Source organism: Telopea speciosissima, chromosome 5 (assembly GCF_018873765.1).
Source record: "Telopea speciosissima isolate NSW1024214 ecotype Mountain lineage chromosome 5, Tspe_v1, whole genome shotgun sequence".
Lineage (NCBI taxonomy): Eukaryota > Viridiplantae > Streptophyta > Magnoliopsida > Proteales > Proteaceae > Telopea > Telopea speciosissima.
Window position 1 is genome coordinate 9554252 of NC_057920.1, and position 60948 is coordinate 9615199.

The 60948-nt window shown below is 38.7% G+C and overlaps 3 protein-coding genes across 7 annotated transcripts in view; 1 reads left to right on the plus strand and 2 right to left on the minus strand.

Annotated features, from left to right (window-relative positions):
- Positions 1-2401, plus strand: part of LOC122662361 (deSI-like protein At4g17486) — a 22887-nt gene extending 20486 nt beyond the window's left edge. For all 3 annotated transcript variants that reach the window (XM_043857975.1, XM_043857977.1, XM_043857976.1), the window contains 2 exons: positions 394-681; positions 1936-2401. In XM_043857975.1, coding sequence (XP_043713910.1) covers positions 394-681; positions 1936-2177 — 530 coding nt within the window. In that variant the 3' untranslated portion in view covers positions 2178-2401. The remainder of the gene's footprint in view (positions 1-393; positions 682-1935) is intronic.
- Positions 2402-10287: 7886 nt separating this feature from the next.
- Positions 10288-12413, minus strand: LOC122661229 (homeobox-leucine zipper protein ATHB-40-like). Its single transcript, XM_043856573.1, has 3 exons — positions 12293-12413; positions 11862-12172; positions 10288-10606 (listed from the first exon to the last, which is right to left on the minus strand). The coding sequence occupies exons 1-3, from the start codon at positions 12411-12413 to the stop codon at positions 10379-10381; spliced, it is 660 nt and encodes a 219-aa protein (XP_043712508.1). The 3' UTR covers positions 10288-10378.
- Positions 12414-22268: 9855 nt separating this feature from the next.
- Positions 22269-55574, minus strand: LOC122661749 (lysophospholipid acyltransferase LPEAT1-like). Of its 3 annotated transcripts, XM_043857251.1 has the most exons (9): positions 54977-55574; positions 50529-50648; positions 49598-49635; positions 46660-46724; positions 46493-46561; positions 38504-38637; positions 25336-25476; positions 22795-22858; positions 22269-22343 (listed from the first exon to the last, which is right to left on the minus strand). In XM_043857251.1, the coding sequence occupies exons 1-9, from the start codon at positions 55499-55501 to the stop codon at positions 22324-22326; spliced, it is 1176 nt and encodes a 391-aa protein (XP_043713186.1). In that variant the 5' UTR covers positions 55502-55574; the 3' UTR covers positions 22269-22323. The 3 variants fall into 3 exon arrangements, with proteins under 3 accessions (XP_043713186.1, XP_043713185.1, XP_043713187.1); XM_043857250.1 differs by lacking the exon at positions 22269-22343 and having other exon boundaries at positions 22514-22858; XM_043857252.1 differs by lacking the exons at positions 22269-22343; positions 50529-50648 and having other exon boundaries at positions 22514-22858.
- Positions 55575-60948: the final 5374 nt, after the last annotated feature.

A 60948-nucleotide genomic window follows, 5' to 3' on the forward strand; every position in this document is an offset into this window, starting at 1 on the left:
GTATATCTTATTTTGTAGTTTCTGAAAGTTTAGGTCATTATTTAATTGTTCTTTGTGGCTTATTCTTTTCCAATATATATTTTTTTAATGTTTTTGTATTTATTTATTTATTTTCATTGGGCTAGCTTCTTATGTTTAAATGAATTCTTTCTACGTAACAGAATTGGGTGTCTTTGGCTGAAATTAAGACAAAATACATTAATGGTGTAGAGGAGTGTGTGGGTTTTGAAATAGATAGAAACAGTTTTATATTAAGTGGATTAGACAGTCATTTACATGTAGCCTCTACTCTTTTTTTTTTTTTTTTTTTTTTCTTTCTGTATCCACTGTCTCTTGTATTATACAATCTCAGGAGGATGACAAAGAATTCCTAATGGCCATTCTTGTTTACAGTTCATGGTGTAGAATATGCCTTTGGAGCCCACGACTACCCAACAAGCGGTGTCTTTGAGGTTGAGCCTCGGCAGTGCCCTGGCTTCAAGTTTAGGAAGTCAATATTCATTGGTACGACATGCTTGAATTTCAATCAGGTTAGGGAGTTCATGGAGCAGCACTCGGCCAACTACAATGGTGACACTTATCACTTGATTGTTAAGAATTGCAACCATTTTTGCAAAGATATCTGTTACAAGCTGACAGGGAATAAAATCCCCAAATGGATAAATCGACTTGCAAGAATAGGTATGTTTTAATGTATCATTGTATTTCCACAACACTCACCATTAGCTGATTGTAATTGCATTGTTCGACCTTGAAATAGATTTGTGATTCTTGAATAACTTTGGTTTGCACTGTGGTGTCAGTTTACACTGATGGCCACCAAACCTGTATTGCATTTCTATTGGTACTTTTGGGAACTGTCTTACTTTTGACATGCAATATTCTTAGTCAATATGCAAGTCTTTCATATCTTTCCATGGGAACATTTGAAGTGCATGTACCAACAACAACTCAGCCTTATCCCAACTAAAATGTGTTGGGGGAACCATCAAAGGAAAAAACTCAACCACTCCATTTCTCTTCCATGTTCTCTCCAATCAAGCTGAAATTGGTGTCCAAAATTGTTCGTTCAAATTTGAAGATCCATGTGTATTTAAGGACTGTCAGCTACCCAGTTTGTGGTGGGATCAAAACAATTTTTTTTTTATTGCTTTACTTTTAAATTGAGGCTCCATTTAGATCAATTTTTGCTGTTTGACCAGTGGCCCCCTTTGTTCGTTAATTGAACTTTCTTGCTGTTGGCTCGTTTTACCCAGTCTTACATTACTAGTTTTTTTTTTTTTTTTTTTTTTTTTTTTTTTGTAATGTTCCCTGTATCAAAGACCCCTTCAGGGTAACACAGCTAGGCAGTAGGATACACCAATTGTGCTTTGTCAGGATGTCATTTTGTCTGTTCTTAGTAAATGCAAGTAACCTGGTGGTTCCTTGTATCAGCACAGACAGGAAAAATTCTGGCATCTAGAAGCTCTCATAAACAAATGTGATCTTGAATGGTTCTTTCCTGCTGATCCTTGCTCTCCAAAAAAATTATATAAATTAAACAGATTGTTGTAGATATATATATATATATATATATATATATATATATATATATATATATATATATATATATATTTATACTGTTTTTGCAGCAGTGGGTTGTTGCAGGGGTGTTCCCTATGCCCTCACTGTCGTGGAAAATGATTGCATCCCCCCCCCCCCCCGCGGCTGGGGGACCTAGCGTGTTCATCCGTCCAACTTGACGAGTGAGAAAAGTATCTAGGGACATTTCCTGTAATAATTCCTACCCACCCCTCATATTGTCTTAAATGCCTCTAGATGCTTTTACCCTTATTGTGATATTGTCGACTGTTTGTAATAACTAATTCTCATTGCCCTATGATTGCCACCCAATAAACTCAGACTGCATTGATGTTTATTGATGTGTTTCTCCAGGGTCACTCTGCAACTGCATACTCCCTGAGGCCCTTAAGGTATCTGCTGTACCTCATGACCCTACTTATGAAGGATATGACAGTGAGAAGAGAAGACTGAGAAGTCCCTTTTGTTGCTTGTCTTCAATCTCAATGCGGCAGAAGCAGTTATCCATATCTTCATTGTTTATACCATCACCCTTTAGAGGGTGTCTGCCGTCATGGGAATTGAGAAGGTCCAACAACTCATTGAAAGAAAGGTGAGGAAGCATGTTCTCTCGTATTCTGCAGCCGAAGAGGATGTTGACCATCTTTCCTGTAAGAATTGTGGGAGAGTTTCCAGGGTCTTCTGTCATTCAATGTGGTGCTCAAGATCCTTGAGGTTTAAGAAACATTTGAAAAGGATGTTGTTTTGTATTTCAATACTTAAATTGGTCTTCTCTTTGTTACTACTGCCTTACCCTAAATTTGTTTAGTGATTTGCCTTGTCTTACCATTGCAGCACTATGTTCTGCGTTAGGATTCCGGAGGAGAGCTAGTTAGTGGTATTTCTTCATTAGTGAGCAGAGTTGTCTTGTTTCTTTAGTTCCAGGGGCTCTGTTTCTTTTATGCCATGTTTGGAGCCAAGAAAAGAAAAGGAAAAAAAAATGAATTTGAGGAGGGAGATTGACACGTAAATCAAGCATTGTTCCATCATGATTTTTGTCTCATTATGTTTTTTTTTTTAATTTTTTATTTTCTTTTCTTGACTTCCAAACATAGCCTTAAAATAAAATGGGTGGAAGTAAAACCGCAAAAATTTGAAAAAAAAATGGATAAATTTGTTAGTGAAAGAGTTTTCTGTCTAGGAGCATGGCCTCTACACATGGGCCAATGTGAGCACATGAGGAAGCATCAATAGAGATGGGATTTTTGTCTTACATGGGGGTCTAGGGTAGTCATTTCGTCTCATCATGTGTTTAGGTGCAGAAGCTACGTTCTCGGATATAGTCTTTTTTTTTTAATTTTTTATGGGAACATTTTTAATAGTTTAAGCTAATTCGAAATCATAAAATACTGCTACATGGCAGTTTGGAAGGGGCTGAAAAGTTTGTGGATAGTTAGAAGCTAAAGTCTTGCTCACATATCGAGCTTTAGTCTAGAGTTTGCCAAGTGAAAAATTAAACATTATCTTGGACTACAAAGAGGATGTATGCTAATACAAAGGGAAGGAAACAATTGGAGAAATATTTTAAAACTTTTGGGATTACCAAAAGGTGCATGGATCATCTGTAGCTCATGGATATATTTGGGAGGTAAAGATTTGAATTTGAGGTTAAAATTTGACACATGGTTAAGACTCTTGCATATGCCCCCTCACATCCCACCGGTGGATTCTAGATTCTCTCTCTTCATTAAATGCTCTACATTAAATGATTAATCACTCATCCTTTCATGGATGGGAAATTACACTCTAACGATGTGATCTCTCACTTTTTTCTTAATTCTAGATTCCCTCTCTTCATTAAATGCTCCACATTAGATGATTAATCACTCATCTTTTCATTGATGGGAAATTACACTCAAACGATATGATCTCTCAGTTTTATCTTAATAATCATCATTCCACATGAACAACAAATTAGTTCCATCATTTTCCTGGAGAAGGGATTCTTTCAGTAAAAAAGATGACATTAACTATGATGCGACCCCAAGTCCAGAGATTGTCAAATAAAGTAGGAAAGTAAAGGATATTTTATGGGGCTAACAATTTTCCTCCCCTAATCATAATTTATGAGAGGATAATGATTGGATATGTGATTTTCATTCACCAGAGTGAACGAATGAAGGAATAATTTCTTCTATTTTACAACAAAACAAAGAAAGCCTTAATTTGTCTTTTATTGTATAAATACATGTGTTGGATACCTTTATACTTTTTTGTACCCTTGGACTTGGAGTTTAGTCTGTGACCTTATCCATGCCCATTAACTCTTCGAATGGTTAGAGTCTCCACTTGTTAACTTGTGGTCAATGTTGCAGTTTCACCAACTATGTATAATGGGCAAGAGTTCTTTGTGGGGGAGTATGGCTCCTGTGCGTGCATGAGAACAATGAGAATGCACGTGGTTGCATCAATAGGGTAGTGATTATTGCCTTTCATGGGGGTGGAGTAGTCATTTCGCTTCCTTCTATGTCTGGGCGTAGGGTGCACAGTCCCCCCCCCCCCCCCCACGTAGAAAACCTTCACCCAATTGGTAGAGACCAATTAGACTTGATCGGAATTGACCATTTGACACCCCCTAATTGAAATGGAAGTTTCTCCAAAACTTTGTAAAGATATTATATGTAAATTTCCTAACTATAAGTTGAGACCATGTTGTTGGGCAACAAAAAGGTCCTGTCTCCATAATCCATACGTAGCCATCTTACATTGCTAGCCAAAGTTTTTTCTTTTCTTTTTTTAATACTATATATTGTTGGCAAAAATTATGGTGATTTTTATGTGCTCTACTAAGGTTAACTCCGACATTTCCTTCCAGAAATGGAGAAGCTCAAAAAATAAAGGGAAAGTCTTTCTCCATCCATGGAGGAGGTTTCACTCCCCTTTCTAGGGTCTTAATCACTCCCCTTATATATAGTACGGGATGAAAAATGCACTAGGGTTCAATTCCAACAGGGATAAAATTTTGTTGCAGAATGGGTTGAAATAATTCTCCTACTACTGGGGTTTTTTCCTTTTTAGTGCGATGTAATTGTTTGGGGCTCTCCCCCTTATATTTTGCAAGCCCATGCCTTCTCTTTTGTTGGTTGAACCTTGTATTTGGTTTGCGTTTGTATACAATTTTTTGTTGTTGCCCGTATTTGTCACTACCCCAACCACTAGGTGTAAAGTTTGATTTATTGCAATACATGAATGCTCAAAAGCAATAACTAAAGTTGTACACGTGGTCGTCGTTTCCATTAGTTTGCTTTAAGCATTCATGTGTTACAATAAATGGAGTTATACACGTAGGTTGGTATTGTTAGTAAAAGATCCGTAATGGTCCAGAAGGTGAGAGAAAATAAAATAAACAATCCCTATAAGAAGGGCATAGGACAACATGGAAATCTTTTCCCTTGTAGAAATATGTATATATTCTAGGAAATTAATCCGAGTAGCAATTTCTGGCTAGCTTGGTCCAAATGTGGACCTAGACCTAGAGTTTTATTCTTTTATCGGCTCTGCTAGGCTTACTTGGGGTTCATCTTTAGTTCAACCGGTGCCACATTTATTTTAGTATTTTTGTGTATATTGTAAACTATAAAGTATCACATGGGATGTTGACAGGCTGAAATTATGTTATCTGTAGACCTTGAGCCCCCTTGCTTGTATGTCAAGTTTCAACCCGAACTGAGTTGGCCAAGTGTTAAACTAAAGCACTGAAAAATTCAAGACTACAAAGATGGTACATGCAATGCTTGAAGCTTGAGAAATGCATGTCAATACATATGAGATGGTATTTCATTGAATTTGAGTCTAAAATTTAGCATATGGCTAATCTGGGGATGAGTTTCTAGTTTGATGATAGGCGGCTACAGTTGGGTTTAGCATAAATCTAGGGAAGGTCCCAAGTTCGATCCTCCTATCCCCATCCTTTCTTGAAATAGTAGTAGTAATGTCGTTGTTGTAGTAATAAGTGTGGTCTAATGGGCCCCCTTGCTGGCCCCTTGTAGATCCCTGTCTGGCACTCTATCCCCGAGTTTGAAGCCTAGCACCAAACAAAAAAAAAATGAGTAATCTAATCCATTCCTTAGATATTAAACAATTGAAATAGCTTGTCATCCTTCCTAAGGGTGTCAAATAGAATGGCTTTGGGTAATTCTGATAGTTCCTTACCAATTCCGGCCCCAAGGGAGCCAATCCCTGAACCGTCTTGTTTACTAAGCGATCCCAAAACTAGGATTTGATCTCGTTTAATGATGGGATGGTCCCTTAATGCTTCTGGACACTCAAATAAGTCCAAAATAATAATTACCCTAACGGAGAGGGACTAGTTTGCTAGAGGTATACCGTAAGCTAGCATCCTATGTATCTATCTCTCTCTTCCCCCTTTTGAAATGACTCTCTTACCCCTCAAAGAAAGGAAGAGAGAGAGAGAGAGAGAGAGAGAGAGAGAGAGAGAGAGGGTGTTAGCTTATGGTATATTGCTAGCATACCCAGCCATTTTCCCTTACCCTAAATAGGCATCTAAGAGAAGAAAATATATTAAATTAATACCATCACATCATAAATTCCTATTTTAAATTCAAACTTAATGTATACTAACAATATCTAAAGAGAAAAAAGCGACATGACTCTCCAAACGATATGAAACTAACCCTAACTCCTGAATTGTGAACTTTTTATGTAATAACAAGGGAAAAAGTTCTCTGTTGTGGCCTATGCCAGCACTCCCATGAGTCTATCTCTTTCCTCCCCATGTGAAAAGACACCTCTGCCCCCTTGTTTTAAGGAGGAGAGAGATAGACACATGGGAGTGCTGGCGTAGGCCACACTCCTGTATAGAAAACTACTTCCCTAATAACAATTAGGGAAAAAGAATGTTGCTTGGTCATGTGGTTCTTGCACCGAGACATAGGAGTGTGTGAAATTACAACCCAACCGCTCTTGAAATAAAAAATCTCATCCGTGTTGATACACCAGTGCGCACGCTAATTGGCTCCCACGTTGGTATAGGGGCTACATGACCAAGCAACAATCTTTTGCCCTAACAATAATATAATCTTTAGTTTTTCTTTATAATTACGATATAACCCTTAGATTAGTTATATTGTTTAGTATTAACTAATTCTATTTCACTTATGTTCCAAGGGAGAAATTTACCCCAAAAAAAAAAAAAATGCTCCAAGGGAGAATAACAGTTGTGCTCACTCCCTGGCAAGGAGGGCATTGTCGGTGACGTGCACGATGGTGTGGCCCATTTCTGATCCATGGTTTATGGATCTTTGTAATCCTCAACCCTGAGCTTTCATATTTTCATAATAAAGCTCTTTTCACCACCCCCAAAAAAAAAAAAAAATCGATTCCAACCGGCTCCTTATTATCTAGACCCGTAATTAAGAAATACATCCCAAAACTGATGTAGGCCAAGCCCACACATGTATGGTAAATCAGATTTATGAGCACTTGGACTACTCAAAACCTCTAAGGAGGTTAGCCCTTATCAGGGCCGGCCACTTGGTGCTCGGTTCCCTCTTGGCCTTGGTTTAAGTGGATCAAATGCGCTTGGGCCTGGATTCGAGCTAACCTTCTTAAGGCTTGTGTTAAAAAAACAACGCCCAGAATGGCAATTTGTAGAAGAAAACAAGAAACAGAGAAAGCACACAACACACAACACCAAAGATTTACATGGTTCACCCCCAAGATGGGAAGCTACGTCCACGGCCGAGCAATAGAAGAGATTTCACTATCTTTTGAAATTGTTACAAAACCTCTTATACTGCCGTCTCAGAGATAAGAACATTATATAGAGAAGCCCTAACTGGAGAAAATACAAAAATACCCCTGGACTCAGAAATTGCCAAATCGGACAGGGTCGAATCAAAACATAACATATATCCCAAAATATATCGTTTCGGAGATCTCGACGAACCCAACACAACACACCGCCATTGGTTGGGATGTACGCCATTTTTCGGCAATCCGAGATCATTTCAAGGTTGAAATGGCCCTCCGAAGATCCCAATGGCACATCTAGATCGAAAATCAGGTTTCACCAATAACAACCTGCACTTAGGCTTGGGTTTCATCATTTTGAGCTGCATCAGACTGCCCCCCTGAAAGGTAGAAATCCCACCACCATGAGGCCAACACGCATGCTCTCATTGGCCCGTGCGTGAACATGGACCACGCCTCCCCTCCCCCCTCCCCCCTCCCCCCTCCCCAAACCCATATATGAAAGTCCAAACAAAACCCATACATGTGTATGTAAACACCTATATTTAAAGATATGGTCAACATTAATCGTAGTCTACCAATTTGAACAACTATAACTGAGCAAGTATTTGGTAACTAGTAACTAAATTTCCATAATGGTATAACATGTCACATTGAAATGAGAAAAGAAGAACCCCTCATCCATCAATATTTAACGTACCATTTGGTACTTCTATACTAGTACATACTAATTACCTTCTTCTACCCTGACATGCCTTGTGCTTGACAGTCAATGGACACATTTTTTTTTCTTCTTTTTTAAAGTTTTAGGGTACTACCCTAGTGCCCTAGTGCCCTAGTGCCCTATTGTCGAGACTGGTCCACGAGCAATTAGGGCTTCGCATGCATGAACAAGTCAGCACAGCCCCGGGGAAGGTCTCTGCCAGCAAATGCTTTCTGTTTACTGTAACTGTGGAGGGTTTTACAGTTTCTTGCTACATGTCCTAATCTCAGTTTAACCCAAGAAGTACTGTTGTTTGTATTGGGGGTATTTTTGTATTTTCAGAGATTATGGTTTCTTTATATTATAACACGTCAAAACACTATAGGTATGGTGTTATCTTGTAAGGAGGTGTGGGTTACGGTTTTTTTGTAATTTTTTCATCAGAATAGTGGAAGCTCTAGTTTATCGCTCGGCCGTGGACATAACTCATCTTGGGTAAACTACGTAAATCTTTATACTCAGTATGTGTGATTCTTTTACGTTTTTTCTTTTGTCAATCGTTTGTTCTACTGCGTTGTTAATTCTTAACATGTATCGATATAGACACCTTCTAAACAAGATGTGCCATAGGTCCTAGCCTCTCTCAAACAATGGAACTTTCAGACAAGAAGATGCTTCAATTGTAGGCCTTAATAAGGCTTGTCATGTCCCTATCATAGTTTACTCGTACTGGGTTTTACTTCCAAGTGAGAACAGCTTAGAAGATGATCTGAATTGTTAAGCATTGACAAACTTATAGGTGCTTCTACTACTTTGAAACCTTCTTCCCTCCAAAGGCTCCTCATTACTTCTACAGAATTGGTTTTATTCTTTTATCTAGTTGTGACTGAAACAGCAATGGAGGTACATCTAATCAAAGCCAAAACCTTATCTTCTCTTAAAGTAAACTATGAAAAAGATGAAGATGGGTGAACCAGGGGGGGGGGGGGTCATGAAGCTTCCAAAAATATAGATATGGAAACAAAGCTGAGGCATAAGAGGAAAAAACAAAGGCATGCTCCCTGACAAATGACAAAAGGGAAAAGTCTTACTCAGAGTCCTTGCACATCCAGACATCCACACTCTTCAGACATCATTTTATCTTGGAATCCATCAGAACTGTGAGACATACTTTTTGCAAGATAAGACTGCTTCTTAGTACAAAAGGAAGATATGGCCCATTTGTGTCTTTAGTTCTTACCAGTCCAGTCAAAAAGTTAATTTTGCTTCTTATAAGTCCCCCCCTTGGGCTAAGCTCTCTCTATCACATGTCATGATTCTATGGCTTGTTCTTGTTAGGTGTCAAAGAACCTATGTTCTCTATTAGAAGGAGAGCATGTGGTTGTGTGTGTTCAATATGGGCCTAATTAATCATGTTTTGGATTAGAAGAATCCATTAGTTTCATTCATTAACTGGATTTTACGAGAGGCAATCAAAAAAAGGTTACAAGTTCTAAATACACTTATAAAGGTATCATTTAGACCAACACAGATCTTCTACGTCGCGCTGCCCTGTCCTGCCTGTGCTACGTAGACACAGGGCCATGCGTAATGACCGCCTTACCCCTACTCAAGTAAGGCGCTCAGGCAAGGGTAAGGCGGTCAATGAGCACCGCCTTGTGTCTGCGTAGCACGACAGGACAGGCAACGCGCTGTAGAAGATCTGTGTTGGTCTAAATAATACCTCTATAAATGTTTTTAAAAATTGTAACCTTCTTTTGATTGTCCCTCGTAAAATCCAGTTAATGAGGTAAGGAGGTCATGCGCACCGCCTTGTGTCTGCGCAACATGGCAGGACGGACAGCCCGCGTCGTAGAAGATCTGGATCCCATTCAGACAGAAGTGGTTCTCTGTCAGGGAGCGCAGCCTATGTTAGCGCTTCTTGTGTTTATCTCTCTTTTTCCCAAAACAAAGGGCAGAGATGTCTTTCCCTAGACGACTGAAAGACATAAGACACATGAGGTAGGCCATGTTCCCGAACAAAGTCCTGTTTTTCTTAATATTTTTCCTTTAGAGAAAGGTTCTTGAGAGGTACACTTTTTTTCTCCCTCTCTCTCTCTCTCTCTCTCTCTCTCTCTAGATGAACCCTCTCTCTTCTTTTTTTTTGGGGGGGGGGGGGGCCGGGATTTAGAGGGAAGAAGCATGAGTAGGAGATGACACTAAAATTAAAATTAATCAGTAGTAACAATTACATAATACCAAACACATATATGTAGAGAACTAACTAGATGATGCTTTACACTAATTAAAAAGTCAGATATATATTTACATGATTAATTAGAGGGGAAAAAAATAAAAATATAATCACAAATCATACAAATTCACCCACTCCATCCCATGAACATAACTAGTTTCAGGTGCATAAAACAGATTTTCAAATCCATCCACTCCAAATCCACCAAGAAACTGTGGATCAGCATCCATGGAGAAACAAGAACTTGCAGGGCTTCCACTTGATACCCCATCACAACGCTCTGAAAGCCTCCTTATTTCTTTCTCTTGCTCTGACATATTCTCTTTAAGCTTTAAAACCTGCAAGCAAGCCCAACAAACCATTTCTATTAATTTAATTTCTTATTAGATAAAGAAGAAGCCAAAGTAGATCCAAAATTTCAAAGTTATTTAATTAGTTAATTTAATCACCCACGTTTTGGTAATTAACTAATTAAGCAATTCAAATCTTTAAATATCTTTTAGAATGAGGAATCTTTATAAATGGGACCACCAATTAGCAATGTCCACATGCATGCTTACCACACATTGTAGTGTATATTAATATGATAATAAGAAACTAAGTGCCAAAATTTATAGATAATTACAAAACCAATGGAGGAATATAAGTATATATCCAATGTCTCAAAACTTGACACCTCTAGCAATTTATGTGTGGACATCTAGGGATTAGTTGTCACTAATCAACTTTGCTTCCCAACTTAGTAAATGGGTCTCGTTTTAATTTCTTAAACATTTCTTTTACTTTAGTGTTTCATTAATTAATATGCCCCCAAAAGACAAGCACAAGTGCCCTAACCCCACACACCCCCCCTCCCCCTTCAATACTTCTCTATCCTCTTTGACACTTACATGGGCTTGAGTTACCATCATCATACCATCATGCTTTATACTAGGAAACAAGTAGTGCACCACTGTATACCATTTAATTAGTAGCATTTGATCTTGAGATTAGTGTAAACAAGAATTAATAATTGTTTTAGTGCACACATTTCCAATAGTTAGTGTTAATGGGTCTTTATCAACAACAACAAAAAAAAAAAAAAGAGTGTTAATGGGTCCACTCATAATAATAATAACCCTCATCAATTTTGATTGTATCAGGTTTCGACCAGTTTCGATCAATTTCAGTAGTTTCGATCAATTTCAACTAGTTCATGACATTTTGAGTTTGACCTAGAAAATACCAGGTTTCGATCGAAATACCTAGAATAACTTGATTTCGAAACCGAGATGAAACCGGCCTCGAAACCAAGCCAAGTGTTATGATAAGAGGAATCAAACCCTAAGATTGGGTGTAGTTAACCCACATTAGAGACTAACTAAAACAAAACCCAATTAAGCTAGTGTTTGCATATCTCAACATGAGAGACACATGGGCTAAGTGTCTAATTGGGAACCAGACCCACCACTTCAAAGGTCAGACCAATATGGAAGGACAAACAATTTTTAAAAGAGAAGAAAACACTTAAAAATCTAACAAAAACAGATCCAAAATATGAGAAATGCCAAGTAAAAGAAGAAATGTTTAAGAGAGGGAGAGAGAAAGGGAAACCTCAGCTTCAAGGCGACATTTCTCAAGGACAGTGGAGTCATGAACAGATTTGAGTTTAGAAAACTCTTCTTCAAGTTTCTTGTTCTTCCATCTAGCCCTACGGTTTTGGAACCAAACAGCAACTTGTCTTGGGTCTAAACCAAGTTCTGTAGCCAAACGATCTTTCTTTTCAGACTCTAACTTGTGTTCATTCCCAAAATTAATCTCTAAAAGATTAACTTGCTCAGCACTTAACTTCCTCTTCCTTGCTGCCATATCTTCAGTTTCTCCTCCTTTGTTCTTCTTTCTCCTTCTACGTGGTTTCCTTTCCCCCCCTACACATCAAAAATAAAACCAAACCAAGTAAAAATCAAAGATTAGTCTAACCCTTCATGGGTTTAATTATTTATCACTTAAAACTAAGTAATTAATTAACCAAACTAATTACCAACCTTCAGTTGAAGCAGCAACTGGATTGTATAAGAAACTTGTAGGGTAGAGTGGACGAGGCATGAGAAGCATTTGAGCTCCTCCTTGATGAGTTGGGTTTCTTATCATTTTCTTCTCTTCCATTCTAAGTGCATAACCAAGCTCTCTAAGTGGGTTTTTCTTTTAAACTTTTTTTTTTTGGGTCAAATTTTTCTTACAAGGACGGACTGAAAGAGGAGTGCAGGAGGGAGAGGAGAGGGAGAGGGAGAGGATGAGAAGACATCAAAGAGGAATAGTCTTATTTATAAAGGTCTGAGTTACGAAATCACCCTTGGTTTTTGTGTATTTATCCACACTGTAGCCTTTCTATATTGGGATCTTTTAGATGATGATAATCAAACTGAATCAACTTATATCAGTCAAAATGGAAAGCCATGAAGCTTGGAGATGAGTTGTTGTGGGACCCTATAAAAGAAGGGATAAAAGGGTGTTTTGGTCATTTCATTTATTCCTCACAAGGACTATTTTTATGAAGGGTAGTATGGGGATAAGAGTGAGGATGATGTGGGTGTTGACGTAAGAAGGGAATATAGGAAATGATGAGAGAGAAAAGAGAGTGGGAACCCAACACCCAATTGGCTTTTAGGGAGTAAAAGACTAAAAGGTTTGGCGTGGGCAAAGAAAGAACCATGGAATTTTATAAAACCCCTTAAATTAAGTTTTTAAGGGTTAGGATCCCAAAAAAAACACCCTCCTTAATTTAACCTTTAAACCATCCTGGAAGTCTCAAGTAATGAGGTAGGAGACTTGTCTCTAGATTTGGGTCCTAACTCCTAATCCAACACCACTCCCATCACATGGTTTCCATTGCTAATTCCCACTCTCTCGTGTTGATGACTTGACATGCTCTCTCTCTCTTATCCAACTTTTATTTGATTTGGGTTTTCTTTATTTTCTAGTGTTTATGTAATAGAGTTTAATTTGATCGGTTCGGTTAGGTTTTGGTCCGATTGAATTGGTTTTGGTCTATTACTTAATCAACCCAAAATCAAACTGTTAAAAAAGTTTTGGTTTTGGTTTTGGTTTTGATTTCAATCTAGTTTCTTATCTGCTTTTGTTATTGATTTGTAATCGGGCTACTATCAGGTTTTGTTCTTTTTCTGTTTAAGTCAGTGCATTTGCCTGTTCGATTTGGTTTTGATTTCTATCAGTTTCATAAAATTCTTATTCGAAACCAAACCAATAAAGATTTTATTAGATCAAGACTGAACCGGTCGATTTTGATACCCTTATAGTGTAAGATTCTTTCCTTGATTATGTTTATCTTTAAGGGGTTTCTTAGATAAATCTTTGGTTTGTACCCTATCTGTCTAGTTAGCTCTTTTATATGTGTTTTGTGTGTGTGGCTCGAGATTTAGAGATTGTGAGTGTGTTTTGGGTGAAGATATTATCTTAAGAGGGCCCAATATGTCCACCTGGCTGACCTTACAAGGAAGCTAAAACTTTTCATCTAGAATTAATGTTTATAATGAATAATAGATTTGACCATCTCCAAATTTTGTGTTTATCACTCAACAAAGGACCTTTACACTTCATTTTCAATGGAAAAAAGCTTAACTAGTGATTGGTGTTTAGTACAATTTTTATCACCAAAATTAAGGGGGTGGGGGTGGGGGGGGGTGGGGGTGGGCTCCTGTCTAGCACCCTGCCCAGACTGCACGTGCAGTGCCAGATACAGTGAGGCGTGAAAAGACCGCCCTCACTTCTGCCCGAGCGCCTTGTCTGAGCAAGAGTGAGACAGTCTTATCACGTCTCACTATGTCCGACGCTACATATGCAACCAGGGTAGGATGCTGGACAGAATCCTTTTCAAGTGGGGGTGGGGATGGGGGGTCAAAGAAGCTCCAATTAAAGTAGAAATATAATTTAATCCAGACCATTCAACATGTGGACCCATTTCCACCGATCAAGTGATCCTGGTTCACTCAAATGGGTTAATTTCTTGCTTTTGGTCTGCAAGTTGGGAGTGGGAGTACTGATGTCTGAGTACAACCAACCAATGGGTTAGGGATGGCCCACATAGCTGAGGTAAGGAAGGGTATTTTTTTTATTTTTTAATTTATTTACTTTAATCACTCTGGGAAAAGCACATGGAGTTGGAAATTTGGGATCCAAAACCCTAAAAAGCTTTTTGATACGTGTCAACACTTAAAACCAGTTTGGGGGACCACTGACCTTAATAGCCCAAACGTGCCAACCCATAGTTAAATGTAGCCGCCACAACCCACATTAGCTTTACTTACATTTCATGGATTCTTTTATCAAAAAAAAAAAAAAAAACATTTCATGGATTCCCTTTTATACTCATGCAAATGGTTTGAATGTGAAACCTAACTAGAGATGGGAACAGTAAATGGACCCTTGTGTTGTCCAAGGAAAAACAAAAAAATCCTCTGCTGTGTCATAATCTTGTGGTGTCCCGTAGTTCGGGTTTAAGAGTTCGACACATGAAAAATGTGACATCCAATGGTGTCAAGTTCGAGAAAAAAACAAAAATAATAAAATATAACTGGATCAATCAAACTTGCACCATTAGATGAAGCATCTTCTACCACATGTCTAGTTCTCAAGTCCGAATTGCAAGGCATCGCAAGATTAAGACACTGTAGTCTGTAGAGGATTTTAATCCGTGAGTGCATGGTCTAAAGAATCAAAATCAGATCCTGGGTTAGATTCGTGTCCAATTCCAATCGATTCGATCCATATTGGATTTTTAGGGTTTTTCATCTGCATGGTTTTAGGAATCAATATTGGATATGGGATTGGTTTCGGCAGATACCAATCCAGATCGGCCAATATCGGACAGATTTACCTTTGGTTTTTCATAAAAAAAATTTGACATTTTTACCCTTGATTCTTACCGATCTAGACCAAGTACCCATTTAATTTTTAGGTACTTTGAAGTTTGAACCCTACCTTATCTTCTATCTCTATTGCTATTTGTACGACCTGGCTTGGGAACATCAGAAGCCAATTTCTAGCTTCTTTAGGGCAAATATAGTAATGGGCTTATCTTCTTCTGTCTTGCTTACTAGAGACTTTCTCCAATTGCTCATTTCTGCAAATATGGAACCTCTCTCTCTCTCTCTCTCCACACTCAACTGGTTAGAGTAATGAGGGCTTGACGTGTCAGTGGCCCATGAAAACCCAAAGTAAGGATGGACAAAGGACCATGTGGTATTAGAATGACACGTGGATCCATTCCTACCCAACCCATGAACATACACTGAATCTGACCCTGTAGAGTTAAGGGTGTCGGTGTGTGTCATATGTGAAAACAAAGATCAGTGATTGGTGTTGAGATGACATATCCCTATTTACCTTTAAGGGACTCATCACCATTGGAAGAAGGGAGGCTTCTTCATCAAAGTCTTCATCTTTCCTTCTATAGAATCAATCCTATAAGATAAGAGAACAACCTACTTGGCCAAGAAGGGTTAGTATCTATTTCAAGAGGAACCTTAATTAGATGAGTTAAAATTTTAAAAACCCATTTAGGGTTTTGTTTAATTTGTTGATTAAGAAAGGTTTTAAGGGATAAGGATGACATGAGAGTGTGAAAGGAGAGATTCCATTAAAAAATAATTAATGAGAAAACTAGAAGCTTAGGAATAGTTTAATCTTAGAACAGTAAACACTTAGGGGAAAGAGGATTTGAAGGAGATACGCATGGGTTAAGAGAGGAAGTTGGGATTCCCCCCCACCATCTTCACATGCCTTGGACATTACTTTATACAAGAAATCTCCACCTTACCTTGATCATTAGATTCTAATTAAAAAATTAATTTATAATTAAACATTAAATTAAGGGGTTGTCATGTTTATCCCGACACCTACAACCCTTGTTTCCCAATCTTCCAACTTCTTCTTGAGTTTCAGCCATTCTGGCAAACAACTACGTATTCAGGTCTTTTCCTCCTCCACCCCCACCACCACATAATTAGCTTACCAAATGCTAATCCTTTTGATGGGTTTTAAAGCTAATTTAGTAATTTAAGCTTTGGCATATACCTCTTTTACACCTAAGCTTTCATTGTTTTGTTTCACTTTTAATTTTTCTATATTGGTTATATAAAGAGCTAAGTGTGATTAATTTAACTTCAATAATTGATACTTTATCATTAAGCCACTTTCTATTTTTCTAATTTTTTTTCTTTGAAGTCATTAGGTCACTTGATTCCCTCTTTGCATGCATTGCATCTTCCTATTCTTTGAGAGATATGAAAGTCTTCTTTTCTTTGATTAGAAATGAAAGTAAGTCTTCATCACCTTGGGGAAAAAAAAATTAGGTCTAAAAAATAAAGCTTTCTAATCCCCCCTTCTTCCAAAAAAAAAAAAAAAAAGCAAAAAAAGGTAAGGACAAGCACTTGATAGGGATGTGAGTGCCTCTACAATAAGGTTGGAAAAGGACCAGTATTGATGGTGCCACCAATGCTGCTCCTTGTCAATTTGTCTGTAATGTGACACTCAAATACATTTCCTTGTTTCCCTCCCTCCAATATCCATTTTTAGGTAGAGTATTTCATGAGGAATCCTAGTTCCTAATCAAATAAATCTAGGGGAGAAGTATCTACATATTGTTATTGGTGAAGTCTAATCTCAGTTCTAATCTAGAAAGTATTGTGGTGATTCTTTGATAGGTCGTTTCTTCTTTGAGATGCATCACAAGGGTCAAAAAGTGCATTTACGGTGCTGATATCTAAAGGGCTCATCGAGAGCTTCGATTTGATATGTATTCCACCCTATATTGGTTCGGACCAAACTGGGTGGGTTTCTACGAGCAATTTTGTACTTTCTGGGGTTTAGGGTTTTCTTATATATTGTTGTTATCTCTTTGATAGATGGTGAGAGAGGATTTGTATTTGCTTTACAGAAATAGCGGATTCATACTGTCGCTCGGCCGTGGATATAACCTTATTTCTTGGGGGTGAACCGCATAAATTCTTGTCTTCTCTTTCTCTTTGTATTTCTTCAGTAAAATCGTCATTCTGCTGCGTTGTTTTCCTAGCACATATTATCCCATTTATATTTGCATCTTCTACTTCAAGTCAATAGTTTAACGAAAAGAAAAAAAAAAAAAAAAAAAAAAAAAAAACTACATTTAATGAGAGAGACTTTGAAAAGGAAAAACACAAAGACAACGTGTATTTCCTTTTCCTGAATGAGTTTTTTTTTTTTTTTTTTAAATGAAACCGACCATGTAATTACTCCTTGATTTATGCCTTAATTTTTGGTGAGGGATAATAGGTGTGGTAAGCATCAAGTCCAAGATCAATAGCTTATACCATTAATTATAAAGCAAATTAGCCTATATAATATAGCTTACACATATATATACAAGGTGGGCGGCTTTGGGTCTTTGAGGAGTGGAGTGATTAAAAGATGGGATTTGGGAACTCAAACTAGAAAAGAAAGATTGGGCAGCTGTAATGTCCAAATGAATAAAATAGAGAGAGATTTTTTTTTTCTTGACGAAGTTCTCTAGTATTGGATGGAGAAAGGTCTGGTCCCTAACTAAAGCCAAATCTACTTCCATAATCCCTATATTATAACAATCACAAAAGTAAAAGCAATTCTTTTAGATGGTTTCTTGGAAGGGGACCTTATAGTCAGACAGAGAAAAAGAGATAGAGAGAGAGAGACTTCATTTCTTTCCGAGGATTAAGAAAGATTGTTAGGAGTGGAAAAGGGTTTAGGGCAGGAAAAATGACTAAATGAGATAAGACGTGGTGGGGGCATCAGGCATGGCTCATTGACACAAAAAGCCTTCAATCTTTTTTCTCTTGTTCCAAGCTGTTTTATAGCTTGTGTTGCACATGACCCACACTTGATTTTTTTTTTTTTCTTTTCTCTTTAATAAGCTTGATCTTTAATAAAGAAAGTAATATTGTTCATAAGAAAGTTAATATGTAGAAAGCTAGATACAAGGTGTCAAGGCCATGGGTGATGAGAAGGGGTGGGAATGGACTTCATCAGCTCTTGATTTGCGCTCAGACCTTCTTGGTCAACCATCCTTTTTGTGCCGCATGGTCGAGCCCCAAAAGAATGCCATGTACAACATTCAATTGATGTCCTATACTCAAAAACCTTACAATAGCTAAAATGAATGTCCATCTAACAAAATGCAAGAAGCCCAATCAAAAGTGTTTAGAACTGAGTTAGTGACTTCAGCTCAAATAAGGATAGGATACTTTAGCACTGATAAAATAGTAGAATCAATACAAGTGGGACCCCAAGGGAGTAGCTCAGTTAGCAAAGACCAACACCTCATAATTAAGAGGTCATGAGTTCAAATCTCTTTGGGGCCTACCTAACAAAAAATATATATATACAAGTGGGACAAGTATCAACATACGAGACTACACAGGGAGACAAGGGATGATAGAAGAAGGGAGAGTGATTGGGAAGGGTCAGGTTTAGTCAACCCCGAACAACCTTGTTTGTAGAGTCACTGGAGAAGAACTCAGTTCTCATCCCCAAAGGACCTGCAGCAGCCTAGATTCATTTAGACCAATTGCAAGATAAAGAAGAGGCCACAGAGACTCAACACCTGTTCCACAAATGACACAGGTGGTGTGATGGGTTTTAAACCTCTCAACTTTAGAAAGAGAGCAAATCCAACAATCATCCAAACCTGTAAAAGAAACTCTAGTAACACATGATTAACAATCTCATGAAGAATGAAACAACTTAGTGAGGGATGATTCCAACTACCATCAGCTAAGAAATCCTTAACAAGATAGTCAAGCGCATCAATTCTTGTATCATAAGGTATCACATGATCAGGGACGGATGGGATCCAAGGATCTCACCAGAAAAAAGAGGCAACACTATTCCCAATAGAATGAATCACCATCTTCTTAAGAGAGGGTAAGACATGGGCTAAGCTATTCTAGGTTCTTGACCCTCTCTTAGCCAAAACCTTGGGATGGAAAATGGATTTGTTTGCAAATACTTGGCCTTTAAGACTTGGGCCACATAATGTCGAGGTTTCAGTGATAAGTTTCCATCCTAATTTTAGAAGTAAGGCCTGATCATGATGAGAGACCTTACGAAATCCCAGATCACTAGCAAAACAAGGTCTACAAATAGAATCCCAAGAAATCAAATGAAGCTTTTTATTTTTTCCCGAATCCCTATTCCAAAATCTAAGACAAATAGAATCCAAACTTCGACAAATTTTAGCAGACAAGGTAAACCAAGAAATCAAATAAGCAGGCATACAAGAAAGAACAAACCGAATCATCACTTTTCGGCCAACAAAAGAAAGAAAATTCGATTTCCTAGAAGACAAACGAACTTGCACTCTTTTGATAATAGGAGCAAAATCCTTAATTACACTTGCTCTTCTTCTTCACTACCTTTACAGATGTTTCTTTGTTTCATGTTCCTCTTGTTGGAACACATGTCTACATGTCCACCAAGGGTTTAGCCATATGTCATTTTGTCAGTAGGATAATATTTTACTATTTTTGTCACAACTTGTTTGCAATTCCTTCATGATCCAAGACATTGTCTAATAAAACTTGGGACCAAGTTTCTTCTCCCCCCACGGTAATGTTAGGACTTTGGTAGAACTCATCGTTAAAAGCTAGTCAATTAAAAAGGTATACTAGTCCTTATAAGTCTTAATATCAGACTACTCACATCAGATCTAAGATCAATTGCTTTCGCATGAAACCCTAAAAGGTGAAAGAAAATTCCCTTCACCATGGCCATTGATATTGTTAGATTTGACATGGGAAGTGATAGTTTTGATCTTTTACAATAGAGGATGAGAGGTAATAAGGATACAGCAATCCAATCACATGGTCACATCACCAACAATGAATTTTCCTTCTATACCAGTGAAGGAAAGATTAATCCTCAAAATTTTCTTTATTATTGTTTTTTTCTCTTATACACAGTTGTGTATCATGAATGGTTAATATTTCATTTGCTCGATAGGTGCCAAAGAAGTAGATATTCCTATCGAATGAGTGAAATGTTTGACGGCTCATAATACACGACCATGTATGAAACTTGTCAGCAACAAATAATCCAAATAAAGAGAGATAGAATGAAGGGTGGGCCATGGTGCAATAGTAAAATTTGTTCAATTGTGATCAAGTGGTCACGGATTCGAATCTGAAAACAGCATCTTTGAGAAAGCACGGGAAGAGACTGTGTACATTATGACCCTCCCCAGACCCCGCAGTGGTAGAAGCCTCGTGCACTCAACTGATTACGTCCCTTAAGGAAAGATAAGTATGGGCTACAAAACCTTACAACCCCTTCACCAATTTTAAGTCAAATCTTTAATAACACGCCAAGTCCATTAGCTGAACAATGATGATAGCACGACAAAGTGACGATAAATAAGTAACATTGGTGACGTTACAGTCTTTGAATACCTCATAACTAAAGCATAAAGCATTGCATGTCATGGATATGATATAATACTATTAGCATAGAAAATTAAGTTTACCAATGCCTCAGGCCCTCAGGTCAGATCAGAAATCATGTTTAAGCATTCATGGAAAGTTTAGGGTCCAGTCTGGGTAACTTGATGGGTACACGTCCACCTTAAGTAAAGTTTTTTTTTTTTTTTTTTTTAATGTTAAAGCCTAAAAGTTGCATTTCACTGAGTTATTCTTTTAAAGTAAATAAAAGTAAAGTAAGCTTTATAGCACCGGAGGAATTGCTCTATTACCTATCAAAAAAGAAAAAACCAGTGACTAAGGGGTTGAGGAAATGAACAAAGGGCATCAACTAGACCACCAGACACGTTGGGAAAATACCAAATGGTTCAGATTTAAATCTTAAAGGACCTCACTAAAGTAAACCTCTTTGGGTTTAATCATAGTTCAAAACTATAGATAAAAAAACAAAAAATCTTCTCAAGTGCCTTGCAGTTCGGCCTTGAGAGCTTGGCACGTGGAAGATGAGAGATCCAATAGTGCCAATCTTAAGAAGAGAAAAAAAAACTAGGTCGATCGAGATCGCACCGTTGGATGAAACATATTCCACATGTCGAGCTCTCAAGCACAAACTGCAAGACACCACAAGATGAAGGAATTGCAGAGGAGTTTAATCCCGAAACTATGCCATACTTTTAGCTGGGAGCATCAGTTGATGCTTCCTGGTTCAAACAAGCGGGAGCAAAACCATTGAATCAGATGATTCTTTGGTTTTTCCAGGGTTTAGGCAAATTCTGAACGATTTCCAGCCAATTCCAACTGGGTCAGAATCAGAATCAACAGAAAGAGGAAAGAACCATTTCCCAATCATTTCTAAATCTGAAATCTCAGCTTTAGTAGCAAAAGAAGCCTTATGAAGCACTGCGAACACTTTAACCCAATTGTAGCAATGTTAAACCTCAGCCACAAGCTAATCAACTTAGAAAGAAGGGGAGAAAATTCTGTGAATCATTGAATTTCCACTTTGTTAACAGAACTAGACATCTCACATTTTTAGTCTGATCCATGGTATTCCCTATTCTCCCTAACATAACAGCTCTATAACAGCCACAGAAAAATGACACTAACAAAAAACATAAAGCAAATTCCTCGCCCAGCTCCCAGAGAGTATAATGTAACAAAAACAAAATAGAGGAAAATTGGATCATGGAACCAACTGCTTCAATAACATAACAAACATCAGCACCCCCACACGTGCTGCTTTTGTGGCAATGGTAATGCCTAGTCACGCTGCGGAAGTTCTAAAACATTCTACGGAAGCCAGTGCAGGCAAGGTCGTAGATGAGAAGGGTGACGGAATGGACAGTCTAGGGAAAGAACACTAATAAAACACAGGACAATCGAAACCATGAGTTGTCGAAAATATAGGTACAACCAGATGCTAGAAAGACCCCAAAACTCTACAAACATTTCTCCAAGGTCTAGGCATCTACAGTTTCACAAAGGTAGGACAGCAATAATAGCTCAGTGGAAAAAATAATTAATTTTCCTTTTCTTTCCTGTAACATACAGAATTTACAGATCGCGAATCCGAATTAGCTTTGGCAAAACAAACCTGCAGCAAGACCAAAGAGATGTTTCAGTTTAACAAATGCAGATTTTCTCTCACACGGTTGTAGGGCATTTAACAATCTATGATGGAGAAACACATTGAGGACTAAGTACTATTTTCCCCATTTGTACGGTGGAACAAACCAGGATGAAGCATTGGGGAGTAGATTCATAGACACAAGGAAAACATAAAGAACACTTCATAAATAAAGGACCAGGAGCCAAATTCAAACTTTCAGAAAGGATTTTACTTATGAAATTTGAAAATTACACCACAATAATAGAACACTGATGTTTGACTAAATGGGTGTAGAGAAAACCACCCCTTGCTGTGCAACCATGGGAAAATACACAAAGGAACCAAGAAACCCAGCTGTGAATAGGAATGATTTGCGAGGCCAACTATTTTTTTCAATCGTCTTTTTGATGTAAAACGCTAGGTTGGCTATTATTACCATTGAGCGCAGCATGATAGATTCGCTTCTCAGCCAATCCAATATCTGACATTACTAAATTACCCTGCAGGTCAACGAGAACAAAAAATAAACTTGACTTCAGTGTAAATCAAATCAGATTGGAAGCTCACGCTAGTATTTTAAACAATATATTATGGTCTACTCCACTACTAGCAGAGATGGCCCACTTCACATATCATTGAATGGGTATGCAGACCAGCTTACTGGCCTATAATATCTCCCTAGGCAAGCCACCCCCTGAAGAAGTGGGTAGCGAACGATTGGACTACTAAAACAAACCCAACTAACTCATAAGAAACTTATTTTCCAAACATCATCTATCTATCCACCAATCTTTGGATTACCAAACTGTCAAGCCATTCTCCTTCAGGAGGTGGTTTGGTTTGAGCAGTCTTGATCAATACATAGGTGGCCCAAATTTTACAGTTAGCTTGATGACACCAAATTTTCATGTATTAGAAATAAATAAGAACACACAAAGCTAAACCCCGCCGCATGGATCAACTCAAAGGTGTGTCATGTAAGGTCCACACGGAAAGGAACCCCTGTGGCATCCAATGTCATATAAAGGTCATCCATGGTACAACATTGGCACATTTTGAATTTATGATAGGGAAATGGCAATCTCAATTTCTCAGGTTGATCAAGGTCTCAAGGAGTGAAACGGATTTATAGATTAAATAGTAAGTTGCCATACATGGGAAGCAAAACCTCCAATGTGTTGCAAGACAAGTAATAGATTCAATCCAAGGCAGGCAATAGATCAACAATGCCTTGTACGGTTAATGAGACATACGCCTATCTGTTTAGCTCGGGAAATACACCTACAACCATGAAACTTTGGGAGAAGGTTATTGAAGCCCGGTTGAGAAGAGAGACTCTTATCTTGATGAACCAGTTTGGCTTTATGCCAGGTAGATCCACAACTGAAGCTATCTACTTATTGAGGAGGCTTATGGAAAGATATAGAGATAGCAAGAAGGATCTCCATGTGGTCTTCATCAACCTGGAAAAAGCCTATGACCGAGTCCCTAGAGATCTAATCCAACATGTTCTAGTGAAGAGGTGTCAGGTAAATATGTGGATGTCATTAAAGATATGTATGAGGGCGTGGTGAATAGAGTGAGATCTGTGGGAGGTCAGGGCAAGGAATTCCCAATTACGATTTGATTACATCAGGGCTCAGCCTTAAGCCCTTACCTTTTTCCACTTATCATGGATGATATAACTAAGAGCATTCAAGACGAGGTTCCATGGAGTATGCTCTTTGTTGATGATATTGTTTTGATGGATGAGACAAAAGAAGGGATTAACACTAAGTTAGAGCTCTGGAGCTCAACTTTGGAAACAAGAGGATTTAAGATTAGTCGAACCAAAATAGAGTATATAATGTGTAATTTTAGTCACACCTTGATGGATACTAATATGGTGCGAATTGAGAAAAGAGAGATACTGCAAAGTGACTATTTTAGATATTTGGGATCAATAATAAATAAAGACGGTAACATAGAGGATGATGTTACACAGAGAATTAAAGTAGGTTGGATGATGTGGAGAGGTGCGTCCAGAGTGTTGTGTGACCGACGTATTCCTCTAAAACTTACAGGAAAGTTCTATAGGTCTGTTGTTCGCCTGGTCATGATGTATGGGGTAGAATGTTGGGCAGTTAAGAAGTGTCATATTGACAAGTTTTGTGTAGCTGAGATGAGGATGTTACGTTGGATGTATGGAAAAACAAGGATAAAGTGCGTAATGAACATATAAGAGCGGACTTGGGAGTTACCCCGATCAATGGCAAGCCCTGAGAGAATCGTTTAAGGTGGTATGGTCATATTCAACAGAGACCTAGGGACGCCCCAGTAAGGAGGAGTGATATGATTCCGATTGAAGGGGCTAAAAGAGCTAGGGGCAGACCTAAAATGGTCATAGGAGAAGTGGTGAGGAAGGACATGCATAGTCTAGGTTTGGTCCCAAGTATGGCCTCGGACAGAACCTATTGGAAGGCAAGGATCCATGTTGCTGACCCCATTTAGCTGAGATTATCCTGATGCATTGGGTTGTGCCTTTTTCCTCCTATCTTTCATCTTTCTATTTGTTCCTCATTTTCCATTTGTCCTTTTTAGTATATCTTTGTTTTCTCTATTTTGTTTTGTTTGGATCCATGTAGCCGGCCCCATTAAGTTGGGATAAGGCTTAGTTTGTTGTTGATACACCTACAACCATGGATTTTGCAAGATAAAAACCAGAAATAAGACTTAACTGTGGCTACCAATATCATTAAACTCTCCTTATACCAAAGAAAGATGTAGTGGAACACCTATTTATCTCTAACAAATGCATCAGCTAAGATGCTAGTTGTCTTGACTTTCAAGCACAAGAACCGGTGTAGTTATCTTGCATCACTGAAAACATTAAGGAATGATCTAGATTTCAGACAGTAAGTTGAAATCATTAAAAAAAAAAAAAAAAAAGACAACATGAGACCTGCATCCAACTAATAGTTGAGAAAGAGTCATATACCTCACAAGCCATTAACTTTCGGACATTATTAGCATAAAGTATTGGATCCTCCTTTTCTTGCTCTGAGGGGTAGTAAACAGGTAACTTTGTCACCTCAATGTGATTTACAAATTGACAGAGAAGCAAAATCACATGGCGTAACTGCAAATGAACATCAAAAGAATTTTGGTATAGAACTCAAATTCAATTCATTTAATAAACGCATGCAGTAATAGCAGTAAAAAAATAATTCCTTGGGATATTATTCAGATAATCAAAGAGTGAATTGCCTAAATATTTGAGGCAACCCTCCTGAATAATAAAAAAAATGCAACTCTAGTCTACCCAAATGGCTGGCCGAGATTGTTTATGGCAGCACTATACCCTAGGAACACCACAGTAGTGTCACTCAATTTAAAACTGGAATGCAGACCAAACCATCTAGGTGGTCAATTAGATTATACCTGGTTAAACCCAGTTCTGACCAGTCATATACCAGTTTGTAAAAACATTTACAAATATTAAAAACAAACTAGGAAACTAGTCAATCCACAAACAAGAAAACCAAAAAAAAAAAAAAAAAAAAGAATCAGCTTGGCGTGGTTTTGATATTCATCCAGTTTTGGGGAATCTTTTCTCTTGCAAGGCTCCTCAGTCTGATCTTGTTTGATAAAACCATGGAGTAGCTTCATCAATTCAGAATGGACATGGTTATTATTCTGCCAACATACAGTTTTCTTCCCTTGCTTTTTGTCACTTGATACAGAACAAATAATGAACAAACCAGAGAATGAAGATGGAAGAACAAGAGAGAGCGAGAAGAAGACGATGGAGAGGGAGAGAAACTGAACCAGAGATAGATTCAGTAGTTGAATTCTATCATTGCTCAGATAGCTTTATTTGTAGATGAGTTACAATATGAGTTACAATAGAATAAGGAATAAGGAAACCCAAAGTAAATAGGAAACAATAAATTACTAACTATAACTCTTACTAATCACTAACTCTCTCACGACAGCAACTAACTACCATGAGTAATACAACCCAGTCTATCGCCAATAGGTCTAATAGGGGTCCACGACTCCTCTAGACCACAATCTTAACACTCCCCCTCAAGTTCGTACAAACCTCTCATGCCTAGCTTGAAACAACACTTCCAGAAGGCAGGACCAAACAGCGACTTGGTAAACAGACCAGCCAACTGGTTGGCAGATGAAACAAATGGAGTAACAATCAGCTTCTTCATATAGCAATTTGCACAAATTGGTAGTCAACCTCAATATGTTTAGTTTTTTCGTGAAACACTGGATTCCTGGCAATATAGATTGCAACTTGATTATCACAAAATATCGTCATTGGTTGAATAATTGGAAAACCCATCTCTTGAAGGAGTGATTTTAACCACACCAACTCAGTTGTAGTATGAGCCATAGCTCTATACTCAACCTCAACATTGGATCTAGCCACAGTTGTTTGCTTCTTACTGCGCCATGAGACAAAATTGACTCCAATAAAAGTGCAATAACCTCTAGTAGACCTATCACCATCAGCATCTAAAAACCCCACCAGATCAACATTCTGAAATGGTCAATAAATGAGCCCTTTGTCTGGAGCCCCTTTTAGAGACCTTAGAATATGACAAGCCACCTCCCAATGAACTTTTTCTTTGGCGATTGCATAATTTGGCTAATAACACCCACAACAAAGGAAATGTCAGGACGAGTAATAGTCAAATACATAAGCTTCCCAACTAGTCTCCTGTATCGATGCGAATCATCAAACACTTCACCATCATTAGTGCCAAAATTCTGATGAGGATCCATAGGAGTATCTACTATGGAATTTAATAGTGGTGATTTGAACATTAACCACTATTAACAACAATTGAAATACCTTCAGTCAGATCCTCCCTCTGCTGATTCTAAGGATCCGTTTGAGATAAAGGCCTATGAGGAATGGATGTGGGAGAATGTCCGCATATGGTTATGGAACAGTATGGATCAATCAATTGTGACCAATGTCATGTTTCACCCCACAACTAAAGGAGTGTGGGATGACTTGAAGAGAGCCTTCTCCCATGAGAAGAATATTTCACATGTATATGCTTTATACGACAAACTGTTCACTTTTAAGCAGGGCGATAGGTCACTGAATGAGTACATTTAACTCTTTTATGGGGATACGAGAGGGAGATAAATATTCATCAGCCTCTCACTACCAACCTGGAACAGTTACAACTTACAACTTCATCCAGAAGAGTTCTAAGAGGCAAAGTTTATGGCAGGATTTAATCTAGATTAGTAGTCAGTTAAGAGTCAGCTACTTGCCAACGAAAAGGTACCCTGTCTAAATTTGTCCTTTGCACATCTTCAGCGCATTACTACTACTTCGCGGGCAGACATCACTCCCTCTCCTAAAGAGAGCACTGTTTTTGTTGCTGGCTGTGGCTGAGGATCTAACCTCTCTGGGAGGGAGCGTGGTTCATGTGGTGGTTGCGGACATGGCAGCCAAGGTACAGGTGGCCAGCAGAGTGATCGACCCTTCAGATTGTGTACTTTTTGTGGCATGCTCAATCACACTATGGAAACATGTTGGGCTAAACATGGTCGACCACAGTGGATTCTACCTTCAGCTAATTCTGTTGTCCTCCGTGGGCCGTAGTTTGCAGGATTGGGGGTCGAAAATAGTTTCAACAATGATAGGGGTTGAAAATGGAGAAAAAGATGCCTAATTCGAGTAAACGCTAAACGCCTTATCCAATATAGGGGGAGGGGGCTAGCAGATATATGTAATTTAACCAAATCGGTCTACGATCACTCCATCTCCATTTGCTGCTTGAAAGCCTACGTTTGCAGGATCAAAGTGTCTACTGCTACCCTAGCCCACACAAGTACATCAGCTTTCCTTATATCTACCTCTTTCACTCCGTGGATTATTGATTTTGGTGCATCTACTCATATGACTGGTAAGCCCAAGTTGTTTTCTTCCTTACCAAAGGTTTCTAACTCTTCTCTTGTTATACTCACTAATGGATCCTCTACCAACGTGGCTGGTCATGGTACGGCTTCCCCTACTAAATCTATGACCTTATCTTCTGTTCTTCATGTTCCCCAGTTACGTTAAGTTTGCTATCTGTTAGTCAACAGACCAAATCTCTTAACTGCTCTATCACCTTTTTTCCTTCCCATTGTGTTTTTCAGGACCTTCAGACAAGGAGGACGATTGGTAGGGAGCCTGAGTAGGCCGGGCTCTACTATCTGCATGGCACTAGTCCCTCTACTGCTGATACTACTACTACTGGTGTTTCTCCTCTCCAATGGCACTTTCGTTTAAGACATTTATCTCTATCCAAGCTTCAATACATGGTTCCTAGCTGCAAATCAGTTTCTTGTATGGAGTGTGAAGCCTGTGAACTTGAGAAACATCATAGGTCATCCTTTCCTACTCGTAGGGTTTCGAGAAGTCGGTCCTTATTTTCCTTAGTTCATTCGGATATCTAGGGTCTATATCGTGTTAAAAATAGATTAAGCTTTTCATACTTCGTTACTTTTGTGGACAACTACTCCATATTAACTTGGGTGTACTTGTTGAAGGATCATTCTGAGTTATTGTTTTGTTTTTAAAGATTTTTATAATGAAATAAAGACCTAATTTGACGTTTCCATTACGTTTTTCATTATGATAATGCACTCGAGCATACTCAATGTAATATTCAGCCTTTTGTTCTGCCTCTGGTATGATTCACCAAATTAGTTGTTAATATACCCCCACAACAAAATGGGATTGTTGAACGGAAAAATAGACAATTATTGGAGACCGATCAATCTCTAGTGATCCACATGACTTTTCCCAAGCATTTTTGGTGTGAGGTTTTCACTACATTTCATTTGATTAATCGGATACCTTCTTTTGTTTTAGATTAGCATTCACATTTTTACATTGTGTTTCCCAAAACTTGAGTTTTTGGCTATGTTTATTTTGCTCATATTTTACGTACTTAGGTAGATAAGCTGTCTCCCAGGGATGTAAAGTGTATTTTTCTTGGATATTCTCGAACCCAAAAAGGATGTCAGTGTTATGACTCAACCACTCATATGCAATTTGTTAGTGTTGATGTTACCCTCTTTGAAAGCACTCCATATTTTGTTCCTTCCCAGTTCTATCCCTCCTGATCCCCCTATGCCTGTGCTTGGCCGTTTGATGATGTTCTGTTGTAAGTGTATCAGTGGCGTAAGAGAACAGTGCCATCTATTACTGCTCCGCCCACCACTTTGTCTGCTCCTTCAACTGAAGCTCCATCTAACTTGTGGCTCTTTGTAAAGGTATCCGTTCTTGCACCCAAAAGTCCATGATTGCTTATCCGATTGAGAATTATGTTTCTATATCTCACTTCCCCCCTTTTTCACATAATCTTGCTTTGTCCATATCTACTAACTCTATTCCTCAAACTTATCAAGAAGCCTTATCTCATCCTGGGTGGAAAGTAGAAACGGAAACAGAAATGGATGCTTCACTCTCTCGACATACATGGACCCTGGTAGATTTACCTCCTGGTAAGGATCTTATACGTTGTCGCTGGATATACACCATTAAGTATAATTTAGATGGTTCAGTTGAACAGCTTAAGGCTCGTTTGGTTGCGAAAGGCTTCACTTAGACGTATGGTGTGGACTACTTTGAAACCTTCTCACTTGTTGCTCTCTCAATTTGGTCCGTGTTCTTGTCTCCTTAGCTATGAATTTGGACTGGCCGCTCTATCAACTGGATATCAAGAATGCATTACTATATGGTGATTTACAGGAGGTATATATGGAGCAACCTCCCGGGTATGTTGCTCAGGGGGAGAATTACAGAGAGTATGTAAGCAACACAAAGCTATTTATGGGTCGAAACAGTCACCTAGGGCCTGGTTTGACAAATTCAGCTCAATTGTTACCAAGTGTGGGTTTTCATAATGCTGCTCTGATACCATGTCACTTAATACAGAACAAATAATCAACTAACCAGAGACTGAAGATGGAAAAACAAGAGAGAGAGGAGATGATGGAGAGGGAGAGAAACTGAACAAGTGATAGATTCAGTAGTTGAATTCTGTCGCTACTCAGATACCTTTATTTATAGATGAGTTACAATAGAATAAGGAAACCCAAAGTAAATAGAAAATTATCAATTACTAACTATAGCTATTAATAACCACTGACTCTTTCACGATAGAAACCAACTACTGTGAGCAATACAAACCAGTCTACCGCCAATAGAGGTCCAAGACTCCTATAGACCACAAGGCCACAAGGCAACACCTAGGCATCCAAGGCGGTCGCCTTTCTTGCATCAAACAAGGTGTGTTAGTCTTGGACCCAAGAAACGCCTTCGCCTTAACAATATGCTAGCTTGGCTGGACAAACAAAACCCAGTTTAGAAGCCTGGGCCAAGAAGAACTATGCCTATAATTGGCCATCGGTTCCAATAGGAATACACTAGGAGTTTAGTAAAGTTTGGGGGTTAATATTATAATTCAAGCTAAGTTGAAGTTTTTAGTGATCGACAAGCATTAAGTTTTTGAGTTAGAATAGGACTGTTGAGAGAGCTGGCGGTAGAAGTTCAAATTGAGTTTGAAATTATTGTTTCAAATTGTAATAGGGAGTCCAAGTTCAGTTTTTGTTTAGCAAATAGATGTGTGTAGATATATGTACCTACACCCCACCACACACACACATCTCAACCCACCCCCCAAAAAATAAATTATGACTGCCAGTTGCACCGTGTTGGAGACCATCTATGCTGGTTTGGCTGCTACATCCCTCTCCCTGCTTTGGTTTCTTCTTAATCATACTCCATCTCAGGTCAGATCCTCCCTTTATTTCTCTACTCTGATTCTCATCTTCTTCCCTTGTATCTCCCTTGCTTCTAAGGCTGGGTGGATCCTCTGTTTTTCAGTCAAGTTTCATTTTTCTTATCTTCTTCATCCTAGTTATGTTTCTTTCAAGATTTGATACTAAAAGATTCTGTTATTGATATCTCTGGAATTCTAAGATCGATTTTTAGTTTTATAAATCTGAAGTTACAGAATTAAATCCATACTCTGTTTCTGCTTTTTCTCTATAACAGAACTGCCGCACCATTCAAGTTCCAAATGGAATACTATTTTCATGATGTAGACTATTCAACAAGCCCGGGTGCCTGGGATCCTGAGTGACTCCTTTGACCAAGTTACAGTTTGGTTAATTTGGTTTTTAAAGAGTTACAGTTCAAATTATTAAATCCCTGTTCCCATCTCTCTTCCTTCTAATTTCTGAATCAGTAGACTGTTTGGTAAATACCACAATAACTGATTTTTCTTCTAAATTGCATTAATTTCTGAATTTGTCCAGTTTTCTGATTTCTCCTTCGCAACTTCAATTCAGATCCTAGTTTGAGTGTGGTTCCAGCCTCTGAGCTCTTCCAGATTCCATTCTAGACTCGGACCATAAAAACGTTCTTACAACACCCTTGCTGAAGTTTACCACAAAGACGTAGCCCCTGGGTTTAATCCCTCCAGTGCGACGGGATTCAGTTGCTTTGATTCAAAGATAAAGATTTAATTCTTGGTATTGTCTACAACAACAACTAAGCCTTATCCCAATTAAATGGGGTTGGCTACATGGATTCGTGCAAAGACAAAGTATAAATAATAGAAGTAAAAAAGAAAGGAACACAACAACCTTGTGAATACCGGATTGAACTGAGAGGGGGGTGAATCAGTTCCCTTAAATTTTGACGCTTTTTGCAAACAACACAGTCGCTTACAGTCTCACTTCGCACCACCAGAATGTGGCCAGGTCTACAAAGACTGTAAACCCACTCTGCAAAACAGGGATTAGTCTCCAACAAATAACAATAGGCAACGAGACAGGATATACGTGGTTCACCTCACAGTGTGTGAAGACTATGTCCACAGAGCAATACCCCTCAGGTTTCGTGTATGCCCAATACTCAACTCCAATACAATTAGCCGCCCCTACGGCCAGGATACCCCTTACCATGCTTCAACCTCTCACCTCAGTAAGGGCAAGGACCTCAATCCCAATACAAGAATGGCCTCAGCCTTACAATCAATCAACCCAATAAATAGATTCAATCACAAACCCAACCCATAACAGATTGCACTCTAGGTTCTACCCAATACATTCAAAAATAAAGAAATAAACCTAGAACAGAGAAGCAATGGTTTGTGATCACGTTTACCTTCTCAAAGGCAACCCCCCAACCCCAACCGAATGCTATGAGATCTTCAATAGAACGAATCAAGCACTCGAATCCATCACCAAGAACCAAACCGAAGTTTTCAGTCGATTTCCTTTGGGCCTCTGCTCTCGAACCGCGCCAAAATGGTAGAAGACGACTTCTCCTCGATTTCCTTCTTCTCTAGGGCTCCAGAGATGCGTTTTCGGTCCTCCCAAGTGAATATATATATTATTCCAATAGATACCCTATTGACCAACTGAATACTGTCTTCACAACCACACCACTGCCAAATCCTTGTTGCCAACACTGACAACATTGCCAAGAGCACCAACAAACCTCCACAACAACTCAGCAATATCCTACCTAAATGGGGTCGGCTATATGGATCCTTGCCCTCCAATCTGCTCTATTCGAGGTCATACTTGAGATAAGACTTAGACTATACATGTCTTTCCTTACAACTTCTCCTAGAGTCATTTTAGGCCTGCCCCTAGCTCTTTTAGTTCCTTCGATCTGAATCAGATCACTTCTCCGAACTAGTGTATCCCAACTCCCAAGGCCTCCTTTGAACATGACCATGCCACCCCAAACGACTCTCCCTGAGCTTATCATATATTGGGGCAACTCCCAAATCAGCTCTATTATGGTCATTCCATACTTTATCCTTCCTAACTTTGCCGCACATCCATCTCAAGATCCTGATCTCTGCTACACTTATTTTATCCATATGACACTTTTTAATGGCCCAACAATCTGCCCTGTACATCATAGCCGGTCGTACGGCTGTCCTGTAGAATTTTTCTTTGAGTTTTAAAGGAATACAACGATTACACAATACTCCAGACACATCTCTCCACTTCATCCATCCCACTTAATTCTCTGTGAAACATCATCCTCTATATATTACCTTCTTTATTTATCGTTGACCCCAGATATCTAAAATAATCATTTTGCGATATCTCTCTCTCCTCAATATTCACCATTTCATTATTCGTCTTAGTGTAGCTAAAGCTACACACCATATACTCTGTCATCATTCTACTAAACTTAAAACCTCTTGATTCCAAGGTTGATCTCCATAACTCCAACTTAGTGTTAATCCCCCGCTTTTGTCTCATCCAGCAAAAACCATACACCATGGAACCTCATCTTGCATGTTCCTAGTTAAATCCATGATAAGTGCAAACAAATAAGGGCTTAGAGTTGATCCTTGATGTAATCCAATCGTAATTAGGAGTATCGGGTATCGCATCGTAAAGATGATTTTAAGAGACGTATCGTATCGTATCGGAGAGTATTAACCATATCGGGTCACGTATCGACCCTATATAGTTGATACTTTTTAAGTATTGTATCGGTGTTGCATCGTATCGATACCCTAAAAATAAGATACGTATCCGTTAGTATCGGCGGATACGTTAAGATACTTAAAACCTTGGTCACCACGCCCCCATACACGTCTTTAATTATATTTGAATACTTACTCTACACCCTTTTCTTCTCTAGTACATGCCATATTAACTCTCTAGGGACTCTGCCATAGGCTTTTCTAGGTCAATAAAGACCATATGGAGATCCTTCTTGCAAACTCTAAATCTTTCCATTAGCCTCCTAAGTAAGTAAATAGCTTCCGTCGTGGATCCACCTAGCATAAAACCAAATTGGTTCTCCAAGATAGTAGTTTCTCTTCTTAGGTGGGCTTCAATAACCCTCTCCCATAATTTCATTGTATGTCTGCAAGATGGATATGGGAAAGGCTTAGGACCAGTTTACCTTGGATTTCATTGATCGTGTAATTAAAAAGATAAGGTCTGATGTTAAGTGGTGGCATTGGCGGAAAAGTTATTTGATGGCTTCATTTTCCACTCAAATAAATGGTGCTCCCCCTATGAATAGTTCAGGATCTGCAAATGTTCCAGCCTGGCATGGGAAAAGGATCTCATATCTCCCTTTCTTAATCAATGTCAAAATATTTTTGGCAAATTCTACAAAGTTTTTGCACCTAGAGTGATGTAGATTTTAAATGAGAGTATGACCCAAGAAACTGTCCATTCCAGTACATACATGAAACCAGGTACTTTGTGGGGCATCCCATTCTAAGATGCATTCTCTAGTGTTTTGAAGCTATTTTATGGTCAAGGATTAATCTAAATAATAGATTTGTCTTTATGGTGGGTGGAGTTCTAGTTATTGATAAATGACAATTTTATGATCTGACATTGGGTCAGGTTCCCCTAGGGGAAGCTATGGGATATGAAAATCTGGACAGGTACTTTTGAATATATAGAAGGAGGTTAGGTACTTAGCGGCACTTGTCTTTAGAAGGAAAAGACAAGTCCAGCCAGATTCCTGCCCTCTTTATGTTTCTCTTCTCAATGGTCTCTGTTGCCAAGCAATTGAGCAAACAAAGTTCAATTTCCTTTTGGAAGGAGTGGATTAGAGATCTAAATTCATATTGTTGCCTGAGACAAGATCTATCATGTGCTCATTCATTGCTTGTTCTCTTGATAGCTATGGTCAGACTCTTTCTGTTGTACAGGATTTGTATCTTCCTGAGAGAGCTGTTAGTCCTCACAAACAGGTGGACAACATTGCATCACAGTATAATCTTTAGAGGATGCACACTAGTGAAGTCTTTGGAGCATTTGGAAAGAGAAGAATCACAGAACTGTCAACCATAAATTATCTGCCTTAGAAATGAGAAATAAACTTAAGCATGTACAGTCCTTCCTATTTATATGGTCTTCTATTTTAGATTCCTTTTTCCCCTGCCTAGGGAAGGGGAGAAGAGGTTCAGTTCTGCAATTTTCCATGATCATTCATGTTGTGTAAGAATCATGTATGGTGCCGGCTTAATTAGATATGTTTCTTTGCCTATTTTGTTTTTGGCCTCTAGAGCTTTCTTGTGTTAGGGGACCCCTCAAACCCTCAACCCTACTTATTTACAATAAATTTATTCACTGGTAAAAAAACAATAAAAACAAATATTGAGCTTATCATGTGGTCGAGACAAAGCACTCAAAACCACACACTTCGAAACACTGCCATATCATAACATATGGCACACATTGGTATTGAAAGGATACCGCAGTGAATACCATTCCAAGAGGTACTAATTAGTAATGACATAGCATGTGATAATATATTAACAATATGCCATAACAATGTATGAAGAGCGAAAGAAATAAATTTTATCCAATTTTCAGATTTATTTTCACCTTAGAATTTAAAGTTTCAATACACCAGCAGGTGTAGAGATCCTCTACAACTGCACCAAAAATTTTTCCATTCAAAAAGTGACATGGAAATTTCAACCATATAGATATCTAGGTTTTGATGTGAATTGAACACACATCAACTTTTATACTCAAATTCAATCATATACCCTCCGATGTACACATCCTTGTACCTTCTCTATACCTTGAACTTTTTTTCAAGGTAATCCTGAATTTTTCAATGCTTTATTTTGCCACTTGGAAAACCCACTTAAGTTGAACCTTGACATGTGAGTAGGAGCAAAGTTCGACAACTCGGGTCTCGATGCCAACTCGGACCCTTGAAAAACCGAGTCGAGTCAAGATCTCGGCGAGATCTCGCCAAGTTGGTGCACTTTTTTTTTTCTCAACTCGAAGCCTCATCTCGGTGGGTTTTAGACCTAGTTTGGGTCTGAAACTTGATATTCAGCCTATTTTAGGCCATTTAAACACAATGGCACTATCAGATTTTGCAAAAACAAAGTCCAAATAGGAGTTTCACTTAGTGGGAAAGCAGGACAGACACAGGACAAACACACTTATTTATGCCTAATATCATTTGGTGCACTTTTTTTTTTCTCGACTCGAAGCCTCATCTCGGTGGGTTTAGACCTAGTTTGGGTCTGAAACTTGGTATTCAGCCTATTTTAGGCCATTTAAACACAATGGCACTATTAGATTTTGCAAAAACAAAGTCTAAAAAGGAGTTTCACTTAGTGGGAAAGCAGGACAGACATAGGATAAACACACTTATTTATGCCTAATATCATTTAAGTAAATGTTTTTGTATTTGTATTTCATTTACTTATGATATTATTCATAAATAAGCAAATACCCCCTATTTGAATCCAATAAAAATAGTTAAAAAATAAAATTCCAAAAGGAAAAAAAGTCAACCCCCCAGTTCAAGAACAAAAACTGGATTTTCGGCGGTAGGTGCAATTTTCAACTTTCTAATGTTGGGGTTTTTCTCAAATCTAAAAATTCCATAAATCTTATTATGGTAAAACATTGCTAAAAACCAAAAGTGCGGTAAAATATTCATTTATTTTGATGTCCAAAAAACTATTTTCATTCAGAGCGATTTTGACAGCATTCGTCAACACCGAATTAAGTTTGACCGGTACATAACTCCTTCAAATAAGGGGGTATTTGCTTATTTATGAATAATATCTTAAGTAAATGAAATACAAATACATAAACATTTACTTAAATGATATTAGGCATAAATAAGTGTCTGTCTTGTCTGTCTTGGTTCTTGGCATAGATAGGTGTCTTTATACCAGGATTTTCCAGCAAGATCTCGAGATCTGGCACTCATATAAAGGACCTAGATGGGCATTTTCCTATGTCAAACCGAGATCTCGGAGAGATCTCGACCGAGATCCGAGATCTCAAAGAGATCTCGGAGAGATATTGTACTTTTATGACTCGACCCCCATCTCGTCTCGGGATTTCGAAAAACCGAGAAACTCAGCGAGATCTCGCGAGTTCTCGAACTATGAGTAGGAGACTTGCAAGCCTACCTGTCTATAAAATCCCAGCCTTATCCAATCTGCCACATGGCATAACTTGGGGCGCTGGTGTAGAGAAACCGCCCGTAAATGCAGATTCCACTTTTGTGGTAGTTTTACTTTGAAGGCGATATAGCACATAAATTATCCAAGCATGAAGAAATTCATATTTAATATATGGGAGACCATTCTCTATGGGGGAGTGTGGCCCTGCGCAATGAAAGGCGACGCAGAAGCAGCTTGAGGGGCGGGATATCCGCCTTTCACAGCTGGCAGGGCTGTCATTTCACCCCCCCCCCAACTGTGTTTGGGCGTAGGCGGCACACTCCCCCACAGAGAACTTTTCTCCCTAATATATTTTAGCACATCTTGAGCAAATGCATCTCAGCCATTATTCAAGGAAGTGGAATCGGCAACCAAATTGGCCTCCACCGATTCCGATTCTGGCAGAACCAGAATCGGCCAGAATCAGTGGAATCAACCTGAACACTGGAAAAAGCCCGATTTTTTGAAGCAGGAATTGGATCCAGCCGATTCTGATCCGATTTGACTGGAATCGGCGATCCAATCCCGATTCTTAGAATCGTGGTCTCAGCACCAACAAATACGAATTTTAATACATAGCCTCACCCTCCGTAATTGACAAATAATACAGGAAAATGGATAGTTTAGGTATTTCGTTCATGTAGGTCTATTTTGGGTCTTATCTTGTATGAACAGCTTAGCTTTATCTGCCCAAAATCCAATGGTTAGGATCAGATGGCTAGCCTTTTAATCTGAACAGTTTAACACACTAGGACTAGGAGTATAGTCACTCCTACAGTCTTCCTCTTTCTTTTTTAAAACAAACAAAATCATAACTTTCTTCCTTATTTGATCAGAACATTGATAGGACAGTAAAAGTTACTCATCTTGACTAAAGCAATAAACAAGAATTTTCCTATAAATTAATATTCAAATATTAAAGCTCACACAATGCAGTGCTCACTATCGGAAAGTCCAGGTCAATAAATTGCAGCTCTGGATTCACCGTAATATTCCATGACAACTAAAAGAAAAGATAGAAAATATATATATGCAAAAGCACGAAAATCATTTGTAGATGCAACCAATGGAACAAATTGATTAGATTAATTACATGCATCAATGAATAATGTTAAAAGTAATGTAAGTACAAATAGCTCGATGGCTACTCACCCCAGATATGGAATCCCAGGCTGGACTACATCTCTTGTAAGGATATCTTAGGATCACAGGAAGCACAGGGGATTTCGACAAGAATGCACCTGTCTTGAATCGAAGGAGGAAGTCTCCATTAGTAGTTGTGCCCTCTGCAATAAATAAAAGGCAAAATGAGGAAAATATGACCACTAATTAGGAAAGCGTGTTACACAATCAGAGAAGTAATGGTCTACAACTCTTCCTCTAACCATATGTGAGTGGGAGTTTCCAAAGAGAGTTTAAGAAAGGCCCCACATCACCATTCTGATTAAGGAAATTTATATGTATGGATGGTTTCTTGATGCTTAATTGAGCATATTAAAAAATAGAGGGCACGTCTTTGCATAAAAAATGTTAGAGTTCATGTAATAAGGATACTTTGGGTACTGGGATATATTATGTTGTATTGTTCTTTTACTTTCTTACCTTTCTACCTCTCTTAGCTACCTTACATTAGCATGAGGGATAGGTATGTAATTACCCTTTTATTATTGGCTAAGTGAATCAATATAGGAGAGAGTAGACCAATACTCTCCTACACAATTCTACCGCCATCTCTTCTCTTCTTCTTCACAACCCTCTACTCTCACCTTCTCGCTCTTGTTCTCTTGCCCTTTAGATTTCAACTTGGTAACAGCATCCACTATTTTGGTTTGAGAGTTGTACTACAAGTTCTCCGCATCCGTTTCCTCTCTTTGGAACCCTAGGTTACAAAGGGTTCCAAGGAAGAGGCTACTATGTGAAAATTTTGAAGAAATCATGAGATGAGCTTGGATGAAGATCATAGAAACACCAAGAGGAGGTCTCATGTGAAGAAACAGATATTTGGATCCCAAATCGACAAAGACTAGCTTCCTACAGATTTCCGCCAACTCTTTCTTTGAGTTTTTCCTTCTCTCTCACCCGGCTGTTGTTGGAGCTGAGATAGGATCTATTTGGATCACACAAGGGCCCCAAACAACCCCCACATGGTCTTGGTTAGTGAAAAAAAGATCTGTTGAAGCACATCTCAATTTTTCTTGGTTCAAGTGGTATCACCAACTCTGTTTTTTCCCTCTTTTTGATATTGAAATGGTGTGTGATGCTTCCGGATGCCTTGTGTTGGTAAGCTTTTTTGTTTGGACCGCTAGAGTTATAATGAGATGATGTCCTAGTTCGAAATTTCGAACAGCCCAACATCATGTGTTGGTAAGCTATGTGTGAGATAGTGCCTTTGTGTGTGCAAATGAGGGTTGTGCAATGAGTATTGTTGGTGTGCCTTGATAGTTCCAAGAGTGAAAGCAAGATATTGCCATCAATAGATAATGGTGTGAAAAGTTAGTATTTCAGCCTGGGAAGAAATTTTAAATACACTAATTCACCCACCCCCCTCTAAATGTTAGCCTGGGAATAACAGAACAGAAACGAAATACCGAACCTTGGATGATGTTACACCTTGAAGATTTGGGTAGGGTTTGTACTCCCCGCTTGGTTTGGATACTAAACCAACTCTTGTATTATGTCATCAGGAGTTAGCAAACCTATGGAAGCTTCGGCTAGTGGTTCAAGTGGTTCCCATCGTACTCATATTGCTTTTGTGCATCCCAACACCCAGATTTCCATTGTCAAGTTGGGCAATAACAACTACTTGGACTGGGCTCATTCTGTGAAGCTTTCCCTGCGGAGTAGGGGGAAATTAGGGTACATTACAGGTACCATTCCGGCTCCTAACTCAAGTGATCCAGCGTATCAGAAATATGAGACCAAGACCTCCACTTTTAGAACTTGGTTGATCTTCTCTATGAAACTTGTGATCGGTAGGAGGTTTATCAGAAAGGAGACCGCCAAGGATATTTGGAAAAGCGTCTCTAAGACCTTTGACCAAGTGGGTAACTCGGTTAAGGTTTACCAACTCCTCCAGAAGATCATCACAATGAAACAAGGAGATAGGACAATTCCTGAAGATTATAACATTGTTATTGGTCTTTCTGGGAGGAGTATGACCATTATAGGGACCTCCAACTATCCAATCCAAAGGATGAAGCAAAGGTATACCGAAACTTGAGAAGGAGTGTGTCCTAATCCTCCTTCATAGGCTGAATCCGGAATATAAACCAATCCGGGTACAAATTTTGGGTGACTCTCCTCTTCCTTCCTTAAATGAGGTCTGTACCTGCTTACAAACTGAGGAAACTGTAACATCTCTTGAGCGTTCTACCCTTCTAGTTCCTATAGAGATTGGCATGATGGAGGAAGAGGCCAAGGGCCACCACGTAGGGACAACAGAGATAAGACTCCAATATGATCATTTTGGGAAATCTGGGCATACTAGAGATAGATGTTGGGAGCTTCATGGCCATCCCCCTCGTATGTGTGGTGGCATGAGAGGGGGGAGTTAGAGCACACACACTGTGATAATTGAGGCTGAACCTATGGGATATCCATCTGGATTTTGGACTTCAGACAGGCCACAGTTCTCTCACACGGGAGGATATTGCACCATCCTGCAGGGTTATATCACAGCTGGATAGCTCTTCTTCTACATATATAGTGCCTGACTCTTCAGCTTCAGCTTTGCAGGTCTCTACATCTGCTCCTCCCACTGCCCCTTCTTAGGTCATTGACTCTGGAGCCACTGACCATATGACTGGCATGTCTCAGTGTTATGATTCTTATTATGTCTGTTCTGGTAGAGATAAGGTTAGGATCGCTGATCGTTCTCATTCCTCTATTTCTGGTAAGGGTAGTGTCCATGTTTCTTCTTTTATTTCCCTTTTGACTTTTTTTTTATCAAACTTTATTTCCCTCGACTTCATTCTTTATGTTCCTAAGTTTGCCACTAATCTCTTATCTACAAGTCACTTAACCAATCTTGAATTGTTGTGCCACTTTTTTTTCCCTCTTATTATCTTTTTTAGGATTTGGAGATGAAGAGGATTATTAGCAATGGACGTGAGGAAAGGGGCTTTACCTCTTGATCGGGGAACATCCTTTTTGCCTACTGACTCAGTCCTCCACGCGTGGGCATAGTGACAAAATATTGTTGATTCTGTCATGCATTGGCATTAACGTTTGGGCCATCCTTCTTTTGTTGTTATGAAAAAACAATTGCCACATTTGTTTTCTTCCATTTCTCCTTCCCATGTATTTTAGTGTGACCCATGTTAATGTAGTCCTAGGTAGGAGTAGTCCCACTAGGAACCAGGGTAATAGGATCACCAAACAAGGCTGGCTGATTGGGACAGCTTAGGCTAATTAGGGCAGAATTAGGGTTAGGGTTAGGGTTTCGAGCTAGGGTTTTATTTGGTAATGATGTGCAGGTTTTCAGGAGTCTATTGGTGTAGGTTTGGATTGATTTGGATGAAGTTGGAAATCTAGGGTTTCGGGTTAGAGGCCTTGTAAAAATGGAGTGTTTTCACGATCTAGGGTCTAGGGGTGGATTTTGGGAAAAGGGTTTATAGGGTATTAATGGGAAGGTCTAGGGGGTTATTTTGGTATAAAGAAGTTAGGGTTTGGATGATTTACGAAATTCTGCAATTTAGGGCAGAATTGGATTTAGGGTTTTGATGGATAGATTGGGCTGCAACTGAGATCGAGTGGAGGGATAAGGCTGGACAGATTTTAGAGTGAGGCTAGGGTTCAGATTTTAGAGTGAGGCTAGGGTTATGGGAATCGATTAGGGTTAAGTGGAGGATTAAGAAGAGGAATGAAATTGCAGAATTATTATACTACTTACTTGAATTAACACTGATCTCCAACAGTAGCAGATTGAAGAAAAGCTAAGAGAGGACCTCCCGATCTACAAGATGCAAGGAGTCGATTGGAGATCCACCAATCCCTTCACCTTGATATTGCTCACAAGGCAACCTTGATATTACTCACAAGGCACACTCACGATGGAGCAAAGGCAGCAACAAAGGCAGCAAGCATAAAGCTGAGTTTTTATTAATCAAATTCGTCCTCGAATTTTGAAGTGATGAGGGGGAAACAACATGTGAGCAGCAGCTTTGACCATTCCCAAGCAGAATTCTGGTTGCTTGTAGACTTTAGGGATGTAGTCTTCAAGGCGTGGAGCGTTCTCTTCAAAGAACCATAGTGGCATAACAAACTCTATGTGCTCGACCTCTTTAAGAACAACATCTTGGATGTCGATGATTTCTTGTGACGTGTTCTCAATCACCATTTCATCTTCCATGTCCTCAGCCTTGTTTACTTTGCTCTCTTCAGTGAAGACCTCTTCAATAGTTTCTTCTACCATTGTATTTTGGACCTCCACATCAATTTGATGCCCGAGTTTACCTATTCGGCCCATTCGAACCAACAGCCCCATTGAGATCCTGTTGCTTGGCCTCTAATAGGATCCTTCTCTTATTTAGAGCTACATTACATGTTTGTTTGCTAAACATTGGTGTTTCTCTTATCCTTATAATGGTAATAGATCCATTGTTCCTTTTCATACTGTGCATACTGATGTTTAGGGACCTGCTCCCACTACCTCTCTATTTTGCTCGCGTTATGTTGTCTCTTTTGTTGATGATTGTTCCTGCACTACATGAACCATTTTGCTGAAACAAAAAAGTAAGGTCTATGATTCTATCTAGAATTTCTATCAAATGATTAGCACTCAATTTGACACTAAAATTAAAATAGTACGTTCTAACAAGGGGGGGGAGTACATGTATGGTGGACTCCCAACCCTTTTTTACTAATAATGGCATTACCCATCAGCTTGCTTGTGTTGATACACCCCAATAGAATGGGGTAGCTGAAAGGGAAAATCGTCATTTATTGGAAGTCATTACGAGTCTGCTATTTGGCATGCATGTCCCTGAGACCTTTTGGTCTGACGCCCTTCTTACTCAACTATATGCCCACTAAGCTTCTTGGTTCCAAATCCACTTTGGACATTTTGTCTCCTTAGGCTTCAGCTTTCTCTCTTCCTCCCAAGTTGATTGGGGTGTGTTTGCACTTTGCTATGTTCATGTCAATAAGTCTGCTCGAGCTAAACTTGACCCTAACGCCCCTAAATGCCTTTTCCTTGGATATCTCCCTCTACCAAAGGTTATAAGTATCATCCCTCTTCCGCTCTTCCCGAAGGCGACTTCTCTGCAAAATGTCACCTTCTTTGAACTTGCACCTTTCTTTACTCCTCACCAACACCCTCTTTAGGGGAAGAATAGTGGGAGTAAAAAGGCTGTTGATGCCACCCCTTCTTCCACCTTTTCCTATTCCTTATTTATGCTTAATATTGGGAAACACAAGGAGGTGAGTGTTGTTGATGTTCTTGATCATTCAGGCAGAGCTGGTAACGATGAGTTACTTGTTTACAAAAGAAAGGAAAAGAAGACCTGCCAAGAGACCTCTTTGGATCCACATCCTGAGATCCACCTTCCTCAGTCAGGTAACGCTCCTTCCCCTCCTTCTGAGTTCTATCTTCCCATTTCTATTTGAAAGGGAAAGAGAGCTTGTACTAATCCTACAGCCAAGTTTGTTTCCTATGATGTTAACTCTCCAACAGATGTTGCCTTCTCTATTGCCCTGTCCTCTGTTCCCATTCCCAAGAATGTTGTTGAGGCCATGTTTGACCCAAAGTGGAGGGAAGTCATGTGCCGCGGAAGATAAATCGCATGAGCTCCATGTGCAAGGACCATGGGATCTTGGACTGCACCAGCAAGGGATTGTTAATGTATACATTGACACTGCCCTTCCCTAACAGTTCGAGCTTTTAGGTGAAACGGTAGTAAACAAAAACCACAAACATTTAGTGAAATATTTCGATTTCCGCGAAAGTTTAAACGAAACTAGGTGCGACTCAATAGTGCCGGGTTTCAACCAAAATTTCGGTTTCGACTCGGTTTCGTTATAAAATAGTACATATAAGCTCTGGTTTAATCTTTTAGGTAAATACTCCAACAAAAAACACCCCAAATTTGAAATTTTTGGCCAAATCACCTACATTTCTTGGTGGAACAAAGTGTTGCGGACTACTACAACGCATCTATAGCAGCGATTTTCTGCATTTAAGCAAGATTTGTGTAAGCTTCAAACTTGGGTATACCCTTTTTCCTCGAAGGTTTCGATCCTTCCCAGAACTCTATGTGATACAAACATTGAGTTGGAGGAATGCACTGATAGACTACTGCAGATTCCATTCAAAAGGCGCTACTTAGTTTGCAAGCCTTTGTCATTGTCAGTCAACTAAGTAGGGCCTGAGGCCCCCTGCGAAGCCATAAATCAGAGGAGCATGACACCTTGTACCTGAGAAAGCCCCTTTTCGCTTGAACTGTTCTTTTCTTAGCTTTTCACCTTTCGCTTTTGCTCGAGTCAAAATCATCCGATCTACAATCGTCAAATAGATTGGTCATGGTTTCGCAGGGGTGTTTTAACCTTGGTTGTACACTTGTACACTTGTACTTGACTACTTGTAAGTTGTAACCCCTGTACACTTGTGCTTGTAACACTTTGACATTGTGTAATATTAAATGGGTTTTACTGCATTCCTAATGCATATTTTAGTTGTTTTTATTGAATTTTGTGAGTTCTAATACTAAATTATGTGTAGAATAGGCTATATTTGAGAAAGTATACAGCAGGGTACGACGTACACTACCAACCTAGGGAACGAAACCAAACTAACATTTTGGGTGTGCTTTTTTACAATCTAAAGGTTCCAATATATTTAGAAATGCTTAATTAGGGTTTCCCTGAAGTTACGGACCAAAATATGGCCATTTGACCATCAACATGACCAACTGAAATGGACAGCCTAAACATGCAAAGTTTCGGTCGAATTTCAGTTGAAAGCCAAAATATTTAGGTTTTGACCAAGGTCAAAACCGAAATTTCAAACCTTGATGCACACACAGCATAAGTTCTCAGCCAGTGCGATCAAAATATGGTTTGTCTATAGTTTGTATTGGGTGAGAGAATTTAACCGTAGGTTGAACTTGAGATATCATTTTTGTCCAAGATAGGTCAGAATTTCTGTTTTCTCATGAGTTCCTGAATTTTTCTTTTAATAACCGAGCTAAGAAAATATTATTAATAAAAAACAAGAGGAAAATAATGTGCAAGTATGATATCATGTCTGCAACAGAGCCTATGTGCACAATTATAATCAAACCAAAACAAAAGTTGACCAGGATACCTGCTTTAGCACCTTAAAAAAAAGTTAAGTTTAGTCCCTCACTTCGAAAACCCCGTTAATTTGGGTATTTGTTCTTCAGTTTACTTCAAAATTTTGGGGCTAATTTTCATCAGCCAACGTCCAGGATACATGATCCAGAACATCTCCTGCAGCCACAATGGCATTATGTTCTGTTCAACAAACATAAAAACTTTCAAGGCTCTGGCAGGTAACACAATGTTACTTTTAGAATTTCCTCATCACAAGCCTAGCTCATTTGTATAGTTCCAGATCAAGCAACTCGAATTATGACCATATTACTGAAACTTAAACTTTATTCCAAATTCTTTTTTCTTTTTTGAAGAGGTAAGAATCACTTCCCAAATTCAATTTCAGCTTTATTCCATTTAATTGAACAATTATATAAGAGCAAGGCTGTGAATTGAATCTCTTTTTCTTCCTACTCCACTTCTGGTGAACAAAAAATTCGTTAAGTACAAATTGCAAAGTAAAAATCTTGACCATTTTCTACAACTCTGATTGACCATTCAATGTGCTAAGTTAAACTGTTAAGATATTGAGGTGAACCTAGAACTCTGAATTTCAACAGCATATGTCCCCTTACACCAAAATCAACGAATGTCATGAAATTACATAAGACTTAGTGGTCACATTGAAGAAAACTAATATTATCTTAGAATTGAATGGAAAAACATTCATATAGACAACCCATTTAGCTGGTATAAAGCTTCGTCGAGTTGAACAGTAATCTTACAGACATGTAGCGTGACATAATGCACCAAGGGAATCATGAGGCTACGTGCATGCAATTAATAAAATCAAATCAAATTTATGGCAACCTGGAAAAAGCAACATCATTGGAGCATTTTTGTTCTGATGGGCTTCCTTAACTCTTTCAATCACAACACCTGCAAGTACAGAGACTTAAAGAGTCTGAGAACTGCACATAATGGCCCAATAAATTATGATGCATACAAAGAAAAGTAATTTTTAAAGATTAATGCACCTGAAACACCCTTAAAGTCAGATGATTTTGATTCCCGCTGGACATAGACACAACCAAGGCATTTGCTGTTGAACAAAAGCAATAGAAAACTATCAGGCCATAGTAACGAGATACTGAACAAATGCATCAAGTGATAAAACTAGAAAAATATATCCCTTAAGATGAATGAGAAGGTCCAACTGAAATAAAAAGAAGTATTTAAAGCCTCAAGTCACAATAAATGGTACAACATATTTTCAAACAATTTTCAGATTCCAGAGAAGTTGATAAAGGAAAAAAAATGTCTCAAAAAAATTTGGAAGTAGGAAAGCAAAATGCAAAGCCAAGAAAATAACACGTGACAGGATATTGGGAAGAAAGTGTAGCATTGATGGATGAGTGATAACAATCAACAATTATGTTAGTTGGCATCCATCATTCTTGTGTTAGAAAAAGATGTAACCAATGTAATTAGTGCTTATGTACTCCAAAGAGGATTGGATGAAAATACTAAGAAACAATTTTGGGAACACATGGATAGATTAGTTCAAGGAATTAGTCAAGGACAACAGATTATTATAGGGTGAGATCAAAAAGGAAATACTGGAAGAGATAGTAGAGGTTATGAATTTTGAAGATAGGAATGAGGAGGGGACTTCAAAATGATGTTGTAGATTTTAAAAGAATTGGTGATAGGATAGTATCCATCAAACTTGGGTTAGGAAAATAGGTAACCAATAAAATTAGTGCTTATGCATCCCAAAGATGATTAGATGAAAATACTAAGAAACAACTTTGGGAACACATGGATAGATTAATTCAAAGAATTAGTCAAGGAGAAGAGATTATTATAGGGGGAGATCTAAAGGGACATATTAGAAGAGATAGTAGAGGTTATGAAAGAATTCATGGAGGCTATGGTTTTGGAGATACGAATGAGGAGGGGACTTCAATTTTAGAATATCCTATGGCTTATGATCTATCAATAGTAATCACATGCTTTGAAAAGAGAGAAGAACCTTTATTAACCTTCAAAAGTAGGCAAAATAGTCGCCAAATATATTCTTTCTAACTAGGAGGACCGATAGGATATTATGTACAGATTATAAAATTATACCAGGGGAGAGCCTAACCACGCAACATAGATTACCTGTTGAATCCACTATTGAGGTCAAACACCAACTCAGCAGTGAAGATGGTGATCCAGTGGATAGGGAGAGATATCAGAGGCTCATTGGTAGATTTATATATCTTCCCCATACTCGGCCAGATATAGCATATGTTGTGCAGGTGGTTAGCCGGTTTCTACATGCTCCACAGACTATACACCTTAAGGCAGTAAATCGAATCCTGAGATACTTAAAATCAGCTCCTAGAAAGGAAATTTTATTATCCAATCATGATAATCTGAAGTTGGAAGCCTTTACTGATGCAGACTGGGCTAGCTCTATAGATGATCGACAATCTACTTCTGGATATTGTACCTTCCTTGGAGGAAATCTGGTTACCTGGAGGACCAAGAAGCAACCAGTGGTCTCCAGATCGAGTGCAGAAGCAAAGTACCAAGCAATGGCTCAAGATGTATGTGAGCTTATATGGCTTAAGGTGTTACTTGGAAATCTGGGGGTGACATCTGACGAACCGATGAGACTCTACTGTGATAACAAGGCAGCAATTAGTATAGCTTATAATCCAGTCCAGCATGATAGGACTTAGCATATCGAGATTGATAAGACACTTCATCAAAGATAATCTTGAACAAGGCTCGATTTGCATTCCAATTGTCACTTCCAAAAATCAGTTAGCTGATGTTTTTACCAAGGGTTTAAATATAGGATATTTCATCCTATTATATGCAAGTTGGGCATGAGAGACATCTATGCACCAACTTGAGAGGGGGTCAAGTATAGGGATTTTGACTAGATATGTCAAGGATAAGGACTATAACTCAGCCTTACCTAACATTCCTTAATTGTAATCGGTTGTAATCCCAAATCCACTATACAAATAAGAACGGCCTTTGTCATTCTAGACAAGCCAAATCTCTATCTCTAACATTGATTTTCTGTGTTTGATATTTCTTTCAACTAATCAATAAACCCTGTATTCCTTCCACCTATCCATATTTTAGACCTGCTGAAGCATAGTTGTCAAGGCGACGCCTAGGTGGGCGCCTTGGTCGCCTAATTGGTGTCACCTTGATTTTGGACCCTCTCCAACGCCTTGGATCACCTAGACGCTGTGACAACATGCGCTGAAGTGACCTATTACAATGAAAACCCCTTGGACTAAAGACCCAACACATATGTAACCCAACCCAAAGCTTATTTCCACTAAAATAAACCATTTTTTTTTTCTGATTTATCTGCATCAGGCATGGTGTGTAAAGAATTTACTTAGGTATTCTTTTCCAGCTGGGATTCCATATTTTACCCCTTGTATAGCTTATTTCCACTAAAATAAACCATTTTTTTGTGATTTATCTGCATCAGGCATGGTGTTTAAAGAATTTACTCTGGTATTCTTTTTCATACTTTTTGGGTACAGAATATTTTGTTGTTGCTGATAATAAAAAAAAAACAATTTTTTTTTTTTAAAAGAAGAGTAGAGACTGCTGAGCAGTTCTAATTCAAGAAATAGTGAAATACACTTCATCCCCTATGTCTTATTAGATAATTCAATTGCTTCATCTGATAGTGAATGACAGCAAAGAAGCATATGATGGTTTTGAGTCTTCACACCAAATAATATGTGTTAGTAAGCAATATTATGAAACATAACTAGCACATACAGAATGAGTTAAATAGATGTTAAATAAGACGTTAAATGTCAGGAGAAAGGGAAAATGCAACATACATTTAATATGCAATAGAAACTCAATAAGAAATTAAGAAACTAAAATCATGCCACAATAATAGTCCACAAAATAATAACACAGGACACAGGTGCTGCAACAAACCTCATGAGACCAATAAAAGGAAGTTTAGCCACCGATCTCTTTGGCAATGAAATCCAAGATAAGAATGACAAAAATAAAACAGACACATGTCAGTATCAACTATCAAGAACAGAGAAATTAAGTAAATCGGACCGAAATCTGACTTCTCACATAATCAAAAAAGGCTATCATATATTCATATGGTCAAATCAGAGTCCCAATCTGGTCTGCTTAAGCGAAGCAGGGACTTGATACTTGGGCTCCATTTGCTTTCAGTAAAATATTGGATATCCACTATAAGGATGTCATACTTGAAAGCGTACAACAAATAACCAGCTCCATAGGAAACATAAGAATAAATTTTACCTAGACAGCATTTGTTTTACAGAAAAGACTTTACAAAAATACAAATAGACCCTCGATCTAGGTCAATTGGACCAGACACTAATATACGTTTCCTGATCAGTAACTAAATGGATCAATTATGCACCCATCAGATCCAATTCAATTAAGATTACTGTGCACAAGTACATACGGCAAAGTACAAAATGTAAGTGCGCATATTTAGCCAAAACAACAGCATAATATCACAGACTTGATCAGTATCTGTTCCATTTCCTAAGATTGCCCTTCTTAATGAAGTTCGCACAACAAGATTCTAAAAAAGGTTGAAGGGCCACCAGTTATCAAAAAACTATTTTTTATTCTCTTCTACAAAGTATCAGACTGGATCAGATTGGTTAGGCCCCATAAGAAAGCAAACTTCAATTCTAGTTTTTTGATAGTCCAACAGGTCTCCATTCAGATCCATGTCTGGCAAACAGAAAATTCGACTGAATCAGATAGAATTCAGATTTAACCGTATTGAAGCCCAACCGGTTGAAAGCTCTGCCAAAAGATTTAGAAAGGAAAAATAAAATGGAAAGATCAAAGTAGACTCAGCTGGACCTACCTTAGCAACAAAGCTGGGAAAGGAAGAAGACATGTGATATAAAATATCCAAATGAGATACGTGGTTTGATATGATTGCCCCAGGTCTTTTAGATTCTCCAGGCTGTTCATTGCAGTCATTCTGACAAATTAGAAATAAACAAAAGTGGTGGTTAGACAAAAAGAGAAATTCTTCTTAGCAGAATGTCAATGTGAAGCCACTAACTATCCCAAAAGCATATCATGACAGAAGACCACACAAAAATATATAGATTTACCAAAAATAATTAAAATCTTTTTCTCCCAAGTGGGAGCTGTCACACAACACATTTTCAGAAACAGCCAGAGGACTTCAAAACTTTACTGTCATTTTCAGCAATCAATGGAATCAAATGACCTAGTAAGTCTACGTAGGTTTTTCTTTCAAGGGAAATTTACATGTACCTCCCCTGAGGTATCAACTATTTACAACAACACCCATGAGGTTTCAATATTTATGCATGACACCCCTACTTTCCAAAATATTCAATAAGTAAACCCAGTCCGTAAACCTGGGACTAAAAATGTTAGAATATATCCTCTATTGACCAAATTTTCCTTCCTTCTGAACTAACCTCTTCTTCCACATCTTTCTACTGTGGAGCAAGATTGCTACCAAAAGGAGAAGCCCTAACAGCTTCTACACCTCCGAGGTGATCACCATTCTTGCTGCTGAGCTGAAACTCGCCATTTCTGGCTTCCGGCGACCTGGAAATGTAAAGTACATCAAACTTCTCCTTCCAGCTCCCTTGAATTTCCTCTGCCACAGAAAATCCAAACTCTTTTGCAAATTTCTACTTCCACAGATCATCGTTTGATGATAGGTATCGCAGTTCAGAACAAATACAACCAATCTTTGCTGTATCTAAACCTAGAAGAAAATCCATAATTCGAATCTTAAGTTCAGTTGGGAGCATCTCCATCAAGCCCAAACGGCGGAGATTCTGAATGTGTGGTGTAAATGGATACAACAACAAACACAGCCTTATCCCAACTTAATAGGGTCTGCTACATGGATCCAAACAAACAAAATAGGTAGAACTGAGGCCTAAACAAAAAAAGGGGGAGGGGGGGGGGTGAAGATATGGGAAATAGATGAGAAATGAAAACGAACACTGACAAATGAAAGTAAGAGGAAAGAGGCACAGCCCAGCAAGTCCGGATCATCTCTGCTAAATGAGGTTTGCAACATGGATCCTTGCCCTCCAATAGAATCTATCCAAGGTCACACTTGGTACAAGGCCTATACTATGCATGTCCTTCCTCACAACTTCTCCTATGGTCATTTTAGGCCTGCCCCTAGCTCTTTTAGCTCCTTCATTGAACATGACTATACCGCCTCAAACGACTCTCTCAGAGCTTGTGAATGGATATGAGGCTATTCCATTCCTACCGTGAGTCACTAGGTAGCTTCCCTCTCCACTTCTCTCCAAAGTCTCATTCTCCTTCTACTTCTTCTCTCTTCCTTCATAAGTACAGGTTTAATGGTTCTTCTATTATCACAAGTGTCTGAAAACTTTATGTGGTTGAATGAGAAAGACCTCTCCTCATGAAAGCTTCTTTGCTGCTGGATTTCTTTTCTCATCACTATTGGATGATATTTCAGTCAGAGCTTATTTTCTTTTGGGTATTTGAATTTTGAAATTATCAATGGATTAAAGGATTCGGGATTTCTAAATATTGCTTGTTAAATATTCTTGGATATGATATACACTCATGTTCAATCAACTGTTTTCTTCTTCTTTTACAGCCCCAATGAATGCCGATTGTTGTTAGTTGTTAAAATGAAGATTTTTCTTTTATAGGTTAACTGAAGATGAATTATTACATATTTATGGCAAAGAAACCAGATCTTGCAATCAAAAACCCCAGAAATTCTACCCACCGCATTGTCTCACTTTGCAAGAGGTGGAGATAATCAATCTACCCAACCCACTGGTGGGGGGTAGGTAGGATGAACCCTAGGTTCAAGCTAAACACCTCCCTTACAGGATCCCAAGTAACCCAAACTAGAAAAATTAACAAAAATCATCCTTCTCAAATGAAGGTGAGAAACAATCACTCACAAATAAATAGATAGGTGAACTTTAGAATACAGCAGCAATCCGATGGTTAGATTAAGAGTAATTAAAGAGTAACCAACTCTGAAACAGAAATTCAAGAACAGAAGAAAACTTAATTACTCAAGATCAGAAAATCAGATCAGCTTATACAGCTGGTCGAGTGCCTCTTTTATGGGGGTAGAATCAATGCTGAAAATTCAGCGAGATCCAATGGACAGATCTGCTGATGTGGACAACTCTTAGTGGAACTAGGATAAGTCAAAACCAGTCAAACTAGGCGTCATATGACTGATCTGATTACAGATTTAATATGCCCAAAAGAAACTCAGTATACGTTAGTAATATCAAAATAAACAGAGCAGTAAATATCAGATATAGAACAGCCTTCAAAATAGCAAGAACCGAATCCCACTTGAAGTAGGATTGTATCATTCACGCAGCAGATTCAGAAACTGATAACAGAATGTATTTAGAATATCGACCATGAAAATTTTCTGAAATCAGAACACGAATCAGACTTGTAGAAGTCTAGATTCCAGCAATCCTAGTTTAAGTAGGATAATCTCATTGCAGGGGGGAAAACAGAGAATAAAAAGAAGAAAAATAACTATGGCTTCCCACCAAGAACAAGGATCAGAATTTCTCTGTCCTCCAAGGATATCTCACCCCCTACTGAATCTCTCAGCATCCATTGAAGAAAACTTCAAACTTTATTCATCATACATCATCTGTGAGCCAATGACTCTTACATGCTTTATATAAAAACTAAATCAAACTCCTAATCTGACTAGGAAAGTCAAATCCTATTGCTAATAGCAAACAAAAGTGAAATATGAAACACAATCCTAAAAGGAAAACATCTAAACAACTTAAATTTAAAAAAAAAAAAACAGACTAGCTAACAAACTAACTAATGAGATAAATCCCAAACTCTTACCTTCTACCCATAGTTTAGGCCCCCCTTTATAGTGGCTCATTGCAAAGAAAACCCATGGGATCAAAGGCCCAACCCAAAGCTCATTTCTAATAAAAAATTAGATTTGATGAATTTTGAATTCATTTGGCCTCGCTTCACATAGCCGTACACCTTTGATGTCCCTATCAAGGTCCGTCTCTAATATCTCTTAAGGTTTTTGCCTATAAGAAAGTTCTAGAACCCGACAGAAAGTATAACTCTATTAAACAATTTCATTCATCACATATTACACCTTTTCTACCCTATTTCGCAAACTCTCTCCCAACCCAACCATATAACTTATTTTATCAATCCTTTCCCTGAGTCATTTTTAGTGGGTTGAATTAGGTTAGCTGTCCTGCTCCTGCATCACCCACCAAAAGGCTTCCCATTTCCTCAGTATCCTCCTCTGAATGAGAAACTCTCACCAATAACCATATACAGCATGCACAATAAATAACAAAGAAGTATTCACCATGGTGTGAATGTGTGTGTTAATACCCATGGAATGGAGATTATGAAAACGTGGAAAATTCTTAGCTGTTTCATGACTAGATTCAATCAACTATAGATGATTTTTATTTTAGCACTTGTAACCAACTGGACCTCTAAAGTCAGAGGAGCATTTTAGGGCTTCTCCATCCATCACTGTTTGAAGCTAAATTGCCCAATCTTGAGTGATGGGTCATTCTTGATCTCCCTCATTTTCACGTTTCTTCAAGCTGAGTTTGATGAGTGTTCTATGCAGAAACCAGGCACAACACAGATGGGAAGAGTTTCTACGAACAATGTAAGTTCACAAATTTTTTCCTGACGAATAATATGCAACCAGTTACCTACACTGGTGCTGTATCAATGGGTGGTAAAGTTTTCAGGAGAGAAAAATTCTCACCCTCTTCCAAGAGCTCAAATCTCATTCTTCTCTTTGTATAGAGAGATCGATTACTAAGGCAAATCCCCAGTAGTTGCAGGAGAGTTTTAACCTTTCAAGCTATTAGGAGGGCCCATAGAAACTATAGTGTTTCATTTGGATGTATCACTTTCTAGCTCCTAGATTGAACATTTCAGTCCAGTAGAAACCTAGATCAGCCAACTCTAATGGTGATGATCTAGAGAAAAGTGTCGGGATTGAGATGAACAGGTTAAGAAAATCAATACGGAAATGAAAGTCTCTAGTCATTCAAAAAGCCCAATGTAAATCAATTATAGCATATTCTAAAATCATTATTGTTCCTCTTAATCGATTGGTGTAGCTTTCCTATTTAATCAATACGAGATTCACAGCACGTAGTCAGATATTGTAACCCCTCAAACCAATCTAGTTAATCATCACGAGATTCACAGCACGAGCTCTGAAATTGTAACCCATCAAGCCAATTGATATAATTTCAGAATTTATCCAAATTTTTTTACCTCGCCTGTTAATTTCTCCACGGCATCAGCATTGCGACAAGACTCGCTAATCCAATAAAAACCAAACGTGAAGAGCAATGCTCTAGAGAGGAACTTCCCAGTATGAACAATGACGACCCTTCTCCACCCTCTCAGATGAGCATAATTTTCCTGTCCTTCCTCTCGATTCGGGACAGTGAAGAGCGTACAGAAATGGCAAATCAAGGAGTAGAGTATCAGTATAGCCATTCCAACAATCAAACGGATCGGAAGGAGCGTGACAAGTGCGAATCCGAGCAGAATTTTTTCCGACAGAGGCAGTTCCCCTCTCCCCATCGTCCCGTAAGCATCTCTTCTCACGTAAGCCGCGTATTTCTTCTCGAGTTCCTGTAAATTCTCAGCAGAGGGAGGGGAAGAGCTCAAGTTGGAATCCGATTTCAGCAAAGGTCGCTCGTCCTTGCCCGAATCCTCGCCGCGAGGCTCGTCGGCTGGTTCATCCATTTGACGATGGTTATTGGAGCCAAAATCTTTCAGTTCCGTCTCCATTGTTGTTGAATCCTCAGTTTTTGAGCTTAATTCGTCCACCTGAACGCCATCGGATTATGAAGCTTCGCAAGCTCGCAAGCAGACACGGAGAGTAGACGAGGAGACGCGAAGGACCCAAAGTTTTGTTCCAGGCGTGAATCCTTATAAGAATTGGACTTGGAAAATGGAAAAGAGTCGTGATTGTGTGCGTTGGAGGATTTGGAAAGATTGTTCTCCTCAGATTATGTCTAAACCTTGGATCCGAACCTTTTTACATGATATTGTTGAGATTTATAGTTGTAGCCTGTGACTATCGTTAAAATAGAATCTTTTGTCACGATGCAACAATACCGCAGCCTTTGCCTCAGAGCTTCAAAGAGTTGTACGGAAATGGATTTGCCTTGATGAGAACTTCGAAGTTGTGGGGTCCACCAACCATGTTAGAATGAGAGGTGACGGTTGACAATTGAGAACGTCCGCATTCTGTAATAGTAACTGCGTACCGATCCCGAGATTTGACCGATACAATAAGGTTTGACTAAATCGTTGATTGGATTGTCCAACTCGATTAGAATGGCCAATCCGATCCTTAACTGATCCAATTGAATATTTTTTTATAGTTTTAAAATTTTTAAGTTTTTTTTTATTTTTTATATTATCTTTATTGATATTGACCGAGATACCAATCGATTTTGACCGATTCAATCCAGATAATATCGACTAATTTGATCCCAAGATTACAACACCCACCAAATCTGGCCGATATATGACCTGATCCATAAAAAAACGATTTTGGGAGGTTTTTTGATGATCCTGACCGATTTGGACCGATCCGATCCTGATCCGAAAAGGTTTCAACGATGATTGATCCCGAGTCCGATACCTTGATTGTGAACCTTGGTCCCATCATTGAAACAAATTCCTCTGCATTTCGGGCATCTTACGGTGCCTTGCAATTTGGGTTTGAGAATTCGACACGTGGAATGTACAACATCAAACGGTGTCAAAATCAAAAAAAAAAAGAAAAGAACTAGATCAATCAATCTCATACCATTGGATGAAGCATCTTCCATCGTGTTGAGCTCTCAGCCCGAACTGCATAGGATTTTAATCCCAATTTGGATCCTCTATTGCCGAGTTGTCGGGCAGAGGACCGTGCTATCAAGACACGATGAGGTGTGCAATGATTGTCTTACCCCTGCACGATTATCTTGCCCGGATGGAGAGAAGGCGATCATTGCACACCTCACCGTGTCTTGGCAATCCAATCGGGCAACTCAATGGTCGGTGGTAAGATTTTGATTTTTTTTTTTCTCTGTGGAGTAACTTGGTCTTCACTCTTGAGCATTGATTTTTTTTTTTTTTTTTGGGGTCAAACAAGATGGCCATTACTTGGTGATCTCAAAGTCGTCGCATTGATTGGTGGTCAATCTCGTGCTTATCAGTTCCTCCAAAGGTGACAAATCACTATTTGGGTTGATATTCTATTTGGGCGAGCCATGGTTTTAGTGCCCGGTATCAGAAGGGGTGTCAGTCAACAAACGGTATTGTATTTACATCGATAAGGATCAATCATATCAGACAAATTTGCCCTTGTTCCTCTTTTAAAAATAGATGTTTTGATTGATTTAGCCTTTGTTTTTACCATATCATCGATATAGTATCGGCAAGGTGCAAAATCGATATAGATCACCCAATACGGGTTGAGGATCCAATACTGATACTTAGAATCATGTCCTATGAGGTGTTAAAGGGTCAATTCGGCTAGGTTTCAGTCAGGTTGAATCAGTTTCGATCGGGGAATGAATGAGATCAAAATCAAACCATTAAGAAACTTTGGTTTTTGGTCGATTTATTTCAATTTTAGTATCGAGTTAATACCAGTTTACATAGATTTTGTTTTTGAACTTGAAGCACAATAAAATCTTACATTATTAACTCATAATTTATAATAAATAGAATTAATTATCATAAATCACATCAAATGTATATCGTTCATCTATCTCTTGTAAGTCTCTCTATCCATTGATTCTATCTATTGATCATTTCACTTCAAAAGGAACTTTTATTGAAACTATAGTGAAAATACAACCGGACAGAAAAATATCTGTAAAAATTAAAATAACCTGGATAAATAGAAACATAAATCTAACTAAAGAGTAATAACATAACTAAGTAACTAACTCTTAAACATGTCAAATACGACAATTAATTTTTTCTTCGCTCTATTATCAGAATATAAATAATGGAAACTTTTTTTGTCATACTTTCTTGATACGTGTGCTTCCTTTTTCGAATGTTATATCAAATTTTAATAATTCTACTTCTAACCAATTCCCTTATTTTTTTTCATAACGAAGTGATCGATTCTAAGCCTACGCTAGTGCTCCATGTGTCTTTCTCTCTTCCCCCCACCCCCACCCACACCCACACCCACACCCACCCACACCCAAAAAAAAAGAGAGGGTAAGGATGTCTTTTTACAGGAGAGCACTGGCGTAGCCGCATAGATCACCCTCCCAAACATAGTTATTTCTTCTGTTCTATTATTATTATTATTTTTTTTTTTTCATTTCATTTCAGTAAATGGACATTTTTATTTTGCTTCATTTCACTTTCAACAACATGGGGCCTTAGGAATTGTTTAAAAGATTTGTATTTTTTAACAATCAGTATATGTTCCACAAGCAGGTGCCAAAACCTGGTTATAAAGAAACGAACAAAAAGCATCCAAGCATGGATATCTGTTCAATGTGTGTCATGTACATCGAGACTTGGCTAATGTTTAAGAAAAAAATCTAGAGTTGGATAATCATGTCAGTCATGAGTTATCGAGTGCAAATGTTGCTCGACTGTCATGAGTTATCGAGTGTTTAAGGCTGTAAGATATGCAATACAGAATAAGATGGTTCATTAACTAATTATTTATCACTATAGAGTGATAGACTCTACTCAAGTTTTCTTTTTTAATCAAAAGGAGATTTATGTATTAGGGCAAGAGATCTCTACTTCGTCGCATGCCTGGGTATCTATCCATGGGGCAAAGATGTCATCTCACGGTGCCCTGTGAGAGGGCGTAGGAAACACCACCAAGTAGAGATCTTTTTGCGTATGTGTTATTAAGAAGGGAATTAAGTAGTTTTCTGGTAGGGAGTGTGGGCTACACCAGCACTCCCACATGTCTATCTCTCTCCTCCTCAAAATAAGGGGGGCAGAGCTGTCTTTTCATATGGGAAGAGAGAGATAGACTCATGAGAGTGCTGGCGTAGGCCACACTCTCAGACAGAGTTATTTGTCCCTATTGAAATACCCGCATGGAAAACTTAATCATTCACATTCGGCAGTTTATTGGGCTACTCAACTCCAAATCGAGCTCCTCTACAGTGGGGGGCATGCTGGGAGATGTTCGACGCACCCACACAGCTCGACATGTGGCCGAGGTGTTGTTCGGATGGCGAGGATGATGTGCACATCTGAGCATGGTGCACATGTGGTGGAGATAAGGATTTCCAGCTATGTGGTGTGCATCCATCCTCGCCATCCAAACAGCACCTTGCCCATGTGTCGAATTGTGGGGGTGCGCTAGACATCTTCCAGCAGACTCTTGCGCTACAGAGGAGCCTAATCTAGGGGTGTCAATTCCAGGCCCGGCCCCACAAAATCGACCGAGCCTTCCCGACCAAAGCCCGGACCTGACCTGCCCGTTTACTAAATGTGTCGGGCTTAAGCCCGACACGTTTAGTAAGTGGGTGGTCCCGGTGTGGGGTTTTAGCCCGTCGGGCGCTCGACTGGACCGACTGATTCCAGGCCCAACCTAGCCTGCCCGATTGCAGTCCAACCTAGCCCGACCCTTTAACTTTAAAATTTCCCTCCCCTTCCCTCTCCCAGTCTCCCCTGCGTGGTTGTGTGACTTGTGTTTGATCTTGTTATATGTTGTTTTCTTCTCATCATATCCTATCAAATGAAAATTGCTAGAGTAATAAGCCCATAGTCCACACATGAAAATTGCTTGAGTATAAAATGATCTTGTTATATGTTGTTTTCTACTCCATAATCCACACATTGTATCTTATTTCAATAAGCCCATTATATTCAAAATTGACTTGATCAAGATGAAATGGGTCGAAATGGACAGCTTGAATGGTGTTTCTCCTTTTTGGATTTTTTCTTTAGCCCTCTGTGGCTGCACCGCTTAGAGCCCGATTAAGGCCCGTTTAGAGTTAAACATGTCCACAGCCCAGTTATGGCCCGGTTATGACCCAATTATAGCTGCCCGTTTATAGCCCGAAGCCCGACCTAGCCCGACCAGGCTCGGCTCAAAAACTTAAACGGGCGATCACGGTGCAGGCTTTTAGCACCGTGAGGCCCGGCTAGGCCCGACCGAACCCGACCGAGCCCGACCGGTTGACACCCCTAGCCTAATCCCTCAACTTCTATTTGATGACGTTCTCTCATTTGGAAGACCTTTCATTTCTCTTTCCTTTTGTTATGTTTCTTCCCCTTTGAATTTTGAAGCCCATAAGCTTACTTCGAAAGTCTCTTCGTCACCCCCCCGCCCTCCCCCTCATTTTTTCACTCTATTGTGACTCAGCTCAAATTAGGTATTCATTGATTAAAGGATTTTGCATGTAGGCACATGTTTATAATTCCACTTGAGATACATAATGACAATATTTTACAATATCTACTTGTTAAATAAGAAATATTGAAAGAAAAAAAAAACTGTAATCATGATTGTTTAACCTACTTAATACTTTTACCATATTTGATGATTATTATTTTTTCATATGTAATTTTTGTTTTTGTTTTTCAAAGCCGAAGGATTTGTTTACAAAGTAAAGTGAACTTCAATAACCAAATTTACAATGTTTTTAAGTTAGTTACTTAATCATTATAAAAAAAATGCGATAAACACCTAAACTATGTTTGGTATGCATTCGTGAAGTAGATTATCATTCTAGAAAGCATTCTGAAACAAGAAATAGACAAGAATCAACTGTCAGAATGAGTCAATGAGTTTTACAGTCAGAATGTACTCTAAGAATGCATACCAAACACAACACTAAGTACGTGTTTGGTTGAAGGAGTCGGATGAGTTAGATCCCGTTGAATCCAGATTCTATACTTTTTTTCGTGTTTGGTTTCTCGGAACACAGCTCCGTGTTGGAATCCGCAAATCCACAGGAGTCCACATTTAAAGCTATTTTGATAATCCAATAGAATTCATCACTTGGTGTAAATTCATCATCGAATCGACGTGAGTCCATCTTCTCTGTTTCTCTCTCTCGTTCTCTCGATTCTTGTTCTCCATTCTAGAGAGCCAAAGTTGTGCTTCATCGTCTTCCTCAAAAGCTTGACTCTGAAGTGCTAACCTCCAGTCGAGCTAAAGCTGTGGTTCATTGTCTTCCCCAACTATTTGGGATAATTTTGGTAGCTATTCCAGAGCAACTGTGCCTTCTCTCTTCGTC

Excerpts from the sequence above, each read along its gene's own strand:
- LOC122661229 (XM_043856573.1), bottom strand. The coding sequence starts at position 12,413 with ATGGAAGAGAAGAAAATGATAAGAAACCCAACTCATCAAGGAGGAGCT. Across the intron at positions 12,173-12,292 it reads AGTTGCTGCTTCAACTGAAG|GGGAAAGGAAACCACGTAGA; the intron begins GTTGGTAATTAG and ends GATGTGTAGGGG. Across the intron at positions 10,607-11,861 it reads AATGTCGCCTTGAAGCTGAG|GTTTTAAAGCTTAAAGAGAA; the intron begins GTTTCCCTTTCT and ends GCTTGCTTGCAG.
- LOC122661749 (XM_043857250.1), bottom strand. The coding sequence starts at position 55,501 with ATGGAGACGGAACTGAAAGATTTTGGCTCCAATAACCATCGTCAAATG. Across the intron at positions 50,649-54,976 it reads TGGAGAAATTAACAGGCGAG|AATGACTGCAATGAACAGCC; the intron begins GTAAAAAAATTT and ends CTAATTTGTCAG. Across the intron at positions 22,859-25,335 it reads GAAAGTTAATGGCTTGTGAG|GGTAATTTAGTAATGTCAGA; the intron begins GTATATGACTCT and ends GTTGACCTGCAG.